Here is a 67,949-nt window from a genome sequence, read left to right as displayed (position 1 = left end):
ATTCTTACTATTACATTTATAGTACTATTTTCTATACATTCAAGAGTAGTTGGTACTAGTAGTGTCTGGTCCTTGCATTCACTTTGGGAGACTTTCCATTCCTCGCTTCTACCGAAGATAAGTGATAATCTAAAGAGTTCGTATAATCTGGTATACTTAAACCCCCTCAATTCAAAAACTAGCGTTACATTAAAACAAAATAATGTCAAATTCGAGTTTGCTTTTAAAAGGAAAGGCACCACTCCTGAGGAGATTGTGGATGAAAACATGAAAAAATATACCAAAATGATGCAGATGGAAGTAAACAAACCTCAAGATGCAATACTTGTGGCGCCACCTCAGAACCTTGCCACTTACAAACATGCTAATGCAACAATAATAGCTCTTGTTAGAAATGCAGAGTCTGGTAAATTAGGCCAGAGTATAAAAAGATTCCAAAAACTGTTTAATGACAAATTCAACTATCCATACACTTTTATCAATGATCAGCCATTTACCGATAAGTTTAAAGAACGGATAAAAAGATACACAAATGATGCTCCTGTTGAGTTTGTTACAATAAATCCCAAGAATTGGGACAAACCACAGTTTATAGATGAAGCCAAAGAAGCCAAGGAAATGCAGATTATGCATTCGCATGATGTAGCATATGCTCAAAAGGCCTCGTACCATAACATGTGTCGCTTTTACCTGGGTCTGTTTTACAATTTACCTGAATTGCAAAAATACAAGTATTATTGGAGAATAGAACCACAAGTTGATTTTTACTCAGATGTCACCTATGACGTTTTCAAGTATATGGAAGCAACTGAAAAAATATACGGATTCGTTATAGGACTTTACGATATAGAAGAGACTGTAAAGTCTTTGTGGCCAGAAACATTGAAATATTTAAACACGGGGGACAATTATAAATACGTCAACGAAAACGGAAGTTTCCAATGGTTGATTGAGGATCTCCAGAATCCAGAAAGGAACAAAGTAGCCGGCGGCTATTCAACATGCCATTTTTGGTCAAACTTTGAGATTGGTGATATGGATTTTTTTAGGAGTGAAGCTTACAATAATTGGTTTAAATATTTAGACTCTACTGGCGGATTTTATTACGAGAGATGGGGCGATGCACCTGTACATTCAATCGGGGTTAGTTTATTTGCCGATAAGTCAAAGATTCATTGGTTTAGAGATTTGGGATATAGTCATGACCCTTACTTTAATTGTGCTAATACGCCTTTTACAAAAGGATGTAGTGTTGGCAAATTCAGCAAATATGAACATTTGAATAATCATAATTGTCTTATGAACTGGTTGGAATATGACAATATCAAGGACGTTTACAAAGAAGAAGAAAAGAAGGAAAAGTGAGAATAAAAATAAGGGATAAGGGATAAGGGATAAGGGATAAATGATAGAGGATAAATGACAAATGATAAATGATAATTGGTAAATGATAAGGGATAAGGGACAAGGAATAAAGGCTTTTTTTATATATTTATACAACGCCTCTAACTAAGTATATCGTATCACCGTTTTTCAATATGCTTGATTTTTGTGAATTTTGAATCAAATTGGGTTTACCAGAATCGTCTAATTTGAAAATGCGCAATTTTTCATCCTCCTTAGTTGTTGAATTGTTTTGATTCAGGATCTTCAAACAGTCAGCAATCGAGTCTAGAGATTTGCCTATAACCCAATTTTTGGAAACATAAAGTGCCTTTCTGTTTTGTTCAATATCGTTTATACCCATATTAGAGCTTTCTTTTACATAAACACACCAGATGTAAATTCGATCCAGTGCAGTCACTTTGGCATGCCCTATAGCTTCCTTTTTCAATTTCCCCATCTCAACAATGGTTGAGCTAGATTTGGATTTCCCAAATAGTTTTGAAATGGACTTTGTGCTCGAGTTTTTCTTTTGTATATTTAAAAATACCTGGAGTTTACCAAGAGCGTTAACACCATCTTTATTTCCAGCTCCAGCTTTTAATACAGTTTCTTTAATCGTGGTAGGCTTAGGACTGTTTAATCTCTCATCTATCAATCTTCGATCCGCAGCTCTATCAGGAAATAGCGTCTTTGAAGAAACAGTATTACTTGAAGGTGTAGCGGCAATGGTGGTGGTGGTGGTGGTGGTGGTGATATTAGGTGCCTGGTTATAAAACTTATCCTTAAAAGGACACTGATGCTTTTCCACTGTTCTGTGCAGAGAACAAAACGTTTGTTTGCAAAACTCACATATAAATGGCAAAAAATCAAGCTGGCTGCAAAAGAAACAATTCTTACCAATGTCCATAATGCCTTGGTCTTTTGTTGGTCTTTTGTGTTTATCTATGAATAAATTGGCTACTGACATGGCAAAACAAAAACAAATAGGGCAAAACCGCTGGAAAAAATGGGGTAAAACCGCTGAAAAAACTGGATAAACAAATAAAACGAAAAGGCAAGGAAATGAATGAGCGAAAGGCGTCCTTCTCTTTCTTTTATACTCGTTAAAATCAATGTTAATGTTCCCTTTGGTGGCAAAATCCATTTGTAATCTAAAACTTTTGTGGAGTTTGCACCGAGGAAAATATACATATGGTAGCACACGGGAACAAAAGGGGCCATCGCATCGCATCGCATGGCCACCTCATCTCATCTCATCTCATCTCATCTCCATGTTGAATGGCATAGGTCAAGGTCAAGGTCAAGGTCAAGGGTAGGGTTCAATTGGGCGTAAACTAGCTGGCGATAGAAGAAGAGTACAGTACTTGTTGATATTAGATGTGTTATGATCTCAATTTGCCATGGCCTTCGGACAGATACGATGTCCAGCCTACGGAGCAGCAAATGGTAAATTTGAAAAATACAATAGTTACCAATTATCTACTTGGAGTTACACACCAAGTGATCAATTTTACGGTTCAGGAGGTGGCAAAGATTGCGCTGGGTAAAGCTGACACTATGAATCCTATACAGAAAAAGCTGATTTTATCTAGTTTGCAAAGCACGTGTCCGAATCTACGATTGTTTACGAGAATCACCTTGGTAATAAGCGATACTTCAAAACTACAAGGGTTGAGTAAATTACAAAACTCCTTCGATGTTGTAGCAATACAGCCATTGAACGAGAAAGCACTACAAATGACAATATTAAATATAGAGTGTGATTTGATCAGTTTAGACTTGGCTACGAAACTACCATTTTTCTTGAAATTCAAAACTATTGGAAGTGGAATTCAAAAGGGAATAAAATTTGAAATCAACTATTCTCAAATCGTGAGTGGCACCGGAGGATTTGTCAATGATTCTATAACTGTAAATTTAGTAAAGAAAAACTGGTTTAACAATACGCTACAATTAATTAGAAGCTCAAGATCAAGAGGGTTAGTGGTATCTAGCGGTGCACAAAATCCTCTTCAATTGAGGAATAGCAATGACATTTTGATTTTGCTTAAAACTTTGGGACTTGACAATAGTAGAGCCAAAGCTTGTATTAGTATGAACCCAGAGAATGTTTTGGTCAGTGGAAGATTACGAATGAAGTCTCATAAACAAGTAATAAGTATCGGTAACGAGGAATTTGCCGATAATAGCAAGGAGGATGTTGATAAGAAGAATAGCGCTAAGGGATATAAGAGAAAGTATAATGAGACTTCTACTGGTAGATTGTTAAAGAAGAAAAAATACAATTAGGCTTATCTTTCATACGTCTTGAATGTTTCTAACTGAAAAGGGAGGATTTGATGGGCTTGATTTTACTTGGAGCTTCTTGTTTGCGAGGCTCTGGTAGTTTATTTACCTTTTTTATCGGGGATGTACTTGGCTTTCTTCGTTTGTGAAGGAAAATAGATGTTGATTGCTGTTGCTGTTGCTGCCGTCGTCTTTTCTTGATCGTTTCAAATTCAGATGGTGGTGGTAATGGCAATGGTGGCGCTAATGTCTTTGACTTTGTCTGCGTCTGTACCTGTGCTTGCTCTTGCGTCGACGCTAGGGTTGAAACGTTGTCCCTTTTTGAAGTATCTTTTGAGACATTGTCCCTTTTTGGGGTGTCTTTTGAGACATTGTCCCTTTTTAAAGTATCTTTTGAGACGTTTTTTGAAATGTTTGAGATACCCAAAGTTGATTTCTTAACAGGCACTCTTATCAAAGTTTCGATGGGCAAATTTTTGATATCAAATGCACTATAAGGATCGTATCGTCGTTGTGGCAGTTTACCAAACATCAAGGACCTAGTCATCACATCTCTCGTAGCTCTTGCCATAATTGTATTCTTATTTACCATGCGTCTTCTTATTTCACTGTGTTGAGGTCTTGTTTTCCTCGACGGATCTCTCAACACGCCGTTCACCGCAACAACTTTATTCTTTGTTTTCTCCTTCATTAATGACTGTTGCATATGTCGAAGTCTTTTTACCGAGTTTCTTCTAAACTCATCTCTTTGCTCAAAGTACTTATAGTACAATGATTTATAGGGCATATCCATATTTGCATTTGCAAGACCCAACTCAAGAGGCCGGTCAGAGAAATCCTTCTCAATCAAATACTTCCATAACTTATCGCTTTGTGGCATTAATTGTGTGGACAAGTTTTCAAGTTGGTTTAGTTGCCTCGATGACATTAGCAATAAAACAGGCTCCAACAAATGATATGGCGTGGCTCCTACATCTTGTATTTGGGTTAAATTTCTCTTTAGACAAACTTGCGATAAATGTAGTAACGTTGGTAAACCGTTCGGGTGCTTATACCCCAGTTTCATCTTTTTTACTCTTTTAACCTTACTTGGCCTGCCGTTGGCGTGGCGTGGCGTGGACCTAGCTGCGACTTGATTCGATCTTTTCACTAGTAGTAGTAGCTTCAGGTGACTAAAAAAAACCGCGCACTAACAAAAAAAAAAGAGGAAAAGAAATATCAAAGATGATAGAGACTAGATGAGTGAAACGAGTCTAGTCGAGAGAAAAGAGAGTGTGTAGAGAAGAAGAGAGTGTAGATAGAGAGAAAAGAGTGTGTGTAGAGAAGAGAGTGTGTAGATTGAGAGATTGTAGACAATGCTATCTCAATTTGTTCAATAGTGTAGAGGTAGGGTTGTTTGTAATAATATTTAAAGTAGTACCGAGTTTGAGCCAAATAGATGCAAAAAAGACTCGACTAGAGACTGGACTAGAGACTGGACTAGAGACTAAACCCGTTTCACTCGTCTAGTCAAAAGAGAAAATAGATAGAGAGAGTAGATAGAAAGAACTCGATTTAAGATATAGATGCTATACCTCTACGGATCACATAAATGTGGGCGGTTTAGTAATACTTTCTCACTCTGATGATTAGCAAAATTTGGTTCAAATATAATCGGTACTATCGAGCAGAGCAAGAGACAAAGAAAAGAGACAACTTTGTATATCACGTGATAGCAGAAACAATGCCAATTTGAATTTCTTTCTTTTACTCCTCTAAAAATAAGCCTGCAAAAATGCAACATTTAGTATGCCTTTGCAATATCTTGACATTGAAAAATTACTATAGCTAGTGGTGGTAGCTAGTGTACCCCACTATCTCGCTCTGTTAGGCCATTGTAGCAACACTATCGAGCAGAGCCACTACACTACACTACATTACACTACACTATTCTACTCTACACCATCTCGCTCTAGTGTTTTCTCTACTTTGACGAGCTAAACACCAGGGGTTTTGTTGATTATTTTGGAGAGGTTGGAAAGAAAAGTAAACCTGATACGCTTTATTGCTAGTGCAAAAACAAAGTGACAAACTAATTGTGTAAAGCCCAATTGGACAAAAAGCTGTAAAATCCAGAATATAAAAGAAAATTAATCTCTATTTATAGCTTTGTTATTATAGCTTTAGTTATTATAGCCTTAGTTATTATAGCCTTAATTATTACAGCTTCTGCTTTTTCTGTTAATTCAGTTATAATAAATGAGCTATAATAAATTCAGCTTATTTTTTACTATATAGTGAAACACACGAAAGATGCGACACTACCAAGTGTCTCATCTTTAGTGATTTGAAAAAATTTGTTGTTGCAACAGGAATTAAATTTACCCGATTTGGCATTTTGCGTGGCATCACTCTACAAAAGCAGAAAAGTGAAAAAAAAACATTGGTGAAAGAAAAGAGAATATTGGCCCCCCCCCAGGTGGGAAAATATTGGCCCCACATTGGACATTGGAGGGGGGGAATATTGACCTCACATTGAGTCCACTAACCAATGACACTAGTGTCTACAAAGTGTTGCTCCACTATCTCGCTCTGCTCGATAGTGTTACCCACTTTAGAGAAAATTATGCAGCGTGACAGAAAATAGAGAAGATTAGACCAAAAAAAAAAAAAAAAAGAAAAAAAGTTTATTTTTCTTTCGTCATGTATCACGTGATCTCGCATCTCGAGAAGAGACAGGGCTCCATATAGAAGGAAACAATGAAGCAAAGAAGGAAGGAAAGAAAGAAGGAAAGAAGGAAAGCAAGTAAGAGTGTTGTAAGTCAGAGCTGTGTATATTTTGAAAGGCTAGGTTTGTTTTCTTGAGATACTTCTTTTCATGTATAACATACGCAAGAAAAGCCAGAGCCAGAGTCATCTTGATGAAGGTGGTAATTCAGAGCTGAGCCAAAGACTGAGAATACTACACGTATGCGCCACAGCTTCATCAGAAAACATTATTTTATCTCCGAGAGCAAGTGTAACCACACCAATCCGGCTCAATAGTCCTCACATGTCTGTATTAGACTTGAATACTATTAACCGTAGTATTGTCAATGGGCCACAATATCAGCAGTCTAGTCTACTGAGTCATTGTGAGTCGTCTCAACTTGCAAATGAGACCCAGATTTTAACTGCTAATGCACCCACAACTGCACCCACAACTGCAACCTCAACCTCAACCTCAACAATAACAATAAATAATCCAACACCTACACATTTTACTCAAATGCCACACTTGACAAATTTGGAAAATGAAGTTGAGTCAATAACTTCACCACCTCCTTTATACCCATCAACTCCTAATTCAGTGGGTTTAGACCTTGAGGTTATGCCGACTTCATCATTGTTTGATTTACCTACTCTTGTACATAAATGGACTCATCGATATTCCATATTATGCTGTATTGCATCACCCAAGAATAACTTACTATTTGGTGGAACTCAGGATGGGAAAGTCTTGGTATTTGATATGTTGACATATAGTTTGAAAATGGAGATCAATCGAGATGGGAAAGGAGTAGGAGTAGGAGCAGGAGTAGGAGCAGGAGAAGCAGGAGAAGCAGAAACAGAAACAGAAGTAGAAGCAGAGGCAGAGGATGAGAGTCATCATATAAATTCGGTCTTGACAATGACTTTGAATAAGAACGAAGATATTCTATTCATTGGCGGTTCGGACTCCTTGGTCAAAGTATACAGCATTAAGAATGGATTTATATGCACACATGTCATTTACTCCTTAGTGGATATTGGTGATATATTCTCCCTTGTATGGTGCGAAAAGTCTCAAACTATATATATTGGTGCACAAAACGCAAGTATACTATGGTGCAAAGTTGGTAAGAATGAAGATATAAAACACGCCAGAAATTTAGAAAACTTGCCTAGGTTTAGATACGATAAGTTTTTTGATTCAAAGGGACCGGGTGGATCTCAGAATACCTTACAAACGAAACACGAATTGCTCAGAAAAAGAAGTAACGCAACAGCAGAGATCAAACATAATAGCAACGATGGGAAAAATGGAGGATCACGAATACAGAAATTTGTAGAGTCTAAACATGAAGATATCGTTAGATTTGCACATAATGGGTACGTTTATTGTTTGGAAATTGTCGTTGATACAGTTATTGGACATTTCGATGAGTGCACATACCTCATTTCAGGGGGCGGCGATGGAGTTGTGAATATTTGGTCAATGGGGAAAACTTTAACCAAATTAACATCTTTACAAAATGACGAGTCTGTTTTATCAATGACCATTCAAAATTCATTGTTGTATGTGGGATTAGGAGACTCTTTTATTAATGTCTGGGACTTGATGACATTGCAAATGATTAGATCTTTTCAATTTGAAGATTGTGGTATGAATGAGGTATTGAGTATTGGAGTTCACAATGACTCTTTGTTCAAAGCATGCACTACTTCAGGATTGGTCAAACTCACAATGAAGTATAAGGACGTTTCAAACAGCGTTTTAATGAGTCGTCAACTGGAGGATGGCGTTACCAATACAGTATCTATATTCAGGGCTAATAATGAGACGTATTTACTTGCGGGTGGGAACAAATCGTTGACTTTGTGGAACATTTCCGAAAAAGATGATAGTAATGAAGAACTTATACAAAGTACTACAACAAGTAACCTGAGTAAATGCACTCGACTAACAGATAATGACCTTTTGTCAATGTTAAAGAAGTATATTTCTTACAAGACCATTAGCAAAAATCCCGAATTATACCTAGAGGATAGTCGTCATTGTGCACAATTCTTATCCAAGTTATTGAATAATTTTGGTGCTTATCAGACTAAATTACTACCCGTGCATCATGGTAATCCAATAGTATTTTCCGAGTTCAAAAGAAATGCCAATGTCAAAACAAATGGCGAAAGAAGAGTAGAAAGGGTTTTGTTTTATGCACATTATGATGTTGTCGACGCGACTCGACACGAGGCTAAGGATTGGAGTACTAATCCGTTTTTATTGACTGCAAAAGAGGGTAATCTATATGCACGAGGAGTAAGTGACAACAAGGGTCCCACGTTAGCTGCGATATATGCTGTTGCAGAGCTTTATTCAAAGGAAGAATTGAGCTGTGATGTTGTGTTCGTTATAGAAGGTGAAGAAGAATGTGGATCCATTGGGTTTCAAGAAGTGATTCAGCAGCATAAATCAAGTATAGGAGATATAGATTGGGTTCTACTTAGTAATTCATACTGGTTGGATGATATTACGCCGTGCTTGAACTATGGATTAAGAGGTGTAATTAATGCAAACGTTACTATTAAATCGGATAGACCCGATAGACACTCGGGAGTTGATGGGGGTATTAGTCGAGAACCTGTAATGGATATGATGCACGTCCTCAGTACATTAATGGATCCGATTACACAAGAAATTAAAATTGATGGCTTTTATAATGATATTCTTCCGTTGACTCAGGCTGAGCAAGAGTTGTATAACCAGATCAAACAAATGTCCAACACAGCGATTGATGTTGATGTACTCAAATCTAAGTGGAGACAACCATCACTAACTATACACAAGATTCAAGTTTCTGGACCGAATAATAATACTGTTATTCCCCAAGTTGTTAAAGCAACAATATCAATGCGTATCGTACCGAATCAAGATCTTTCGATAATCAAGCAGAAGTTAATTGACCATTTAAATATTAAATTTAACCAACTTAAATCCGATAATCATTTGCAAGTTGAGATATTTCATGAAGCGGAGCCGTGGTTAGGGAATCCCAAGAATAAAGTTTACCTGATACTTTACAAGAAAATCCAGCACCATTGGCAACAAGAGCCATTATTCATTAGAGAAGGAGGATCAATTCCTTCAGTGAGGTTTTTAGAGAAATGTTTTAACGCACCAGCGGCTCAAATACCGTGCGGACAATCAAGTGACAATGCGCATTTAAAAGATGAGAAATTGAGAGTGGTTAATTTATTCAAATTGAGGAGTATTTTAGCTGATACATTAAGAGAAATCGGATCTTGAGGATTGTGTTATTATTATTGTTGTTATTACACCCGTACCTGTACTCCTCCTCCTCCTCCTCCTGCTGCTGCTGCTGCTGCTGCTGCTGCTACTATTTATATTATACAAGCATTCAACTCTTTTTTTACTCGCCTTCTATTGAAATAACAAATACGATGTGGTTTTCCGTCTCTCAAGTTTCTATTCATTTGTCGAAGAGATTTCCGTTCCCTTTTATCATAGTCATCCACATCATCGATACTTAGATCATTGAAATCCAAATTTGTTAAATCTACATCATCATCACACCAAATCCACGAATAATGTCCATCGCTATGACTGTCACTACCATGTTGCAGAGGTTGCACATGTTCCAGATGTTTATTGTGCTTTGATTTCAAGGACATGTTGGAACTAGTTAAACTCAGCGAGGACAATTCATCATCACCACTAGATTCTGTAGTAGCCATCATACTATCGCGTTCAGCGTTTTTCCTACTCGTATTCAACTCAGCCATAACCCCCAATAATTCAATGCAGTCCAGTTTATTCTCATATGTCAATCTCATTTGATGGCAGGGTTTATCACTTGATCTACTTACAATTGGAAAATTTGTATAAAGTGAATAATAACCACTCAGCAGGATCAGGATCAGCCCCCCAGTACAAACAGATTCAGCAAATGGCAATAATTTAGAATCAAAGCAAAATACGCATTGGTATCTCTTGTTGAGATATCGATTAACTTTTGATCCATCAATAATTGAAATCTTTTTTTTGCTAGTTCCAAAATGATTCAATACAATCAACACCTCGTTTAATTCCTTTTTCAAATCATTTAGTATTATACAAAATGAAGAATACTTATTTCTTACTGATTTGTAATGGACATAAAAGGGTAGCAAAATATCCCATAAAAAGCAAACGTCATGAAGACTAACAATTTTTGGTATAGGAATTAACAACTCTTGTGGGACCAAAAGTGAGTTTTGCAAGCCACCGTCTATATCAATACCGTAAACCAAATCACAGCGACATTCACATTCACTACCGTTTTTACTCTGATGTAATTGTTCCAATTGACAATTTGTATATGGATAAACAGCATAGCGCGTTGGATTTGCTCTTTGCTTTACAACAATTCTCTTACCCGGTATAATGCTTTTGTTCTGTTTGCGACAAAATGCAAAGGATTCATGAAAATCCTGGGGAAAAGAAAAGGCTGAAATTTTTACATTTACCTTTACCTTTTTATTGTTTTGCAAAAATAGGTTATTAGGCAAATGTTGAAATTTGATACGTTGAATTATTCTGTTTCTTTCAACGTCATAGATCCGTTGTGTAGGCAAGATTTGTAAATGCTGCGAGCCCACTAACGTCGAAGGCATTGGCTTCTCTAGTCTTTTGAACCTCAATAATTTTTGGAATCTCTATTGGTAAATCAAAAAAAATACAACCCCCTAGACCCTTTAATTTTCAGGGTCCTTCCAAATTAAGACTAAAAAAAAAAATATATATACACGAAAACGTACAAATTAATAAATTTGCTGATAAAGGTCTATCAAGTGAAAAATTGAAAATATGTATTTGAAAGTCAAGTGGTGGAATTTGATGATAATTTATAAACCCCGGATTTCAAACACACAGAATCACCAATTCACACAATTCCCAACACACACAATCACTAACACACACAAACACACACAAACACACACGGGTTTGACTGTTGATTCAGAACTGGCTATACCCCCTATACCAAGACTAAAGTATCTCTATATAGAAGAGAAATCACATCACTTTCTTACAGCATAAAATAATATCTATCTATTTATATATATATATAGGATATAGATCAATAGACTTCTCTAGCAACCAAACAGTATAACTCACTTTTCAGTTTTATTGTAGGGTGATTCAAATGAAACAGAAAGCTTCTTCTAATTCACGCACCTTCTCAAACACGATCTAACCATAATATTCACATTATTTTTCCTGCCATTCACAAACTTCCAAACAAAGCGGAAATCACTAAAAAAATCCGTTTCTTTGTTTGGAATGAATAAACAAAGTTCATGGTTTGTCTTTGCAACAAACCATAATTTTTTTACAACCACTTTCTTGGTCAACCTGTGAATTTTTTGTTCCTGTTAGAAATCTGTGATGTGGCACACGACCCCCTTTTTTTTTTTTTTTTTTTTTTTTATAGATTTGTGGTAAAGTACACAACCTCCCATTTTAAACAAAGATAAAACAAAAGGAAAGATAAAATAAGAAGAGAGAACGTTTGGGTGCAAAAATTGCAAAGGATTAGCTTTTATTATTGATTAATGTTGAGGTAAGAAAGGGGTGTAAGCGGGAGGAGAGACTAGAAATGCACATAAATAAGTTATTTACGAGTTATTAAGTAGTATATATTGTAATCTTCTGGGGAAATAGGAGTAGGGTGGGCTTTTTCAGCTCTCATAGTAGATTAAGAAAAAAAAATAACAAAAAAAAAAGGTTTGAATATAAATAATACTAAAGATGAAATATAAATGATAATAGAAGAAGACTTAATTAACCCCTGTGAAGCTGGTGACAAAAGTGCATTGTATTGCCTAAATTTACCTATATTGCCTATATTGCCCAGTTTTGTCTTGTGATAGAGCTTTTGTGATATAGCCCCTGTCCTATAATATAGTGGGTAGCCACTAGTAATTAAGGCATTATTATCAAATGATCCTTATTTACTACAATAAAAAAGGAGGTCCAACATTGTTTTGTAAAATTCGGATTTCTGGAAAGTCTTCAAAACTCACCAGTACCTCTCTGTGCCTGACCATCTTCAGTAGCTCACCTTCCCATATCCACAAATACCTTCAATATCTACACTACCCCTCAGTGCTTTTTTGGTGAGCCGAGCACACTTTCAATATACCCCAGCATTCCCCCCCCCAGACCAATAATTCTCCAAGTCACAATTCTTTTCATACATAATTTTTTTTTTATTTTAATTTTAATTTTTTGCTTGATTTTTCTTCTAATTATCAAACATATCTACTACTTCCTTCTGATTTCAGCTAAAAATAACAACAATAAACAGTAACTACTATTTACTATTGTTTGGTAAATTACCCATATTATTATTATTATTGTTGTTGTTGTTGTTAATATTATTATTTATCAGCTTTCTTCCTCCTTTCTTCCTCATCAATTAATGATAATCTCATCGCTTCTTCAATCATTCGTTGTTCAACTGCTGCGTAGCCAATTCCACTATTAGATCTAACTCTACTACTATCATTGTTCGAGCTATTACCTTCGATTATCAAATTACTAGCATGTATTGCACTTGCTGTAGCTGCTTTTCGAGCCAACTTATTTCTGGCCGAATTCAAATTAATCTCCCAATCAGGTCTAATCATGTCAACAGCAATTACCCCTGGTGAATCGGCTGCTATTGAGCCCCTCCTTACACCCTTTTTCCTTTTCAAAACTTTGGTCATCATAGAATTAGCTGGTGGCGGAGAACTAATACTAGTACGTCCCGGACTAGGACTTCCCATTGACTCTTCGTCACCATCTGTTAGATTGTTATTGTTAGCATTACTACTACTACTACTACCACGACCTTCCTCTTCTAAAATTAAAGAAACCGTCTTGTATTCACTTGGTGGTATTCCATTAATTCCTGTACGAATATCTGGTGGAGGATCATATGTTACTCCAAAGTTTGGCATTGCGCAATAAGGACAACTTGCTGGTTCCGATATCAAAGAATGAGGCTGTTCTCCGGCTTGCTGGTTTGACGGATCATCATGCGGCGGATGAGGATCTAGTCTCTTGATCTGCACAAAACACTCCGAACAGATAGGCTGCAAACAGCACCGCGATACATTCAAGAATGGTGGATAATATAGGAAACATATAGGACACTCACATGGACTTCGATATAATTTAAGCATCAAGTCTTTACTAAAGCACTGCTTACCATGATTCTTCTTGATTTCCAAAAACTTGTTTTCCTCATCCTTTTGAGCTTCCTTCATTTTTGAGATCAACAGCTTGAGTTTGGCTTTTTCTTCTTGTCTCTTGAAATAGTTGTTACTTTTATGAATCTTGTGCCTATCTACGTCATCTTCTTCAAAGTCCTCATTTAGCTCAGTAGGTTCTTCCAATGCATGTAATGTCAATTGCGACAATAGTATAAGCAACTCTTGGTCTGTCCAACTATCGTCAAAATCTTGTAACGGGGTGAAAAATGGCGATAATTCACGATTAATAATCAAGGACCTAACTATATCGACATCAAAATCCAAATTTGACTTGTATGTACCATAGGGAGCTAAATATCCGCCATCAACATTTTCGTCATGTTTGACAATAAGATGCAGGTAATGATGCAATTGTTTCTGGTCTTTTTCTTCTTGCCGTTTCTGTTTCCTTAAATCAGAAGAAACCGTTCTTTGGTGGTAATGATGATGGTGGCCGCCACTGTTACTACCTCCACCTCCAGCAACAGCGCCAATAAAGCCAGAATTCGCAGTGTTCCTCAAGTATCGACCGCCTCTGTTACCAGAAGATGTAGTAGAGGCTGAGGTATTATAAGTATTCGCACTGCCACCGGAGTGAAAGTCAGAGACTGCTGAATTAGATCTACTTCTTGACTCCTTAGCTGGTACATTTCCCATCCTTGCCGACTAAATCTTCTTCAATCTCTCCAATCAATCAATCAATATATATATAAATATACCAATACAATTTTTGCGGAGGTAATCAACTGGGCCTTTCTCGCTCGTTCTCTTTTTTTCTTTGATTTTATTAAATCGATTTATTGCCTAATTTTGGCGGAAGAGAAAATAGTTAGGAGTTGAGGCTTTGAATAAGTTTCTGTACCTTAGTTGCTGAAATAGCAGGTTTTAGTTATATTAATTAGAATTTTAAAAGTGTGTAAATTGTCAAACCTCCCCTCTCTCTCTCCTGTTTATCTCCAATTAGCTTGAAAGACCCGTCCTGAAGAGAGAGGGGGAAAAAGCAGGACCAGGGGGGAGGACGAAACAGAGGAAAAGATTTCTTACAAACCTTAGATGAAACATGGTAGCGGAAAGACACTTTACTATCACTATCGAGCAGGGCGAAACTTCACTATCGAGCGAAGCGAGATAGTGGAGCAACATTGAGTAGAAAAGCACTATCGAGCGAAGCGAGATAGTGGAGCAACATTGAGTAGAAAAGCACTATCGAGCGAAGCGAGATAGTGGAGCAACATTGAGTAGAAAAGCACTATCGAGCGAAGCGAGATAGTGGAGCAACATTGAGTAGAAAAGCACTATCGAGCGAAGCGAGATAGTGGAGCAACATTGAGTAGAAAAGCACTATCGAGCGAAGCGAGATAGTGGAACAACATTGAGTAGAAAAGCACTATCGAGCGAAGCGAGATAGAGGAACAACATTGAGTAGAAAAGCACTATCGAGCGAAGCGAGATAGTGGAGAAACAGTGAGCAGAAAAGCTGTTCAATGTTGCTCCACTATTGAGTAGAGCGAGTAGAAAAGCTGTTCAATGCTGCTCCACTATCGAGTAGAGTGAGATAGTGTTGTAAAAGCTTACTGAGTGTTGCTCTACTCTATAGGTTGTAAAAGCCTACTGAGTGTTGCTCTACTCGATAGGTTGTAAAAGCCTACTGAGTGTTGCTCTACTCGATAGGTTGTAAAAGCCTACTGAGTGTTGCTCTACTCGATAGGTTGTAAAAGCCTACTGAGTGTTGCTCTACTCGATAGGTTGTAAAAGCCTACTGAGTGTTGCTCTACTCGATAGGTTGTAAAAGCCTACTGAGTATTGCTCTACTATCTTGCTCTGCTCGATAGTGAAGCTCACTAGAGATTGATCAATATGAGGTCCCATATCAAGGTCACGTGAAAAACACCAAAAATAGAGATTGTTCTAGTGTCACAGTAACATTAAGTTCCAATGACGATATATGCTACTACAAAGTGTTGCTCCACTATCTCCCTCTACTCAATAGTGTCGCCCGATAGTGTCGCCCGATAGCATCACTAATTTGCAAGATGTTATCTTTGATATCTAGTATAGACAAATACAGATAAGCTACCTACAAATGACGATACAAGCTACAAAGTGCTGCTCCATTATCTAGTTTCAATGACGATACAAGCTGCAAAGTGCTGCTCCATTATCTAGTTTCAATGACGATACAAGCTGCAAAGTGCTGCTCCATTATCTAGTTTCAATGACGATACAAGCTGCAAAGTGCTGCTCCACCATCTCTTTTTGCTCGATAGTATCGCCCGATAGTGTCGCTGCTCGATAATGTCGTTGTTTTTTCACTTTTTAGTCAAGCCTACTCCTAATCCAACACCAATCATAGCTAAAACAATAGTAATCCAAATAATTCCCACTATTAAACTAAGCACTTTCTGAGCTTTTGTAAATTTCTTCAAGACTACCAAATCATTAGGTCTCTTTTCTTTGTAAGATGTCATGCCTCCATAATATCCCACCTTGCTATTCCCATCAAATACACCTACTGTGATTAAGATGAATATCGGCGGAATGACTAATGCTAAACACAACAACCCTGCAAATTGTATCATTGGATAATACTCAATGCGATATACATCGTCTTCGTTAGTTTGTTGCTGTTTAGGTATGAATGGTAATCGTGAATTATCAATTGGAACCGTATACAATTGCTTTTCCAATACAGTCATACTCCCTGGCTGTTGTTTATTCTTATAAAGTAAATTACGTTGTGGTTGGGATAACACCAAAGAGTTGTCATCATCTGGATAAATTGGGTCTTGCTGCAGCTGTTGGTACTGTTGTTGATCATATTCTATCAAGCTTTCACCTATCGTGTTATCGAAATGTCTGTTTACCAAATTTCTCGCCATTTGATTGAGTGATTGATTTGATTCTGCTGAGAAGGAAGAAGGGGATGAAGAACGGGTGTTGGAAACTCTTGATGTTATGCTATCACCAATACCGACATTGGAAACAGAGTTTAAACCTCCAGAATACGATCTTTCAGGTCGTTTCAATTCAGCATTTGGAGGAGTTAAAGAATGATAGCTACTTGTTTGATTCAACTTTGCACCTACAGCAACATACATGTTTGAATTTTGACTATTTCTATGTTCGTAAACTGACCAACGATTCTTGGAATCATCAAAATCCTTATTATGCACTTTGAAAGTCATTACTGGTAATTCGTTGGTTGAGTCTAATCCAGCAGTCATATTGTTGACTGCTGGATTACTGCCGTGCCGCGGAATATGAACACCCACTCCATCTGTTTTAATATTGGTCCCGAATAGTTCATCAAACCCAGAAGGTGCTGATACTGGCTGCAAGATATTTGATTGCAATACAAAGTAATGTACTGGAATTTCCTCTCCTTCTTTTCTCTTGTCCTCAACTATTGCATCTTCTTCTTGAATTTTCAGTTGCAGCTTGTTAAAAGAGTCTGTATTAGTACTACTTCTACTCTGATTATATGAGCCTTCCAAGTTTCGCAATAGTTCACCTGATGACATGGATGAACGTGCAACACTCTCGTGCTTTTGGTCACCATCATTTTTCAACATTGTCTCGTCGTCGAAAGTGGCTATTGACTTAACGAAGCCTGTCTCGTCATTGAGATCGGCCATTGTTTCCTCCATTGCTTGCTCCATTATTTCTTCCATTTGTTGTTCTTCTAACCTTGTATATAAACTTTGCTGCTGTTTTTGCGACAGTAATGGATGTGTTTCATTTTGCTTATTGTCATATTGAAAGTTGGGTACCAGACCTGCTGTTGTCCCGATGGTATCAAAAATACTTTCATGCTGGGTATAATCTGTTGAGGATGAAACATTAATATGACTATTATGGCTCTGAGTGACTCTTGGTGTGTGCAAAGGAGTAATTGTTGGGTCGGGGTACTTACCATGGCCACTATCGTTTTCACTATCATCACTAAAAGTTATAGATGCACGAAATGAGGCTCTATTCATGTCAACGTTTGTAGAAGAGCTCAAATGTTTGCCCACTGTTTTTAATGACTCAATTTTATCGCTAGGCATTCTAAATCGAGAAGACATGCTACTGCCTGAACTACTCCTATTTCCCAGCATGGCAATGTTCCCAGTACCGTTATTCAATAACAAGGGAACTCTTTTTAAAATCGTTGGCGATGGCTGTGAAAAACCAAAAAGTTTTCCTTCAACATCTTCTTGCACTAGAGGATCATTGGATTTGGCTTTCAATTCTTCACTTTCAATAACTGATAATGGTCTACTAACGGCGGGCGACTCGATCTCAGCAAATCTACCTTCTTTTATTTCCCAATCTCTCTTATCATATTCTCCTAAAAGTATATTGATGGAGTCATCTACGTTTGTATCATTTGCATTCAGATTGATACCCAATTGAGCACGCTCAATATCGTTGCTATTCAATGATTCATAAGATTCCGTATCTACAAAATCTTCCAATTGGGCTTTCTTTTTTTGAGGTTGTAATGCCAGGTGTTTTGGTGGTGCTGCTGATGAAACATTAGTACTTGACTCCGACAAACCTGACGATCTCGAACGTATAAATTTTGGTTTCAAGCTGAAATTCAATAATCTAGGAGATTGACTAGTTGACAGTGAACTGATTTTGTCATGAACATCTAGCTCGGGCTGCTCACTAATACTATCGATTGAGTATAAAGATGAACGGTTTTTCAGAAAAAAGCCTTTTAGTGATTTTGATGGGGAAACTAAGTCCATGCTAATTGTATTTGCGGAAATACTTGTAGATGCCGTTTTAGGTGCATTTATTGAATTGGCATCGTCAAAGATTTGATGTAACGATGATGATGACAGCTTATATTGCAAACTTTCTGAGAATTGTTGTTGTGATGCAGGTGAAAGCGCGGTTGTTGTTGTTGTTGTTGTTGTTGTGTTTGCAGTTGCTAAATGTTTTGGTTCTTGCAAACGTTGATCATCATTATTTTGATCAAGGGTTTGGCCAATATCTTGGCCCTTCCGTTTCATTTGGCAAGGGTATAGCTGAATGGGATGCAAAATGTTTAATGTCAATTAATAATGCTCAATGCTCAATGCTTAATGCTTAATGCCAAATAGCTCTATGATCAAAGCTCGAAGTTCTATGCGTCTTGTGTTTTGTTTAAACGAATGAATCGTAGTTGGTTAATTAGACTGAACTAGTAGTTCAATGAAAGAACCTCTCTCTCTCTCTCTCTCTCTCTCTCTCTTTCTCTGCTTGCTCTCTTTCACAGTTTCCGCTCAAGCTCCTTTTCTCCCTCTTTCCTCTTATCTATTTCCTCGTTCCTCTACCCCTTGGTTAGCCTTGCAAAAAAAAAATGAAATCAATAAATTTTTTTCCTGATAAACTATTCAATTAATAAATAATATAGACCGAAGAGCAGGGTTAAGTTTTATTGTTTTGATAATTCTCCTGAAGCTTAAACTATCGTCTTCCATTATCAAGTAAAAAAATTATTTTTAAAAAATGTAACAAGAGTAATAGAGTTTTCAAGAGGTGGAACCACTTACATCGTATGTGGTCTCTATAAGTAAACGACACAGTACACGGTGTCTACTATAATAGCATCTACTATACTATAAAGATGTGTGTTTTGTTTTTTACTCAACAGTCTCTAATAAAGTTGGTTGGCAAAAGAAAAAAAAGAAGAAAAAAAAAATTTATACGGATGTATTTAGCCGTATATTGGAATTTCGTCAATTATCTGCCCCAAAGAACCCCTAACCTCTTTCTATTGACTTTGAAGTCTTGTTAAATCTTCTTTAGTCTCTAGTAAATCTCTTCTTTGAGATTGGAGGTTAGGGGTTGGGGGTTGTTTATAGGTCTATTTTGATGGTTTTGCTAGTTTGCTCTTTTTTGTCTATGAAACGTCCAAATCGGGATATTTTTTAGATTTTGTGTAATATGCAATTTATCGAAAGTGGTAACCAAACAGGAAAGGAAATTTAGACGACATTTTTATGTACTAGTTTTGCAAGATTGAAATTTTAGACGACAAATGGAATATCGATTGACGACAACACCAATGAACACTATCGAGCAGAGCGAGATAGTGTTGTAACAAGTTACTGAGTGGTGCTCGATAGTATTGTAACAAGTTACTGAGTGGTGCTCGATAGTGCTGTAACAAGTTACTGAGTGGTGCTCGATAGTGCTGTAACAGGTTACTGAGTGTTGTAACAAGTTACTGAGTGGTGCTCGATAGTGCTGTAACAGGTTACTGAGTGTTGTAACAAGTTACGGACTGCTGCTCCACTATCTCGCTCTGCTCGATAGTGTGATAGTGTGATAGTGTCGGTGGTTGTATAAAAGAACTCGTATATTAAAAGAAAATACATATAAACTCGCAAGTTGATTCTTGATTCTGCAAATGTGCAAATTGACGTTAGAGCCACTTTTAGTGCGGCTTTAGCATACGTTACCCCAAAGGGTAAAGTTTTTACCCTCTAGAGAAGCAACATTATCGTAATCCAAAAGAATCAAATTTAAAGCATGTTTGAGATACTAACATATAGAATATCAAGATCAAACGAGTAGACTAATTGACATTGTCTTTTTTTTGGTTTTTTTTTTGGTTTTTTTGGCTTTTTTGTAGTTTTTGGAAATCTGTGTTGAAAGAATTGAAATAGTAATAATAATAAAAAAAAAGGCTGCAAAGAAATCAATGACTTCTTTGATCATCTCAGGTTGAAATAATGCGATACATGGTTCCCTTTTCAGCTTGTAGCATAAGCCTCTGGGATGTATCGTTCTATCTCTTTGTTTCTTTATTGTTGTTGTTGTTCATCAGTAATAAATATTACTCCTTTTACATGGACTTGAAACAACTTGTTTAGAAACAACTTTTTTGGTTGTACTCTTAGAATTACTGTGTCCACTGCTGCTGCTGCTGCTGCCGCCAGTACTGTCACCGCTGGTACTGTCATCGCCAGTACTAGGTTCTGTATCAGGTGCTACAGCAGGTTCATTGGAGGTCGTGTCGGTTGTAGTGTCTGTACTTACAGTTCCTATGTCAATAGTGACTCCACAATCTCCTGAGAATGCTGCAAATGCCGTTTGAGCAACAGTTACCAAAGTGTCAATATTAAGGAATGCCAGGAATAACTGATTAACCAAACCAGATTCGACCAATGCGCTAATGATCGCTGTAATGCTAATCAATTTCTCTTCTAATAATCTAACTACCAATTCTGTAGCAAACGTTATGTAGGCTGGATTGGTCAACACTTCCTGAACAACTGAAGTAGCCAAACCTGAAACGTATAACGAATCTAACAACTCAACAACAATAGTATCAAAAATGCCCAGTGCTCTATTGTCGATTTCACCCATATCATCATCCCTTTTTTCAGATTCAACAAACGCTGCTGCTTGCAAATCGTCTCTCGTAATCAACGAAGAAACACCAGCAGAAATCAATGAAGCAACATTTATATCCAAGTTGCCAATAATCTGGGCTGCAATGTTGAATAAACTAATATACAACTCACAATCGCCAATCAAGTCATTGATAACATTAATAGCCAAACCCGACTCGACCAATGCTTCTAAAAGCGCAGTTAATGAAATTATTCCACTTTTTATAACCGAGACTGTAACATTAATAACAATTGGCTTGAAAGTTTCACTTGTTATAAAGTACGTTATAACTTGAGGTGCCAAATTAGTTTGATTAATAAGTGAAAAAACCAGGGTTACAATAGCATAATCTCTTTCCATAAGCTCAATATCAACTTCTCCTCTCTTATTTCTATAAGCATTGATTTCAGCAAGAAGACCTTCAATGTCTACTTCATCACCTCTTTTATAGAACTCAGATAAAACTGATAATGACCTTTCAGGAATAACTTGTCTGGCAACCACATCTCCTTGTTGAGCTCTTTTGATTGTTGCGGCCGAAGTAGTAGCTAAAATAGCAAGAAGTGTAGTGGCTGGTAATTGCATTGTAATAGGTATGTGATTGATTTATATTTGTCTTGAAGATGATATTGCTGGGATAAAAAAAGCTTTGGGACTGAGGGTATAATTGGAATATCAACTTGCAAAAAAAACCCACAAGTTCATGGGTATTTATGCTAGTACAAATACTCTTCTTTCCAAAGAAGATTCGAAATAGTAACCTCCTAGATCCTAGGTGTGTTGAACAGACATGTCTCTTTATGGGTATAAACAGGACAGTCAGAACCACCAAATCTTCTTGTTTTTTTCTTTATTTTTCAATATTTTAACCCAATACGGAATGCCACCAAAATCATATAAGGTTATAGTTTACAGCTAGCACGTAAAGTCTCCATACCATATCTATTCTAGGAAATTTTCTATAGGGCCTAGGGATATGGGTTACATTGATTGTAACATACAAAACAATATAGCATGAGATATTGTGGAAGAAGGGGCAAAACTGTAGTTTTTGAGACTTGAATTCGGGAAAAGGAAAGTCAAATACACCAGTTTGCAAAATGACACACACGGGCTTGGAAATAGGGTCGAAAGGGCGAATGGAGAAGGAGGAAAGGTGACTCTTTTTTCAACTTTCTCAGCCAAACATGTCTTTGTTTCATTCAAAAATGCTCAATATCTACCCTCTTGTAATAAGGTCGATCCAAAGTTCATGACCATATCATTCAAAAAGAAAAAACAACAAAAAAACAGTTTCCAAAACGGTTTTAGCAGGGTGTTCAGGGTATTCAGATAATATGAAACTTAATAAAGTTTGATTCAAACAGGATATTCATCGATGTTTCACTTTGATACTTTTTTTTTTTTGACCCTAAGGGGGTCAAACCTTATTTTTCTCCTCCTCCTCACGTCTACTCTTACTTTCTTGTGAAATAAAGAGTTGAAATACCCATTGTCTCTTTTCATCCCTCCCCTCTGATGTGCTCATTAAGCTTTTTATCCCCAACTGTAGAGTTCATCAGTGGTAGCATCTTTATATTTTTATTTCCTCTTTTGTATTTCACAAAAAAATATAAAGAAAACCTTAATTTAACAAGCAAACAAGTTGAAAGAAAATACTGAGAAAAGCTAGGTTCTTTCCTCATCCTCATCATAGTCCAAGCTCTTCAATTTTCAACATTTTAAGCATGTATCACTTACCAATTAATTATTTCTTTATTGCAAAAAATCAAAAAAAGGTTTCATATGGGTGCAAAATAAATAAAAAAAAATAAAACCTTTTTTTTTCCTGCTCCAGCAAAAGAACGTTACCAAAATATAACCTATGAGAAATGACAAACAAAATAGAACAATAGCTTTAAGGTACCAAATGACATTGCATTTTTTTTGGTTGCATTTTGGTCTCATTCTCGTTCTCCTGTCCATTAATTGCTAATGCTTTTAGGCGAGAAAATTAGATCAACTAATGGGAAATGGGGGAATACAAAGCAAGGCTCTTGTCTACTTAAACTTTTAAATATCACAAATACTAATTTCATTTTTGCAATCAAACCCCGTGTACAGGGATGTTGTATAATATTTCCGCCTGAGAAATCACAATCCTTTTTTTCCCCCCCCCCCCCCCCCCTCCTCTTTCTCTCCCCCTGTAGACTCCTCTGGGATGTATCTGTGTAATAACGTCAAACATTTGTATCAGCAAACAGCCTTTTCTTTCTTCCTAAAACGGAATAACTACTTTTTCCCAAAAAAGTTCAATAATGAAGATTGGGTTTTTTTCTTGTTTGTATCCTTGGTTTTCTTGGTTTTTACTGACGTTGGCGTTGGCTTGACTATTTTGTTAGGATGCATATTTCTTGAGGAAGAAGAGCTGGGACTTCCCATTGTTCGAGGCTTCCTCCTTGTTACTGTATAGCCTTCTTCGTCGACTTCAGTTATTATCTCATCTTGGTTTCCTTGGTTGGCATTTGCATCATTGTTCCCCTCCTCTTCTGGGCTAGATTCCACAAGATTAGTATTTTCTTCTTCTGGTATGATCTTTTCTGGAAGGCGGGATTCTCGAACGTCATTACTGTACTTGTCATTTTTGTCATTGCCATGCTCGTCATTTGTATCATCACTAAACTCAAATGTTTCGTCCTCGTCGTCAAGAAACATATCTGCTAGTTTGGTAGTTGGCGGACGAGTTACTCTTGGTTTTTCGTCGTCCTCTTCCACTACATAATTGTTATGATCCACAATTACTCTTTCCCTCGGTTGCTTTTGCTCAACTTTTCTTGATTTGTATTGATAACTTGGCTTAGCAGGTTCGGATTCAGGTTCAGTATGGACTCTCTTTTGAGGCACACTCTTTTCACCTTTGCGCGATACGTATGATAGTCCACTAGCCTTTGGAGTTGCTTGATTCTGTTGCTTCCTGGAAACATAAGATGATGGTAAACCAGTATTCTTTACTGAGGTGCGTTTATTTGCTTCCACATTCCCTTCACTCACTTGAGTCTTTATTGGAGACGACGCGGGCATTTTTTGAACTGGTAAGTGGCTAATCTTTGTTCCTATAATAATACCGTTACGTTGATACTCCTCAATATCACTTAGACAACTCCGAATTTTCAATCCTTCACGAGCTATATCATTCAACGTTAAACACAATTCCTTCTTCTGAACACTATACACATGTATTGTTGAGATTGCCTTGAACAAATTCATACTATCCTCAACAACCAGTTCAGTTGCACAAAACTTGATCATTTTGGAACCATCTTGACCCTTCCCCGTTATGACAAATGACGCAGATAAGGTATCTGTGTTCTTTAGATAATACTCGAGAAGCGTCATCTTGGCTTTCAGTATAGGTATACTCAACAGTCTCGATAGTTCACGATACAAAATTGGTCTTGATTTGGTTACAATCTCATCAGTCAAGTAACTGACTTCGTTTGACGGTGCCTCCATTGTCATTCTTTACTTGCTGGCCCCGTCTCTTACTGAATTTTTCATTTTTCAAATATTCAATTTTTCATTTTTATTTTTTATTTTTTTGGATCAGCGCTTAATTCTTTACGCGTCTGAAGAATTCAAAGAGATGATTCATAAAACCATTTACCAAGATACATATATATATGTATATTACATTACTATAGAATCAAATAATAAATAAATGAACAGACCGTACCTCTCGCTGGAAAGGGAGAAAGACAATCAGAGCTCATCTTTCAATACTTCTTTTTCAACTTTCTCAAGTTGAGCAACTTTTTCAGCCTTTTTAGCCTTTTCAGCCTGCAATTGTTTCTTCTGTTCGAAATAAGCTGCTCTCTTTTTAGCTCTCAATTCAAGATTACCTTGGAGCGGACCTTCAATCATTTCAGGAGTAACACCGTTGCTAATCAATGTTTTCCACGTTCTAACATTCTCAAATCCATTTTGGGCAAATTGGTAGTCGAGGATGGCTTTTTGAACATCCTCTTTACGACTAACGACAAATGGACCATACTGTACAACTTCTTGATTTAATTTCTTACCACCAACCAACACGAATTCCACGTCATTTTCGTCTGTGTTTTCAGTAGCCGAGTTTCTACCTATGGCAAAGTCGCCTTCTTCTTCATAAAACACATTTTGATACTGGTTAATCTTTTGATCGTCGTTTAACACTAAAGTATTACCTTTTAAGACGTAAAGGAAATAGTTGAACCCTGGTGTTAATTCTTGTTTGAACTCACCACCAGCCTTAAGAGTGTAGTAGTAATAATCCACAGGTGTGTATGCCAAGTCCTTAACTGACTCGGCTCCGTAACTTCTACCACTGATAACGCGAACAATAACTTTGCCACCTTCTGCTGTAATGACTGGCACTTCCCACTCTCTCAAATCTCTATATCTAGGCTCGGTATCTTTCAACTCGTTGGGCAAATCGACCCACAATTGCAAACCAGAAATTGGCGAGCCATCTTCATTGGGCACGGGCATTTCTGAATGCACGACACCTCTACCGGCAGTCATAAATTGTAAATCACCAGGATACAAAATTCCCTTTGACCCTGTAAAATCTTCATGAGCAAAAGCACCTTGCAACATCAAGGTTATAGTCTCTTGACCACGATGAGGATGCTCGGGGAACCCATTTTTACCAGTACCTGAAAAATGGTCAAACATCAAAAAGGGGTCAAATTTTCTTTGGTTCATTATACCAATTGATCTTCTGACTCTAGCGCCGACACCTTCTGCTTGCTGTCTAGCAGTGATTATTTTAGCAATTGATCTGGCGGGCATCTCTAAATTTGTTGAGTTGTCACTAATGTTGCTGTTGCTGCTGTGATGCTGTTGCGTTGCTTGAATTACTGTAAGCGTTGATAAAAAAACACCAATGATTAGAATTTTAGAGATTGTACTTGATTTGAGGAAACGTTTCATGTATTTATACTTGCATGAGATATATGAGCGTATCTCTCTACAAATACTACGTCCAAAACCTGTCGGGGCGTTAGGATGAAGGAACTTTCTCGAACAAGATGATAATTGGTAAGTGCTTACATCTAAATCGTTATTTTGAAAAGTATTTATACCTTGCTTTGATGTTTCAATATTATATACTAAAGATAAGCTAACAACGGAGTTACAAAAAGTATGATGGCTCTTGTAGTAATCAATTAGTAAAAGGAAAAAGAAAAAAAAAGAAAAGAGTTAGTTTCCAATGAATGTACATATAAACAAAATGCAAGATTAATAATTGCCTAATAGAGCCAGAATGTGTTGGTACATTTGTCAGCAGTCTACAATCACTCTGGGAACTTTGTAATATATTTCTGTTTCCAACACTATCGAGCAGAGCGAGATAGTGAAGCACACCGACCGACACTATCGACAGAGGTGGAGAGATGAGATTGAGATGAAAAGATGGAGATTGAGAGATGAGATGAGATGAGCTTCGGGAAAAAGGATTATATTTGAGCCGCATACCTGGTCCAATTTGTCTTTTTTGGCATCTTGTTTACAAATCTAGTCACGTGTCTAAGGGAGCAACACTATCAAGCGACACTATCGAGCGAAGCGAGATAGTGTTGTAACGAGCTACAAAGTGTTGCTCCACTATCGAGCAACACTATCAAGCGACACTATCGAGCAAAGCGAGATAGTGTTGTAACGAGCTACAAAGTGTTGCTCCACTATCGAGCAACACTATCTCGCTCCGCTTGATAGTGTTTTAATCCGTGTTGCACGTAGCTCATTTGTCTCATCAATATAATTTACTAGTCTCACTTACATAGCTCACTTGTCTCACCCACACCCACTTGACCTTTTATCCATTTATATATTGTAGATTCACTTTAAGACTTTCCATTTGTAGTTGTCTATCCATTGATAGTTGTCTATCTCGCTCTACTCGATAGTGGAGATAGTGGAGATAGTGTCGGTGGCGGTTAATGGTGCTAGTCAGTATTGCTCCACCATCTCGCTCTGCTCGATAGTGTCACTGCGGCTTGTATTTCCCAAAAGAGAAACCCAAAAATTGAGCGCAATTTCACCCAAAGGAAGAACTTAGTTGAGTTAACTTCAACAAGAGGTAACTTCTAAAAGGGATCTAAATGAGCGATAACGGTTATGAGTCGAAGGGAATGGACTCTTCGTCATTTGCTAGTATACTAGCCGGCGTCAAACGAATGAGAGAAGAGTATGGAGGCGACCACTCACATAATGATATCACGATTCAACCGAAACAGAAATCCAATTCAGTAGTACAAACTACCACCACGGAAGCACATGTTCAGCCGTTGCCTTCGCTACAAGTCAGAAACCAGCTAGTGGATGTCACAGTGCCGCGAACAACTTTAGAAAAGCCAACAGCTAAACCGGTACCACCTCATCTCCAGAATCAACCATCTCTGCTGAAAACCATCGCGTCTACCACCACCACTAATACTACTACTCGTAGTACTAGTAGCAATGATGCAGGATCTATAAGACAGCTACAGCAGCACACGCATTCTACGGGTCCGACAGAGGTGCTAGTTCATAAGTCGCAGGAGAAAAACCCCCTACTAGTTGAGTCAATGATGAAGACTACACCATGGGTATTTGATTCGTCGATACTCTCGGATTACTACATTAGTGCCACTTTCCAAATTCTTTTCCTATCATTAAAATACCACAAATTAAGACCTGAATATATATGGACACGATTAAAGAAATTAAACAAAGGGTCTTCTTCCACTGTCGTGGCAAGGAATGATAAGGTATTGAGAGTGTTGTTGGTTGTGGTAGACATAGACTCGCACCAAGAAGCATTGAGAAAATTGTCGGATTTTTGCATAAAGCATGACTTGTCTTTAGTATTGGCTTGGTCTTTTGAAGAAGCGGGCAACTATATTGCATTGGGCAAGCATTTTGATAGCGTGCCACAAAAGTCTAAACAGAGTATTCGAGGGTTTAAGGGAACTGATTACAACTCGAGTGTTGTTGAAGCGTTCACCACTGTCAAGTCAATTAATAAAACCGACGTATCGAACTTGCTAGCAAATTGCAAATCGGTAAAGAGTATTGTCTTGCAAAGCTGCGGGAATGACAATGAGGAATTGGGGAACATAGCCGGATTAGGTTCAGTCAAGCGCGAGAACCTAAAGAAGGTGTTTCTGCAACCTTTTATATTTAATAAAAATTATGACAAGTAACATAAGAGGGGAATTATATATATATATATATCTGCTTTATTGCTCTTGTTTTTCCATCTCAATTACCTTTCGCCTTAAAATGAGATTAATCCCATTTAATATTTCGTTTTTCTGTACCAAGATATCACGAAGCTTTTTACCGTCTTCATCTAGCTTTTTGATCTTCTTATCATAAACTTTTTTTGCTTCATCGGCTTTTTTCTCAACAAAATAACCTGTGCCAATATCAACTAAATAATCCAGCTTCGAAACCGCCTTACCAGGTATGTACAAGGAGCTGGTGAGCGGTACAAACATATCATTGGATTTCGATTTTTCCAAATTATTTATACTTATTATACAATCTTTCAACTTTGTCTGTGCTGTCTGCAATGCCTGAAGCGATTGTTGGAAATGAGCAATTTCCTGATCTATATTCTTCCTAAACTCAACCAATTGTTGAGGCGGAAGAGCATTCAAGTCGATCTTCTGTGGTTGCGACATCACCAAAAAGGTCTAATTTTCCTCCCCAGCTTCTCTTACGCTTAGTCAATGCGAACAGATCCTGAAAGATTTCTCTACTATCCTTCTTTTCCTTCTCTTCCTTTTTCCTTTTTCCTTTTTCCTTGTTCATTTTTCATTTTTCATTTTTCAATTTCTTTTTTTCTTTCAACCTCTTCTCCAACTTTTCGTATGGTTTTGATTCTGGTCTTGATTGTTGATTAGATTGCGATTTCTTTTGCACTGTATTTCTTGCTCTCTAGATAGTATGGGTAATGAGGGGGGCACAATTGCCAAGAGACAAGATATCTTGTCCTTGCATAGTGGAGGCCATAGGTCACGACCAGGTATAGAGAGTGACGATGCTAAGCAAGTACTACTACATAGCTGTGCGTTTTCGGGATTACCTCTTTATCAAAACACGCCGACTGTAGGCGACTACAAGGGTAGACTATATATCAAAGAAAAGATACTCCAGTATATACTAGATAGTAAGTTGGATAAGCTCAAGAGTAAAGCAGAATTTCAGCATTTGAGGTCTTTGAAAGATTTGTGCAAGGTTGCGATAAAGTTTGAGGTGGTTGATGATATAGCACACTTTCAATGTCCTATTACTAAGGAATTAGACGACAAATGTGTATATGCGTATCTAAGACCTTGTGGTTGTGTAATGGCTTACAAGTTTTTGAGAGAGTTGAAACTGACCATTGCCAAAACGTTGAAGTCGCCATCGCAGTCGCTGGTGAAGTTGCAATTTCAGCTGCAGGCTCAGCTGCAGGCTCAGCTGCAATCCCAGCTGCTGTCTCTAGTACCGTTGCAATCCCAGCTGCTGTCTCTGGTACCGTTGCTGTCGCAGTTGCCTTTGCAACTGGTCACGGCAAATTGTCCAGTATGCAACGAGCCATTTATATTTGATTACGACTTGGTCATCATCAATCCAACCAACAATGAAGAATTTGCTGAGATCAATGAAAAGAGTTACAAGTATTTGAGAAATGTCTTACATTTAACAAACTCAAAGGAGCCTTTAAAAAAGAAAAAACATAGAAAGTCATCTGATTTAGAGAGTAGCGGTGGGGACTTTGTACGGAAACGTAAACTAGATCAAGACGGAGATATAGAAGCAGTCAAACGGGCGAAAGCTTGAGCCGCACACACTTTCTCTCCCTTTGCTCTATCTTTTATTCTTATACTGGTTTTTAGTGTATATTTCATTGATATGTATTTCCAAAAATATAGACTTTTGTTACCTCCCCCTGCAACAAAACTATGTACATGTAAATAGTAAAGCGCGCCTCACCTCACCTCACCTCGTCCTCTTTTCTCATGACGATTGTCTGTACCTCACCTCGTCCTCTTCTCTCATGACGATTTGTCTGTACCTCTAGCATCGTGGTATTGTTCCTCTTCGAACTTGAGTTTTTCCTTGTTCCAAGGAGCATAATCGGAATTAGCCCATACATTGAAAATCATACTGCCTGTACCAATAACACAGAATCCAACAAGTCCTAGCACCGTTAACCTGTGCAAAGCATCCGTATAACGAACGTGACGTGGAAGTTGATTGCCTGCCATAATGATCTGATGTAATAAAAGTGATTAATTAATAGCCTGTCGTTTATATGTATATATATATATTTTTTCCATAGATGTATTTTTTCTTTCATAGCTTTTGGTAAAGAGTCAATTTTCGTTTTATATATATATATATACTAACAAAAATATTTTCCTATTTATAAGAGATACTTTAACCAGTGGTTATTTATGATCCCAGAGTCGAGTAATGAAGGATTGTAATAGACCAAATCTAGTATCCAATGAGCGTTGTGGAATTTAAAGAGATTCTTTGCAGTAGCGTCTTTGTCGTGAAGATTACTACTACTACTACTTCTGTCCAGGTCTAAAATTTCACGAACAATGTAATCCAATAATTCGTAGCTTATTTGGTTTATTGCATCCATATGCATTTTGGAAAGCTGGTTATTAGTTTCAGCTGCCAAGATACTTGATGGCTCTTTAGCAACGTATTTTTCAAATTTGGTACAATCGATATGGCCTATTGATAATGTACTGTTGCTCTGTTGTTGAATAACATTCTCGGATAATGGACGTAATGCTTCATAGTTGCCCGTTTCGATACTTGCAGGGAATTGACGTGGCTGAATCCCCTTGATGATAAACTTCCTTTTTGGGGGCTCGCCGCCAGGTTGTGGGATGTTGAGAACTTTGGCTTCGGCATAGGGGAATGCCTTTGTTACATTCTTGATAAACTCCACCGCGGGTAATAACTGGCGTAGCGGACGGTTACGGTGGGGTGCATTTGGATCCTGTTTCCACACTTCTTGGAATTGAGTTTCATATGCTTTCCATATCGATATTTGAGTTACTTCAACTTGTTCAGACATTGTCGGTTCATAACAACAATGCAACCATGTAGTGGCCCTAGCTGGCTCCGGGAAAAGTAATATGATTTTATAAAGGTCACTTGTCAACTCCGGGGCAGACGTTGGAGCACTAACATATTGCGTTCTTTTCGATAAATTGAATACCGGTACCTGTTGCAACTCGTTTGGTTCTTTCAAGGGTAAATTCGACACCAATAATAGAGGAAGCTGCTTAACTAGTGTTTCATAGTTTGCCCTCGTGGACGAAAGTTGTAATAATTTTCTCAATCTAAACCTTTGCGACTCCTTCACTGATGATGGGTAGTCTTCATGTAATGCTTCTGAAAAAAGGTACATTTTCAAAAATTTCAATATTGCATAGTTTAATTCATTATCAGCAACCATTAGTTTTTCTACAATGTGCTCTAAATGCCCGCTAGTTAGCGCGTCAATGCAGTTGTTTGTGATCTTTGTCTCTTCTTCTTCTTGTCCAATATTTGTTCCATCTTCATCGTCGTCGTCATCATTATGAACGCCATTATTATCATTGTCATTGTCATTGTCATTGTCATTGTCATTGTCATTTTCGTCATCTTCAACGATCTTGGCATTCTTATCCCAGGTAATGAGCAAATGCGAAATGCACTTCAATACATCAATAAACAAGTTCTTATCGTTAGTGGCCATCAAGATTTGCAACAAAGTGTTGAACAAGATGTCGTTTTTACTATTATTTATGTAGTAGCATGTTAGTGGCTCTAGCAAGTCAATGACATAGTTCAACGCTTCTGCAAACTGATTTTCGAAATGAACAAGCTCGTGTGCTTGTGCTCCCGGCTTGAAGAACCAACTGGACAATATTTTGAGAATCTCGATAAGTTGTTTTTTGAAATTTACAATTTGAGATAACCATTGCTGGTTGCCCAATTCTTGCGCCGAGTTTCTTAGAATTAAAAGGGCATCTAAACTATGGGTGATTATTCGCTGCGATACCGACTTGAATCTCTTTTCATGGATCAATTGAAACGGCAAGTAAAAATACTTGATTAACTCCAATGCTATAAACGTCTCGTTTTCAAAATGGAGATAGGGGTTTATAGAATTTCTTGCCAAGGTACTCAAAGCCCAATCTATTTCGCTTTCGAGCCCTGACTTGAGGGCCATGGTTATTCTCAGCTTCTCATCTATTCCTCGATGATTAGACCCTATAGTTTGAACTTGATTAAAACCAAAACCGCTGTATAATGGGTAACCTGTGGCTATACTTTGATAGGTATTAGACCCATTCATGTGAAATTCATTCCCATTACCATTTAAGGGAATGACAATCCTAGAATTAGTAGTTACAGGTAGAAGCGTGGGCATTGTAATACTGTTTCTATCTATTGAATCTCTCAACTATCAATACCGTTTCTTTCAATGTTCCAGGTGCCTTGAAAAAAAATTGAATATGAAATGTCGAAAATGGTGGTCGTGTGGAAACCACGACATTGAAAAATGACAGATTACCAATACCAACAACACTATCGAGCAGAGCGAGATAGTGTTGTAACAAGCTAACAAAGTGCTCACTATCGAGCAGAGCGAGATAGTGTCATAACACTTTGGCTTGAATAGTGTCATAACACTTTGTAGCTTGGATAGTGTCATAACACTTTGTAGCTTGGATAGTGTCATAACACTTTGTAGCTTGGATAGTGTCATAACACTTTGTAGCTTGGATAGTGTCATAACACTTTGTAGCTTGGATAGTGTCATAACACTTTGTAGCTTGGATAGTGTCATAACACTTTGTAGCTTGTTACGATACTATCTCGCTCTGCTCGATAGTGGAGCATACTGACTAGTTGCCAAGGACATGGTAGCAAAATCGAATCTCAGTTGTAAATACAAAGATATAATATAGAATTCTTGATATATACAAGTCTCTTTATCTATTGATATGCATGCCTCTTGATCTATTGATATACATACCTCTTGATCTATTGATATACATGCCTCTTGATCTGTTGATATTTCTGAGGTCATTTTAGACTAGCTGAAAGCGAGCTAGTAGTGCAAGAGAGTAGAGTTGTAAAGAGGGTAGAACAACAAAGTAGCAAAGAAAAGGAACATAGTAGAGTAGAATAGTAAAGAGGGTGGATATATAGTAAAGTAAAGAGGGTGTATATAATAGAGTTGCAAAGAATAGAGCAAGAGAATAGATTGTAGAGAGTGCAGAGCTAGAGTGCTGCTCGATAGTGTCGCGGTGTATTCAGTGCTGCTCCACTATCTCGCTTCGCTCGATAGTGTCGATAGTGTCGATAGAGTTTATTAGCGCCGCACGTTGGCTCGGCTCGTAAACGCTGCAGCAATTCCGCATAAATTCCGCTCATCAAATTTTATTTTTTCATTCAATAATGGAACCGAATGAAATATCAAGTTTTATTAATAGTAACTATATATTCTTATCTTTCCCCCCCTATCTTGTTTTCTCTTTCAACTTTTAGTTGTCTTTTCTTTGTTACTGGTTTTAAATAAGGAATTTGTTTAGTTGTAAATGAGAGTAAATACCTTTGTTACTATCTTGACTTTTACGTCAATTATCCAAGCTTCTGATAAACAAGTGGTTTTCAATAATGAAAACGATTCTGAACAGGCTAAAAGTACCTCTTCTTCAGTTTTGGACAACTTTTTTGACCAAATTGGGAAAGACACTCCAGAGCTATTAGTTCATGCATGGGCAGATATGCAAAAGAATTTGTCGCCAGGTACTATTGCCAAGTTGGTTAGGCAATATGACGAGAAGAAGGCTAAACCTGGAACCCAAAATTTACAATTGGAACCACAATTGAGCAACGAGTTTGAGGTATTGACAAACAAAAAGTTTACCGATTATTCATTGAGAATCAAAACTACAAATCCCGAAGCTTTGGGTCTCGACACTGTGAATCAGTATACCGGTTATATTGATGTTCAGAGTATTGACCACCACTATTTTTTCTGGTTCTTTGAATCTAGAAACGATCCCCAAAACGATCCAGTTGTATTATGGCTTAATGGTGGTCCAGGTTGTAGTGATGCCACTGGTTTATTTTTCGAATTGGGTCCTTCCTCAATTAACTCAACTTTACAACCAGTCCACAATCCTTACTCATGGAACTCAAACGCCTCGGTGATCTTCTTAGATCAGCCAGTCGGTGTCGGCTATTCGTATTCAGGCGGCGATCGGGTCACTAATACCGCAACTGCCGCAAAGGATGTTTTTGTCTTTTTGGAATTGTTTTTCCAAAAATTTGACCAGTTCAGGAACAATAAATTTCACATTGCTGGTGAATCTTATGCTGGACATTACATTCCCAAGTTTGCTAGCGAAATACTAAGCAACAGTGATAGGTCTTTTGAGTTGTCTTCGGTTTTGATTGGTAATGGTATAACGGATCCCTTGATCCAAGCAGGCGCGTATAAACCAATGGCCTGTGGAGAAGGAGGATACAAACCTGTTTTAACTGAAGACCAATGCGATCAAATGGAACGCGATTATCCAAAATGTGCCAAGTTGGCCAAATTGTGCTACAAATTCCAGAATGCATTCACTTGTGTCCCTACTGGATATTACTGTGAAACTAAGTTGTTTCAACCGTATGCAAAAACCGGATTGAATCCATATGACATTAGAAAGCCATGTGCTGAAGAAGGAGGAAATTGCTATATTGAGATGAACTATATTGATGACTATTTGAATTTAGATTATGTCAAACAAACTGTTGGTGCCTCTAACATTGATATTTTCACAGCATGTGACGATTCTGTGTTTAGAGACTTTTTGCTTGAAGGAGACGAATACAAGCCGTTCCAACAGTATGTTGCTGAGTTGTTGGATAAGGATATACCAGTATTGATATATGCTGGAGACAAGGATTATATCTGTAACTGGTTAGGTAATTTCATGTGGGTTAATAAATTGCAGTATAAGGACGGCGAGGCATTTGCTAACCAACCATTGAAACCTTGGATTCCAAAGAGGTTGGCTACATCCGATGAGACAAAAACAGCAGGCGGAGAGGTTAAGAACTATAATCATTTTACATTTTTGAGAATTTACGATGCTGGCCACATGGTTCCTTATGATCAACCGGAAAATGCCTTATTAATGTTGAATTCATGGATACAGGGTGACTACTCACTATCGAACAGAGCGAGATAGAGGAGCACACTAGCTGCTACCGACTAGCTTCTCGTCTAAACACTCCCTACTATACTCAAAGAGATGAAGATTTTCTTTTATTTCTCAAACTCGTCAACTTTCAATAGTTTAAATTCTATAAGGGGGAGGGATACTTTGGACTGTATATCGATTTGAATTATACTTTATACTGTAAATCGATTTGAATTATACTTTATACTGTAAAACTATTCATTTCTACAATCACATTCTCTTTGGTAAGTGGCCCACGGGTGTATGAAACAAGATAAATAGACTTTGTGAGAAAAAGGTACACAAACTTGGAACCAAAATGCTTCAAAAGGATTAATGAGGCCCTTTTCCAGAATATTCAATGTCTACAGACAATGCCTACGGGGATAGCGACTACAGGCAATGCCTTCTAGGGATTGCCTTGAAGGATTTGTCTTCTAGGATTTGCCTTCAAGGGTTTGCCGCGGCTACTACAAAGAGATCTTGTCAGGCGTGTAGGTTGCTTATGAAAGTTGTAGGATTCTACTTTTGTTCTTTTTAAAGTTAAGACCCCTATATGCCCTTACATTTCGAGTTAAAACTCAAGATTGCCCTTGTCTTTTTTTCTTGTCTCTTTAGAAACAATTTGTCAAAGTAGTCACAGTCACCTAAACGTCACCGTAGTAGTTACCACAGTCACTGTAAGGTAAGTTTGTCATATCCCAGTAATGGAAAGGTTAAACTTTTTATCTCCTTAATGTAGCATTGTTAACTGCCGCTAGTTATGTAATAAAACCCACATACATTACATAATATTTACCAGATAGACATACCAGCTCTTATATAATATGTATATGAATAATTACATAACTCCTTACATAATATGCTGGATCATTGGAAAAACCAGCGCTGGTTATTTTGAAAAATTGATCAGTTTTGGGCATGATAGAATATAGTTGGCACTTTAAAGACTTGCAGCGCTTCTTCCCATCGTCTAGAAAGGAAAGAAAGGTGTTGGCAAAAGAGTTTTCTCTTCCCCTATATTTGTTATTGTCACATTTCTTGTTGATGCAACATTTCCCGCGAGTTTTTACTCAATTCTTTGAGGTTATGTGTAATAATTATTTAAGCATCTACAATGTAACTATAAACATTTAACGTTTCTGTTTATTGACCAAATTGCATTTTTCTTGTATTCTTTTCCATTGGATTGGGCTTTATCACGGGGCAGGGAGAGGCCTTATTTCAATTTAAATAATCTTCACTTCCCACACCTTTTTCTCCTTTGTAGCTCATCCTGAATCACATCGTTATTTGAACCCCCAACTATTTACACTCGTTATAAATCTTAGAAAAGTATCATAATGCAAGTCCAATCTTTATTGACTGTTTCGGCTTTGGCAGCTATCGTTTCTGCCGCTTTTGAAAATGTCACTGTTACCACCGAAGTCACCGTTACTGGTTATACTACTTATTGTCCCGAACCAACGACAATCACCTTGACTGTTTGTGACGCTAAAGAGTGCACAGCAAGCGAACTTGTAGTAGACGAACCAAAAACAATCACAGTCACTGAGGAGTGTATTGTACCAGTTTCATACACTACCGAAGAGTACACTGTTACTGAAACCGTGACTTGCCAAAAATGTGCTGAAGCTACTCAAGAAGCTGCAGAGGCTTCAAAAGCTCCAGAGGCTCCAAAGGCTCCAGAAGAACCTGCTAGTGTTGCTCCAGCTGCAGAAGAACCTGCTAGTGCTGCTCCAGCTGCAGAAGAACCTGCTATTGTTGCTCCAGCTGCAGAAGAACCTGCTAGTGTTGCTCCAATTGAACAAGCTCTGTCAAACTCCACTGTCAATGGTGAAGTCACCCCATTCGAAAGTTCAGGTGTCAAGAATGCTATTGGTTTAGCCGGTGCATTGTTTGCAATTGCTGTTGCCTTGTTATAATAGTGTCCAACATGCCACCCAATATCCAAAATTTGTCAAGGATCGAGACTACTGTGTTTTCAAACCCTTTTTACCTCGGAGGAGAAGTAAAGTGGTTGGGTTTACACGTATGCTTCTCTCTCTGTATAGCATAAAACAGATGATTCTTTGTATAGCATAAAATAGATTCCTTTGTATAGCATAAAACAGATTTCTTTGTATATTCATAAAACCGTCCATTTCTTGATGTATTCATACCTGATTGGTCATTATAACTAACTGCTCTTACAAACTACTCTTACATGCCCTCTACCAACACCATTAAGTAAAACTTCGGCCATCTTTCGGTTCATTTCAAGCAAGTGGAAAGTTTCGCAGTATGAAATATTTCTTTACTTTGAAAAATCAATGAAACCTAAAAATCCAAATTAGTAGTTCTTTGTAGCTAGAGAACCACTCATTGGTCACTCTACCATTATCGAAGGAAATTAAGTTTCAAGAAACTGGCCTTGAACAGTTGTGAACAGTTGTGAACAGTTTTGACTAGATTTGACTAGATTTGACTAGATTTGACAGGGATCTTTCCAGGTTTAACCCAGCTTTATAAAATATATGCTATAAAAGACAAAATCCAAAAGACAAGCCTGTGTGTGTGTGTGTGTTTAAATATGTCCTATAGCCCTGATTTTGGGTTCAATTCTACTGACTTGTCTACCCCCGTGCCTTTGCTGTCGCTGTCGCCTCCAACGTGTCCCATTTCGAACTTTCCCAAAACATCTAGGTTCTTTGATAAATCGGCATTACCAAGCTTGAAAACGTTCCAAGTCAAGTTTAAAAACTCAACCACTTGTCAGCAGCTTCCCAAACAAGTTTGGTTCAACGGTCAAAACTCAAACTTTAACTATAACCCGTATGATATCCCCCAGCAAAAACTCAAAGTGACAACTCCTATTAATTATGATAATATACCATGTAAATTTAATATTATTCGACCTATAGAGCAAGAGAATAATGAAGTGCCCTTTTTGCAATTAAACGAAGAATTGGCAAAAGATCCTATTAGCTTGATTGACAATTTACTGGATATCGGCCAAAAGTACGGTGCCATAAAATTGAAACTTCCCGTCAAGGATCAATGTCTATTCCATTCCACTAATCAGGTTAATTCTGACTTATTTTGGTTTCAAACTACAAAGTTAGTATCATCACTAAAAGAAGATGAGATATACACGAGATTGAGATTTCAGCAAGACTTGCTAAACTTCCTTACCACAATCGAGAACAATAGCACCCTCAACGGGAAGGGAAACAAAGATAATGAAAGTCAGAGTCAGAGTCAAAGTCAAAGTCAAAGTCAGAGTCAGAGTCAGAGTCAGAGTCAGAGTCAAAGTCAGAGTCAGGGTCAGGGTCAGGGTAGTGGCTACCACTTAACTAAGCTACCCATGATAGATAAAAGACCAATAGATTTATACAAATTATTCCAGTCTGTGTTAGTAAGAGGCGGGTTTGTTGAAGTAGTGAATAAAAAATTATGGGCTCAGATTGGAAGAGAATTGGGCTACAAAGGTAAGATAATGACCAGTTTAAGTAGCTCACTAAAAGCTTCGTATCAGAAATTCTTGTACCCTTATGAATTACATTTAGCGTCGCAAAAGCGAACGCCAACGCCCCAAAGTAGGAAAGAAGATGTAGAAATGGTTGAGGAGCTGCTAAGTAATGGGGAACGGAAACGGAAACAAAATTTCCAGCTGCAAAATGAGGATACTAGTAAGAAAATAAAACTTGAAAGTAACAACTTTTCTGTACCCTTGGTGATTGGTTCGGCAAAACAATTTAAAAGGAATATTGAGACAAAAGTGGCAAAGAGGTTCCTAGTCAATTCTCCCCACTTGGTACACGTGAAACCACCAAACACTTTTACTTTGAAAAACGAAGAGAAGAAGAGGAGTAGACGCAACCAGGATACAAACTACATTACAATTAAACCACAAACTGAACTTGATTCTTGTTTGTCCTATATAGCAAACAGCGATGACGATACTTCATACAGACAACCTTGGAAACTTGCTTCGGTATATAGTCTTCGGCAATTTATGGAGAAGGATTTGAAATTTCAGGAATATATTATACGACATGATCCATCAAAGTTTTCAGCGGATACCGCAACTACGAAACTGATTAAAATAAAGGATTTGGAAGAGCTATATTGGAAATACATTAAAAACGATGGGTTTGAACATGGCTCAAGCGTTGGCTTGGAATTGGAAATGGGGAAGGATACACTCAGTTTTACTAGTGGATCAGGATTTGTCAAACTAGGCGATGACTTACGAAACTACAAGATAGCATTGAATAACTACCAACTTGCCCTGAGTGCAAAGTATACAGGACAGGGAAGGAATGGTAACAGTTTATACCTGGAAGATGGCGGCGATCTGTCGTCAACCTCAACCACAATGTCGCTTCAAAACGACCCAGAGTCTATAAGCCAAACCATTAAACTGGCTCTATATCCTTGGAATTTGCATAATTTTCCCACCCTACCAAACTCATTATTAGGAGCATTAAATGAATCGGACATAAACAATAAAGAATTGCTAGAAACAAAGGTTAATATCGGAATGACTTTCAGTACCGAGAATTGGACATGTGAAGACCATTTTACTCAATTGATAAATTACCATTTTTTTGGAGCTAGTAAGCGTTGGTATTTTATTCCCGAGTCTGAATTTGATAAATTTCAAAAATTGGTGGAAGAAATTACTTTGGAAAGACAGCAACACATCTCAAACATAAACCGTGAGCGTGCTTGTGATGGTTCAATGTTGAAGGATATGTTGTTTCTGCCTGGTCAAGTGGAAATCGATTCAGATATGTTGATGACAACGTTGGAGTATGCAATCAACACCAAACACGACGTTAAACTCAAACACAAAAATAAAAAGTTTGCCGGCCTCATGTGTAACAACTCCTTTCTTTACAATCAAGAGTTTGTTATTGCTCCGGAGATTTTAGACGCAAACAATATTCGATATACAACAACAGTTCAAAACCCAGGAGAATTTATTGTCAAATACCCCAAGACCTATTCTTTTGCTCAATCGTATGGATTTAACTTTACTGAGGATGTCAATTTTGCTTCAAGCTTATGGCTAAAATATGCTCTCGAGGGTGAAAAATGGATCACCAAGCAAGGTATACTACCTAATTTCCTGTTTTTCAAGCTACTTATTTCTTTAGCTGTCATGTATGATAGCGGCAACAATATCTCATTCAATTCGGAAGTATTTGCCAAAGTTGCCAAATTGTATGAGCCCCTTTATTTACAAGAAATCGAATTGAGAAATGAAGTGCGAAAGTTTAAAGTTAAGGAAACTATGATCAGCGAAGAAAAAGGGTCGGATATTATTGCGGATGATACTTTTGAAACAGTCTACCCAACAAAAGTGGTTCTTGTAGATCAAAAGAATAAACAATCAATGATAATGTCTATGGAAAGCTTTTTACAGAATCAAAAGAAGGGAGACTTGTTAAAAGATTATCAGGTTGAGTTGCAACTCTATTACTCAGATGAAAAATTAAAGGGGTTTTTCAAAATCTTGAGCGAGTATTCGGTGGATTTTGAATCATGGATTAAAAATTTCGAGCAAGTTATGACAGAGGGGCAGGAACTCTCTTTAAAGCAGTACAAGCAGCTACTTTTAGAAGGCGACAAGATTCATTCTTGTATCATGTCCACCTCCAAAATCAATGATCTGCTGCTGCTGCTGGTCAATGAGGAAAGGCTCTCTCTATTTAAAGAATATCTTGCTAATTTGAGAAGTTTTACAAATCACTCAACTCAGTTTGTTGAAGATTGTCAAAATCTACTATCGCTTAAGCACCAACAACGAATACGCCATGCTCAAGATACCACGACAAGTGAAAGAACAGCCTCATTGACCGATTTGATTAGCTTGGTTGATCTTATTCCCAAGTTGAATTTTTCATGCCCAGAGATAGACCAGATTTTAGAGTACAAAAACGAAATTGAGAATTTTGACAAAGCAAGTAGAACCCTTGTATCGAAAAAGAGTAAATCGCTACAAGAATTTGATGACTTGATTAGCCTTGGTGAAAGTTTTGGGTTGCACATACCTTCCTTGGACTTTATTATCAGGTTAAGAGATAGAATGAAATGGCTTCGCACATATAGTTTGATTGAAAAGGGGGTTGATCCATATGCAGACCAAAAAGAAGTTTTTACTATAGACAGCTTAAAAGCTTATCATCAAGAAGCAACCAGGATCCTTTCCAAGAACGATCTTCCTTATATTCTTGAAGTTGAGAAAATTCTAAACCAAAGCATTACATTCAATTACGAGGTTACGAAATTCTTGCAGTACAATTTTGTTCACAATTTGAATACCGAAAAGTTGACTGAAATCATTGATAGATTTATGAATGAGAAATTGTTCATATCCATGGAAAATTATACGGAATTGTCCAAGATTCACCTCCACTTGAAATTGATCAGTCAGTATAAAGAAAAATCCTCTCAAAATCCAATAACTTATCCCGAACTAAAACAATTTTTCCATGCAATAACAGAAACCGGGTTGAAATTTGATACCAAAAAATTTGAGTTAGATTTGCAAAATGCCGAAAACTGGATTAGCTCCACGTGGAGACTATTTGAAAAATTGAAAATTTTAACAACCATGACTAGGAAAGTCAATTTGGATAATGTGAATCAAAAGCTTACAATGAATAGTAAATTTGTTGAAAAATTACTTCGGCTCCTCCACAAGTCAGAGTTTAGCTTGTCGCAAGAAGATAAGTTTGAGAAATGCTCGTCATTCTTGAGATTACAGGGTGAAGCTGAAGATCCTACATACTACTGTGTTTGTCGAGAGTATGAACATGGCACAATGGTTGAGTGTGGAAAATGTAATGAATGGTACCATGTACAATGTGTTAAAAATATAAGTGACACCAATGCCGATAGTTACAAATGCCCCATATGTCTAGTCATTGAATCCGAAATAGGCAAGGATCTGTATTTGGACTCGCAAATGAAAGTTGACGAGTTTCGTCGAATTTATGAAGAGGGTTCTGCTCTTGCTTGTGTTCCTGTTAACGAATTAGAAATCATGAAGGAATTAATCGATTTACTTGATGGATATACGAGTAGCATTGAGTCAAAACTTTTTGATATAAGCAAAGAAGCGGATGTCACTATTCGTCTTGATAGGTTGAGGTTCGAGTTGCGCAAGCTCTATGGATGTGGAGTTTATTTCGATGGGTTATTTGTTCGTATATTGAGTCTCTTGAAAGAGACTCAAACAAGTAAAGAAAGGGACTCTGGAATCGAGAATGCTGAGTTGAATGAGGCTACAAAGCCAAAACCAAACTTAAGCAGCGATGATGTTTTGAGTTCTAATGTGGATCAAGCTAGTGTCAATGATGATTCTTTAATTACTTCAGAGACTCGTGGTGACAGCCAAACCTTGCTGGTTGTGAATGAAATGACCGAATCAAAGGATACAACAAAACAGAAAAAGTTACAGAGTCATGGCAATACTAATATCTCTGAAATGGCGAACGGGGCTGTTAAAAACAGGCTTGAAAATAAAGATGTTGATGATGATAATGTATGTGAGAGTTTGCCCAATATGGACAACAAGATGCATGATTTATTGCACTCATCTGCCAATGGCGATACAAATGGCTCTATGGTTAAAATAGAGAAAGTTTCTGAGCCTCATGAACCACTGAGAAATGGTTCAAATGAGATTGCCAAAGATGAAAAAGCCTCAGATTCAAATGGTAAAGCTCTGTAAATGATACTTTACTGATATTTATAACTGGGTAATGATACTGATACGGACAAGTATATCAAGTACAGTATCGTATAAAAGAGAAGGTGAGAGATTTGAGCTGATGTATGTATATTGAACAACGTAGAAGTAATAAAGATGACATAAAATGAGTAACACTATCAAGCGGAGCGAGATAGTGTTGTAACAACCTACTGAGTGTGGTAACAAGCTACTGAGTGTTGTGACAAGCTACTGAGTGTTGTAACAAGCTACTGGGTGTTGCTCCACCATCGAGCACAACACTATCTCGCTCTGCTCGATAGTGGAGCACACTATCGACACTATCTCGCTCTGCTCGATAGTGGAATCAGCCTTTGTAACAAGGTGTCACATCACGTCACATCACGTCACGTGTATCTCATCTCATCGCATCGCATCGCATCTCGTTTTTCGCGATGCGATGGATCACGTGACTCCTTTTTTGTTTGTTGACGCGTCGCAAACACAAACAAGAGCCGATGGGGGGTGGAAGTTGAATAGGTTAAACAGTTTACAGTTTCTCTACTTCAAAGGTTGATGAATAGAGGCGATGACAACGGTTTGCACTAGTACGGACGTGGCGTCGGTTACATTGGACAATTGTCTTGATATTCTTGTTGATCTTGGGTGGGAAAGAAGTGTTGGTTCTATTGAAAAGATTTATGTATCACGAATAAGTTTAATAATTGAAACGATACAAAGTATATTAAAGGTTGGACAAATTTTTTCCAATGATGAGTTGAGGTTTGTTGAAGCGTATATCAAAGAAAGGCCTACACGGCAATTGACAAAACAGGATCTTAAGGCATTCATTTCAAGACTGCTTTATGAGAATTCCATTGGTAAAGTCTTGAGTGAGAATTTCGGCTTTACAAATGAGAGATTAAGAGATTGTATTAAAAATAGAGGCAGCAATTACAAGCCGCAAGGGCTGGATGTGGATGTGGATGTGGATGTTGGTGAGTTGTGGAAGAATGACAATTATCGTGCATATAAAGCCGAACAGATTGAGGAGAAATTGAGAGCAAGGAAAATGGTAAATGGGATTTCAAAAGGGGAAGCTAATGGCCGAGCATCCCGTCATAGTGAACTGGCAAAAGAGAAGGATACTAAAGAGAAATTGGAACAATACTGCAGAGATTGCAAAAACACTTGTGAATTGTTAAGGACACAGATTTCTAATCTAAGCACTACTTTGAGAACTTTAGAAACCACTATTGCAGAGCAAGACCGATTGATTCAAACTCTAAGAATAAAAGAGCTGTCATCTACCCATCTTCTCTTGGATTTTGTCAGAAAGATTTGTGCATATTTTATGGAGTTGTGTTCAAAATTTAGCACCACTAGAGTTTCACCACCTTCTATTGCTCTTTGCAATAAAACGCGCTTGAAAATTCCATCAGGAAAAGATCATCAACATATGCAATACATACTACTAGCTCTGATTTCAATCTGTGCATTCATCGTACTCCTCATTTTGGCATCGTTTTTTCTCAATGGATACAGAAATAGTAGTAGCATGGGCTACATTTATGATACTCACGATCGACCTAGCCTGTTGCCATTACTCGATTTTTGTAGCCGCCGATTCCCCATGCTAGAAGAGAGGTTATATAGATATTTCGAATGGTAATAAAAACACAGAAACACACTTGAAATTACCCGTACTCAATATATTAAAAGAGAAACAATTTATTCAATACATTAACATTAAATATCTGTAATCCGTAAAGAAAAGAAAGTACTCCAAAAAGAAGAAGAAAAAAACAAAAAAACACCTTTTGCTTCTGGTCAAGTTTAGTTCATTTGTTTAACCAAAGCATTGATGAATTCTTCTCTGTTACCAGTATCACCACCTTGGATAAAGTGTTGGAATTTTCTTGATCTGAAACCACCATTTGGGTTAGACAATTTGAATGGCCATAAGAAGTTGTTGACTTGCTTAAAGTTTGGTCCAACAGTGTAGATTTCGTGAATCAAATCTTCAATGGACAAGATATCGTATTTACCCAAGTTAGCTTCAATGATAGCATTGTCAGACAAAGCGATTCTTTGTTTGTTGACTTTACCGTAACCTCTCTTGTAAACCAATTGTCTGATGGTTGACAATGATGGGTAACCGTAAGCAATGTATGGTTCAGCCAATTTGATCAATTCGGATGTAGCTTTGGTTAATCTTACAAAGACACCAGAGTTGATTTGGGTCAATCTCAACAATTGCAAAACTTTTCTTGGTTTTGGTGGAATTTTCATAATACCTTTGATTCTCACAATGAAAACCAATTTTGGTTGAGCATCAACATAGTATGAACCAGAAGCTTTAGCATCTCTCTTGGCTTGGATAACTGATCTTTCAGCATCAGTATACTCCTTTTGGTATTTAGCAGCTCTGTCGTAAATGACACTTCTCTTTTCCTTGTTAGACTTAAAAAAGGGGGTTAGTAACTCACTATTAAAATCATAAAAAAGATACCTTTCTCTCCATTGATATTTTCTCAGTCCCGAAAGATGGTTAACTGAAAGACCTCATAGCCAAAAGGCTAGCCATAACGATTGGTTTGATATCATCATCAAAAATAATAAAAAAAATTGGGATCAAGTGCAAAATGGTATACATACGACTCTTCTAGTCTTTTTAGCAGCAGCTCTTTCAGCAGCAGCCTTTTGCTGTGCTTTTTCCTTCTTCTGTTGGGTTTCTGGTTTGATTGCCTTGGCAATTGAACTTAATAAACTATTGAAGAGCAAATTGTTAGTACTTTGTGAAAGAATAACACTGGTTTATTCTTTCTAGCAACCTATACGTTACATCTTCTCCTCCAAAATTAATTTCGAATATGCCAATTGTTTGTATCTGAACCGGAAAGGCGATACACGGATCTAGAACTGAACGGCCAAGTTCATTCTAATCCACAACTGAAGGGGGGGTGGTAAAAAGCATATTCTCAAAACTCAGAGGAAAACAGATGTATCAGGCATCGGCTAAAACGAAGATATATATTAAAGCTGCAAGATAATCTCATTTTCCCTTGGTTATTCTTGCAAAAAAATAAATGATTGTAGAATCATTGGAAATTACATTATCATATATTCTCCCAAGATTCAACCATCCTTTTTGCAAGTTATATCAACGTCGTAGCTAATCTCTATTTGAGTGCTAGACTTTTAAAAACCATTGGTAGTGCAACATACGAAGCCATCTCGATTTGGTACTGATGATAAAAGATGATAAATGGGAGATGTAAAGTGATTTTTTTTTCAAATATTTCAGCTTATAATTTTTCAACATAATTTTTTTTGTTAAACGGTAGCGTTCAGATGAGAAGGTTTAGGGTTTGGACCTAAAATGTTTGTTTCCACAATATGGAGGTGCAAAGGGACCCGGGCACCTTCCTTTGAAGGAAGTGTACCACCTTTTCCAAATCAGGATGTACTAAATAGAAATGTTAGGTCGAGCTTGTTGATGGACTTAATTAGATAAGAAGAAGGGTTTAAAGGAAACGGACAGTAGATAATGTAACCCATTTGATGTTGTGAATCTCACCCAAGTAGATTGGTATCTTATTGCTATCAGGTATTCACTATTGGCTCTTTGCTTCGTTCAATCTTTTTGCTAGTATAAAGATTGTACGACATTGGAGACTCTAGTTGGTGCCACCTACAAAGTGCTGCTCCACTATTCTCGGCTTTGCTCGATAGTGTCGCGGCAATTGAAAGGAAAGACACAATACGACACGACATCAGCGGAAAATATCTGACGACATATGTCTATATTGACACTTGCGACATAGACATTATGAATCCGAGAATGGCTCACTCTTTCACCTGTGGGATTTTCTTTCCATGACTAGCAAAAGTTATTGGATAGAGGAAAAACCGTAATCATCTAAAGCTCTACTATATGGTATGAAAAGGAAACTATAAAGCCTTAACATCAATGAATAATACTCTTGTCATTAACTTATAAAACAAAATAAAAATTGATAAAACAAAACAAAAATTGATAAAAATTGATAAAAATTGATAAAAGTTGATAAAAATCAATAAACTTGATGAAAAATTGTTGTATCAAGTATTCCTTTCAGTTACCAGTTTGGTTTTTATCTCTCACTCTCACTCTCTCTCGCTCTCGCTCTCTCTCACATACACACACATACACACACACACACACACACACACACACATTTATTAGTAATCAGTTGAGATATCATCATATTCCAACTCCCTCAAATCAATTGGGACTTTCTTTCCAAATGTGTTTTCCCCCGAATACAAAACATACAAAAATCCGTCTTCGTCTTTATGCTCTTCATAAATAGTACTGATCAAAGCCGCAGTTGGGGGTAATATATCATTGACAAATATAAAGATTGCCTTTTCACTTGGTAACTTGATTCTTTTTCTAATCACGTAAACAAATTGTCCCACTGTCAAATCCACGGGTACCAAGTATTTACGCTTATCGATTTCAGGGATATCGGAATTCTCAACTTTCTCACATATAACTGGTACTCTATCTTTGAATCTTTGGGCAATCCTGGCTGCTTCTGCCTGTCTTTTCTCTGTAAAATAAGTGAAAGAAGTTAGTATTGCCCGGTGAAACTGTTGAGGTGAAGAAGAAATACATACCAAAAGGATGCTCGTCTTTGAATTGTGATCTCATATCGGGAAACTAGGAAGCTTGACTATAAAAGAAAAAGTTAGTTTTGAACCATCAAACCCGTGTGTCACTCAACCATCGGCTGTGGGATCAAATCTATCCCTACATACTTTGTTAGGTAAAAACACTACTATTGTAGATGAAGCTGTTGTTGTGTTTTGTATAAGTGTGTGCGTGGTAACAGCAACAGCAGTAGTAATGGAAGTAGTAGAAGCTGTGGTAGTAGAAGCTGTGGTAGTAGAGGCTGTGGTAGTATCGGTTGTATGTTGTAGCACTCGTGATACAAGTTGTAGTAGAAGTTATAGATTTTTCCTTCAATTGTGTTTTGTTATTTTGATAAGAAAAATGACGCCTCCCGCCCCCTAAAAAGAGAAAATTAGTGACTGATTAAAGCCCCTGCTTAATGCTTATCAATCCTTTATCAAAGGCTCGAGGGGGGGAAAAAAGAGTAACGGTATTGGGGAAGAGTAGTGCTAATGTAATAAAACTAGTAAAGAAGAGAATAACTGTTTAAGGGTAAAGAGTTAAGCCGAAAGGTGGGGGGGGGGGGAGAAAACGAAAACGGATATAGGATAAAACCTTTCTATTATTAACAAGAGGTTATGCTTAATCAGTTTGTATAAATATCGTAATTGTTTCTTCTCCTATTTCACGTGACTGATGTTTTTATTGCGTATATTATTTCCTTATAGGGATCGACACAAGCAGAGAGAGATGGTGGAGCAATAGTTTGTAGCTGTCCACTAGCAGGGCAAGATGGTGGAGCAACAGTTTGTAGCCGCCCACTATTAAACCCGTGTATTGTTACAACACTATCGAGCAGCGAGTTTCTTCTCCTATTTCACGTGACTAATGTTTTTATTTGCGTATAGTATTTGGTTAACCCATTAGTCTCGGCATTTACATTAAGCCCCTTGGTTGCAAAATCAAACAATGGGGAATTATATGAGATAAGATGATATGAAATAGATAACATGAAGTAGATGGCTATGTTTGAGCCGGCTGGCATTGTTAGAGAGGATGTAGTCAAAAGGATGTAGTGAAAAAGATGTAGTCAAAAGGATGTAGTGAAAAAGATGTAGTGAGAAGGATGTAGGTGGATATGGTGTGAAAAGAAATGAGGATATAGGTGAGTGTGAGAAGAAGCGAGGATGTAGAGCTGGTGATCCGTGAGAGAGTACAGCTAAAGGTTATAAATCTATAATACGCGTGAGATTAGAAGCTCATTAATTTGGTGCTAGTGCTATCGTAGAGCTATGCTAAAGGTATGCTCAGGGCCTATTGAAGTCATATTTTTCAATGCTTCTTTCGATGCCCCACTCTGCTCAATAGTGTTTTCTACTCTACTCTACACTTTTCTACACTACCTCGCTCTGCTCAATAGTGTTTTCTACTCTACTCTATTCTACACAACACTATCTCGCTCTGCTCGATAGTGTTTACCACTCGATAGTGTTTACTACTCGATAGTGTTTTTCAAAGGCTTGTTTAGTCGCCAAAAGTTGAACCACCAGCAACAAAAAAAATAGATGCAAATTTCAAGTAACGGTTAATTTGTCGCTTCTAGTATAGCGTATTTGTGGATGATTAAAATGCTAGTTGACTAGTGAGATAGCATGCTGTATCACCAAATATGGAATGCAGCTCTCTTGTCAACTTCAATAGCTCTCTTGTCAAACTTAATACTATACAATGGTGGCTTTCTTCAATCTAAAAATGGTCTATTACTATTAGTACTAAAAGCAAATACACGTTTTTACGTGTAACAAGGGGAAAAAAAAATAAGGCTATATTTATAGTATCAACAAACCACTAGTCTACAAACACACAATACTATTGACCACCTCAATTAAGTATGTTGAAATCATTTGCGCGTACATTTTCGTCCACCATTGCTAAAAGAGATTTTGCTCGGACCCAGTTGCTTGGAAGAGTTGGTTTTGTCGAGTTCAAGGAGTCGCCAAATGGAACAAGGTATGTTATGTACAGCTTAGCTGTTAATAAAAAATTTGATGGGAAAGAGGAGACTGATTGGTATAAAATTTTTATTCTCGGTGAGGAACAGGTTGCTGCTGCAGAAAGAGCTCTTAGAGTTGGTAATAAGATGTTTGTTGATGCTAAACTAACAGTTAAGGTTGTTGATGATGTAAGCAGATACTCCCTTGTACAAAAGAAAATGGATATTATACAATGGGGTAAAAAATCAGAAGACGAACATGGAGAAAGCGAACATGCAGAAAACGAAACTCAAGAGAAGTGATCTTGATCCTAGCCTAAAACTCAAGAGAAGTGATCTTGATCCTAGCCTAAAACTCAAGAGAAGTAATCTTGATCCTAGCCTAAACTCAAGATCACTTCTCTTGATCCTAGCACAGTGTGTTACACATATATGTATATGTAAGCCTTTATAAATTGTAAAAGAATAAACAAATACTTGTAATTTTTATGAACTTCATGAAAGAGAATTTTCCCCCATCTCGCAAGAATCTTGATTCCTGACTGAATCATAACTAATAATACCTATAACTAGTGTGCTCCACTATCAAGCAGAGCGAGATAGTGGAGCAACACTTACTAGCGACACTAGCTAAAATAACTGCAATCAAACCCGGGTGGCAGCTAGTGGTGGCAGTTAATGTGCTCCACTATCTCGCTCTGCTCGATAGTGTCGGTGGCAGCTAGTGTCTTAATGCAAATCCTTTGCCAGACTCAATTCATAAGCATATGCAACTGTCAATTTGACATGTTCCTTTATATGGTCCCAATCTAATCTATCAATCGTGTCCATTACTGAGTGTATATACTTGTTGGAGTATTTCATCTCGCTTTCAATGAGAAAAGACGATGGGTATCCATTCTCCAAGGCACTGGCATGATCAGAACAAGCATAGCCACATTTGCTTTCATGATACGGGATTGAATTATAAGCTTTGATGATTAGTTTGAGAAAATTGTTAAGCTCAACACTGGTGTAGTCTGAAATTAAACCAAAATGGGGTTCGACGCCTGCATCGATCGTGCCTTGAACATATCCCGTCATATCTTGCTGCAACATACCAACAACAACTTCAGATGCATTGGAATATCTCGAGAATACATCAATCGATCCTAATAAGCCTCCTTCCTCGGCTGAGTACCAATGGAACTCTAAAGTATTATATGGCTTAAATGAGCCATTTGCGTAAGCTTCAAGAATAAGTCTCAACGATTCCAAAATTGTGATAGAGCCAGATCCATCGTCGTCAGCACCAGGTGCCTTCATTATACTTGGGAGAATCAAATTTGCTGAATCTTGATGAGCTCCAACAACGACTTTATCCTTGACTTCTCCTGGGATTGATACAATAATAGAAAACTGATCCCAGCCATCATGATGGATCTTTTTCACCTGAATTTGCTTAAATTCACCAACTAGTTTAAGAACTTGTCCATGCAACCAATTAGCACTTTCCAGCCCACTCTCGGATCTGTAATATCTCGAATAAAATGAAGTAAATTTTGTCAATTTTTTTAACATGAAATCAACATCAATTAATGCAAACAACTTGTTTATTTCGTTATTGTATTTTGTAGATTTGGGGTAGTTATATATTGGAATTGTCTTTTTCAAACTCGTGATTTGTTTCGATCCAATTAAAAAGACTTTTTGCCACACCGAAAGCACTGGTTTCGTGACAAGACCTTGTTCAACAGCAACATCAATAGGTATTTGACCCGTCATATCGATAAAATTTTGATTTCTTCTCTTTAGGTTCAACTTTTCATCTTCAGAAACCAACCTATACTCATTGGGTGCCAATTTGATTAACCTATTTTTGCAATACAAGGATTGGGGTAATAAGGATAACTGGGGGAAGTTATCAAATATGGGGAACACTAAACATAAGCTGATCAAAGTGGTGAGAATAATTATCAGTCTCATTTTGTCAAGGAGGGGGAAAGGAGGAAATGAATCTCTTGTCTTTTCAACCTTATCAGCTCTATTGGTTCGTATAGAGATATGAAAGTTATTAAAGTGGATGTGAACCTTGGCGTCGCGGTTATTTTTTTTTTCAAATGGCACGACAACTTTTACATCTCCGTCGAAATCGTGCTAAATTTACGGCGAAATCGCGCTGCATCAACATAGATCCGCATCGCATCTACACTATCGAGCAGAGCGAGATAGTGTCGATAGATAAGATGTAGAAGATGGAGGGTGTGAGATGTAGATGTGGCAGAGTAGATAGATGAGATGTAGAAGATGGAGGGTGTGAGATGTAGATGTGGCAGAGTAGATAGATAAGATGTAGAAGATGGAGGGTGTGAGATGTAGATGTGGCAGAGTAGATAGATAAGATGTAGAAGATGGAGGGTGTGAGATGTAGATGTGGCAGAGTAGATAGATAAGATGTAGAAGATGGAGGGTGTGAGAGTAGATAGATGAGATGTAGATGTGGCAGAGTAGATAGATGAGATGTAGAGGGTGGAAGGTGTGAGATGTAGATGTGGCAGAGTAGATAGAATGAGATGTAGAAGATGGAGGGTGTGAGAGTAGATAGATGAGATGTAGATATGGAAGGTGTGAGAGTAGATAGATGAAATGTAGATATGGAAGGTGTGAGTTGTATTGCTCCACTATCTCGCTCTGCTCGATAGTGTATAGTGTTGATTCTGTCCATTGAAGGAGTCTATCTAATAAAAGCTAGTCTACCCTTCTTCAAATTGCAACACACCAAGATAACCGGCTCATTAATTCCCTATATATTTGCTATACTTTTTTGAAAAGTATAGTAATTTATTAGTAATAGAGGATCAATATTAGTATACGTTAAAGTATGGGTTATATAATCACTAACCTTAATACCTGATACTACTATTAATAAATAATTTAATACTGTTTCCAAATCTATATGCTATATAACTCAAGGCTATTTCAACAATCAGGGTACCTACAATAATGGTAGACCATTATGGTAAGCTATAGAGGTAATCTATCATAATCTTAAGGGTAAATAAACAGGATAAGCTATAAGGGTAAATAGGCTAAACTATAAGGGGTAATCAGGGTAAACTATCATGGATGATTATCAAGGCAAACTATAAAGGCATCTCAGGGCAACTTATCATAGACTGCTCAAATTTTAACAGATAATACCAACAAAGCTGCTTGGGCAAATATAAACAGAGGACTTTCCAAACATGAGACGGTAAAGCTGACTTTTAGTATCAAACACCTGGCCCTTGACTGGTTCTCCACTGGGCCCTTCACTGGCTGACTCGCCAAAAAACTGTTGCAAAATACTAATACTGTGCGCTACCATGTATCGGCCTGTTTCGCTCGCTTGCTCGCTCGCTCGTCGCCCCTACCCCAGCGAGTAAATACAAGTCGACAATGCCATACATACAATTTCTGAATACTCCATACACACACACAGAGAGAGAGAGAGAAAAATCTGGGAATTACCACATACTTACAGACTCAAATCTCTCTAATCACCCACAGCTCCATTTTTCTGGCTCCATTATCCTACAAATTACATCAACAACAAAAGTTTGTTCTGATTTTTCACCTTAATTTTTTTTTTCACGCTTCGCAATTGCATTTTATTTTCCATTTAAACAAAAAAAAACCATCAATAGTATGTGAGTTCCTTTTTTTGCTTTTATAGATTTAATCAGTAACAGCTGGGGGGGTTTTTTGAGAGCCATGGTTAGTCTTATTCCAAGCTTTGGTGGTGGTGGGTATGCTAATGGAACAGATAAGAAATATATTGTTCCTACTATCAAGTTGAATGACGCAACAAAGGGAGAAGGAGACAATTCTCCTAAATTCCATCTCGATGCTGCTGCTGCTGCTGCTACTGCTACTGCTACTTCACAACCTTCGCCGGCAGCAAGAGGAGTATCAGCAACAGCAGGAAACCATTTATCCAAAAGGTTTATCGAACCCGTGGGACTCGAGGTGAAAGAAGCAAGTTACAAGATTAGTATTCCTGACTTTGCCAATTTGTCGCCTTTACAATTGGGATCAAGATTCATCTCCAATGTCCATAAAATCGACTCCAACATACCGCACGACATTTTCCAATCGGAAATGTCCACAAAAACTCAATCAAGTCTCGATAACTACTATTTCGATTATGAGAATGGGCTAGCGGACTTTTCCAGATTTGAAAAAATCCAGCAAATAGATTTACCTGATAGGTTTTTTGAAGAGTACAACAAAACTGAGTCAACTACCAAAATTGGGTTATTTAAAGAGATTGAAAGGTGTTGGATTGCAATTGATGAGAAGTTGATATTATGGAACCATAAAATACCGCAGTCGTCGTTTAATCTGTCGACGCAATTTCTAACTTTAGACCAAATCAAAAACACAATTTTGGCAGTAAAGTTGGTAAAGCCAAAGGAAGGTATTTTTTTAAAAGAGATTAATTATTTGCTATTAATTGCAACTACTACCAATATCAAGATATTTCTAATCAAATATGACAAGACACTAAACAGTTTGGAGATTTTCAACCCGGATTTATCAGTTAATGCTCATGGATTGGCAGTCAATAATTTCATTACGCATCCAAAAACACATGATATATATTTCAGCGGCGAACGAGATGGAGTCAACATCTGGCGCTTGGATTATTCAAACAAGTCCTCTTTTACCAAAAACAAATGCGATAAAATATGTTTAACCAAGGGGGGAATCACAAGTGTTATACCGAGCAAATTTCTGGGATTTGGATTCACTTCAGGAACATCATCAGGCGTGGAATCAAACAACTTGGTCAATGTCCCCGAAAGTATCGTGCAATTTGAAATCGATGCTGCTCGAGACATCTTGTATGCATTGTCAAACAAATCGGTGATTAGGGTTTATAAACTTCTGCATAAACAAGAGAGCCTTACGGAGGGTAGTACACTAACTCCCAGCCAGATTTTCAAATCGGCATCCACTCTGTTTGTTGATGCAAGCAACTTCAAAGTGTTTGAAAGATTTAAAATCATTTATCTTAACGCTATTTCACCGGAGGAATCGTCGATTATACAGTTGATTGCAGTTACCAGCAACGGGTCTAGAATTCTTCTTAAATTGGGTTCTGCAACTTCATTTTCTTCGCTACTCACGTCGACTTTATCAAGTGCATTGAGGCTTAATCTAGTTAATATCAAGTTTCCTCCAACTAGAGAAATACCCGAGGTCAACAATGAGCTTGATTCTTTTACAAGGTACAGGCAGTACATTTCCCAACTTATTGCCAATCAGCAAAAATCCCAGCTTCTCAAAAACACAAAGATTGCGAAAATAATAAGTCCCGGTGTGTTTCTTTGTGTGAAAAAGACAAAGCGTTCGGATAAACTATTTGTTGCCACGACAAATTTTGGATATCTTAAGAAAAACAACAAGTTGGTTGAGGATGCTGAGTTTATAAAGTATAACCAAAGCGAAAATACTCCGTATACTTATATCCATGATATTGTACAATTGACACCATCAATGAATGCTGCAACAACACCTAATGGCTATGCAAACATTGCAGCCAGTCAGTATACTAAACAACCATTGAAATTTGCAGTGTTGACCAATTTTGGAATAATGGTGTACCAATTCAAGACCTCAGATCAAATTTTAAGATCTCTTAAGGATGAAGTAGTGGAAAACTTTATCGAAGAGAATGGCTATGAGGAAACTTGTTCGACGTTATTGTATTTGGCTTGCTCGTATGGTCAAGGCAATTCAAATGATTTGTTTGGAAGAAAAGCGCAAGTCTTATTTTCCACATGCGGCAATAATGCTCGATTAACAGGAGGGGGTCAAAAAGTATCTCAGTCAATGGCTTTGGTCTCACATCACCAGCAACTACAGTATAGCTATTACCCAACAGTTGACCAAGTTGTTTTTAGTGATAGGTTTTATGGGACGTGTTTGTTGATTGCAAGATTTCTTCGAGATATTTGGAATAAAAAAGTATTCAGCCCCTTGTCTTCTATAAAAATTACGCCATATGGTCACATTGAAATTGCCAGCGTGAAGGACAATAAGGTGTTGATCAAAAGTTTAAACATTGAGAAGAAACAAATAGAATACTTTATTGGTACAATAGTGGTGATGATTGATTTTTTCGTTCAAAACGGGACCAATATCCAGGGGTTGAATGCACCAAACTACAGTTCTAATCCATCTCAATTTGAAAATGAAGTTTGCTTGCGAGCGGAAAATATTGCTTTTACTTCAATTCTCAAATCTTTGAATTCCATGAAAGAAACCTTTTCGTTTTTGATGGTGTTAATTGAAGAAATCCAGGCTAAGGAATCTAATCTTACTGAAATATTAGAGTTTCTTTCTCCAACAAACCAAGCAAATCTTTTAATGATTACTTTTAAAGATTTGCTATTACCTTCTAGAGATGTTAAGGTGTTGATCAAGAGCTTGATTTCGTCAATTATCAATAAAAATATCGCCAAAGGAGGCTCTATAGATCTGATTGTCACATCATTGCAAACAAGATGTAACTCCTTCTGCTCCACCAATGATGTTTTTATCTTCAAAGCAATAGAGAGTCTTACCAAAGCAACGAAAATTGGATCTCGAGACATTGACCTTAAATTGCGGTGCTTAAAAAATGCCGTTCGTTTATTTGAGGAAACTTATGAAACTTTGACATTGGAGAATATCGAGACTTCTGTTGCCACTATGGTGGATTTAGAATTTTACTCTGGTGCCATTGGCATGTTGTTGAATATTGCTCAAAAGTTGAACAACAATTTAAGAAATCCAAATTTTGCAATAAACCAAGTTGTCAATGAAGATATAATGAAGAAGTCACAAACGGATATTCATGACAAAGTGAAGAAATTGTACAATATAATATTTAACGTTTTGAAAAAGATTGATTTGAAGGCACTAAAAATTTCTGAAACCAACAACCAGCTTTTGATCAATGAATTTTTAGAAATTCGAGATTCGGCATACGACTCTTGTTTTGCTTCCAAAAACAAGGACTTTCATTATTACTTTTACGATTGGTTTATTGAACAAGGAATCAGCGAGAGGTTGTTGGATGTTAACACGCCATTTGTTTTACCGTACTTGGAACAAAAAGCCGAAAACAATATTGCCTTGAGCAATATTCTTTGGCTTTATCATGCAAAAAGGGAGAACTACTTTGAAGCGGCAAAGATACTATATGCTTTATCAATATCACAATTTGGTCTTGATTTGAATCAAAGAATTGAATATTTATCTCGGGCCAATGGATTTTGTAATTGTGTTTGTCCGCCAAACTCAAGACAAAAAATGGTTCAATTATCATCGACAATCCAAGAGCTTTTTGAAGTCGCAGATATACAATTGACTGTACTCGACAGGATAAAGGGCGATCTGAGAATCAATGCTAATAATAAAAAAGTTGCCATTGAAGCAATAGATTCAAAAATACTTTCTATTAGTGACTTGTTCAACAATTATGTCGACCCACTTGGCTATTATGACTTGTCGTTGTTGATCTTCAAAGTGTCTGATTATAAGAATAGTGATGATATCATGAAAAGATGGACACTTCTTGTTGAAAAAGTGTCTCACGAGTCTAAAACTCTGAAAGAACCGTTTTATGTTCTTTTGAATGATGAGTTTAGTTTATTTGCATCACGATTGTCTAGCAATGACATAGTCTATCCCATCGACGATTTGATTAAGCTAATCTCAAAGGCACTTTATGAGGCAATTGAAGAAAACTCGGTAACTCAAACTCCTCCAAAGGGCTATCTTGTGGATTTATTTATAAATTCAGGAGTAAGTTATGAGAAATTATACTATAACATGAGATCGTTGATTGAACATAACATTGCTTGCTCGGTGTACCCTGAGTTTGTTGAGGATTTGAAGAGGAAAGAAATGAACTATCTCATAAAGAAATGGTACGCTACAGACAAAAAGCTCAGAGAGTTGATACCCGCTGAGCAAATTGTCAATTACGGGGACGTATACTCATTGGAAACCGATCCCGTAAAGTTAGCCAATTATGTATAAAAATTGAAAAATAAATAACTAATAAACAAAAAAAAAGCCAATGATTAGTTTAGTTGATAAAATTTATTCTTTTGCACATCAAACCTTTCCCTCTCAAATATTCCAATCTCTGTGGGACGTAGATTGTACCCGGAAACGTTTAATCGTTCAGGGTGAGCATTTTTACCTGTTAAATATAGCAAAACTCCATCTATTACCAATCTAACGGCATTTGGTTCTGCACCTCTGGGCATAACTACATCGGCAAACTCCTTTGTTGGGAAAATGTAGTAATTCATCTCGACTCGAGCTCCAAAGAGGTAGGCATTGATCACTCCTTCTAGTGTATCGGTCTTTCGTTCCAATACATCTCTTTCGATCCAGCGTATCAACCTAGTATCTGGATCACCATCTATAAACACTTTGATGTGTGCCAAATCTCGAAGTTCCTTGTCGTATAAAGCATATAAGCCATGAACTAACAATACCCTCTGTGGTTCTTCTTCTTCTTCTTCATTTCGTTTACTTAAAAGTTTAACATCTTGTTTCAATTTTTTGAAATCAAATCTCGATGGTTTTAAAATATCGTATTGTTTGTCTTCCTTCCTAATCGTTATTGCCGAAGTTTCAATACTGAGAAACTTACGCGAATCAACCGAAGATTTGGAGTAATCTGTGTACGCATTCATGTCTATGATTTGTACATTAATCGAGTTCTTTGGCATAATTGACATAAGCTCCTTTTTCACCGTTATTGCCGTAGTTTTCTTTCCAGAAACATGACCACCTCCGAGAAGTACTATTATAGAGTCACCGGTGCTTGCCTTCAGCATATTCACCTTTGAACCTTCTCTTACCTTATCAACAAAACCAAAATCTTGTTAATTCTTAGAGCTTTAACTTCCTTCTTTCTTTCTTTTTTTTTTTTTTTTTTTTTTATTTCACTTATTGGGTTTGCACTTTTGGTTGAACATAGTGGAGGTAAGCACCAATAATAAGACAATCCTATAATCTCCAGATTGCTTATTGTTGAAAGTTGTTCAATTCTAAGATTTGGGGTATGCTTGTTTTCTTTTGCTTTTACAAAGTTATAGCAAATTGTAGTGATGGGTTTGAATTAAACTAAAACAATTACCCCCTAAAACCCCCTAACCGCATTTTTGTTCATCTCATCGCATCGCATCTCATCGCATGGTTAAAAAAAGAAGCTACAAGCAAAAATGGCATCAATAAAGGCAAGGTATAACAAACGATAATGGATGAATTTGATCGAGAACTCGACAATGAGCTTGAGTTCAGTCACAGGTCTACCAAGGGGATAAAAATATATCGTACTTTTGAGAGTATGAGGCTAAAGCCGGAATTACTTAAAGGAATATATGCATATGGATTTGAAGCTCCATCAGCAATTCAATCTAGAGCAATAATGCAAATAATGAGTGGCAGAGATTGCATTGCCCAAGCACAGTCTGGAACAGGTAAAACGGCTACTTTTGCCATTAGTATGCTTCAGACAATAGATGCCAAGTCCAAGGATTGTCAAGGTCTAGTTCTTTCTCCTACGCGAGAATTGGCAACTCAAATCCAAAATGTCATTAAACACTTGGGTGATTACATGAACATACAAACGTATGCTTGTATTGGAGGAAAGAATGTTGGTACCGATGTTAAAAAGCTACAGCAGGGTCAACAAATTGTGAGCGGGACCCCTGGGCGGGTTCTCGATGTTATCAAGAGAAGAAATCTATCTCCGCGCCACATCAAGATGTTGATTTTAGACGAGGCAGATGAGCTATTCACAAAAGGATTCAAAGAGCAGATATACGAGATTTACAAGCAACTACCTGCTGGAGCTCAGATTGTTGTTGTTAGTGCAACTTTACCAAACGAAGTTTTGGAAATGACAAGCAAGTTCACAACAGAACCGGTCAAAATTTTGGTCAAGAGAGACCAAGTATCACTTTCTGGGATTAAACAATACTATATACAATGTGAGCAAGAAGATTGGAAGTTTGACACTTTATGTGATCTTTATGATAACTTAACAATTACACAAGCTGTGATTTTTTGTAACACCAAGGTTAAAGTAGACTGGCTTGCGGATATGATGCGGAAACAAAACTTTGTAGTTGCATCGATGCACGGAGACATGAAGCAAGAAGAAAGAGACTCTATAATGAACGAGTTCAGAACTGGGAACTCTAGAGTTCTCATCTCAACCGACGTTTGGGCAAGAGGAATAGACGTGCAACAAATCTCGTTGGTGATAAATTACGATTTGCCAAACGACAAGGAGAATTATATACATAGAATTGGAAGGTCGGGAAGATTTGGCAGGAAGGGAACAGCAATTAATTTGGTTACAAAGGGCGACGTAAAGGAACTCAAGGATATCGAGAGATACTATTCAACAAAAATAAGGGAAATGCCCCTGAATATTAATGATATTATGTAGATAACAAGATACACTATCACTATCGAGCAGAGCGAGATAGTGGAGCCACATTGGATTCAAATGTAACACACCCTATGTACTCACTCACTTTTTCCCTTCCTACTACACTATCGAGCAGAGCTCAATAGTCTTGACGATAGTCTTGACGATGAACTTGACGATGAACTTCACCATCTCTGCTCATCTCTCACGCTAAAAAAAAAATGAAAAAAAAAAAAATTAATTTAAAAAAAAAAAAAAGGACAGATGGAGCCTACTTTCCAGAGTTAAAGATTTGAAGCTTTGGGTATCAGCTGTCTTTAAAATTTTGCTAGGTGCTGGTATTGGAATTGGTACTATATTTTGACCTTCGATATGGATCCTCAGTTTGTTAGCTCGTTGGAGAACACTTTAAAGCAGACCTTGACGCCAGACTCTTTGGTTATCAAGGAGGCATCACAAAAGTTGAGTAAAGAATTTTATCCTAATCCTCAGGCATTACCATCGTTGCTCCAAATATTACATGAATCGGGCCAGGACGAGATAAAACAGTTAGCTGCAGTTGAAGCAAGAAAGTTGGCCTTGGATAACTGGGGAAAAGTTGATTCGTCGTTGAAGGCAGGTCTTAAAGATGCCCTTTTAAAAGGAACATTTGCCGAGTCAAAAAAGAGTCTTCGAAACTTGTCTGCACGTGTAATTGCTGCTATTGCCGAAGTTGACTTGGAGGTAAATGAATGGCAGGATCTTTTACCAAACTTGATTACTGCACTTCAAAGTGGAGATGCTCATTTGAGAGAAGTTGCAACTTTTATTCTATATGCATTGTTAGAGTCGCAGATTTCAGCTTTGCTCCCTCATATCGATGACTTTGTGTCTTTGTTTGCTACTTTGATTCGTGATCCAGAGTCAAAGGAGATTAGAGTCAATTCTGTGTCATGTTTAGAAGTCATTGCGCAAATCATTGAAGACAATGATAGCGGCGATGATGATCCACAATTGGTGGAAAAATTCAAAGCTACTATTCCAGGAATGGTGGAGGTTTTGAAAGAAGTGATTACTTCTGATGACTCCGAACTGGCAAAACAAGTGTTTAATGTGTTTAATAGTTTAGTTTTGGTTGATCCAAAATTGGTTGGCGATCACTTGGTCAACTTGATCCATTTTATTAGTCAAATGGTTACAAATAGAGAATTGGACGAAGAATATCGAGTATTTGGATTGCAGTTTTTGATATCATGTGTAAGTTATAGGAAATCTAAGGTGACATCCAACAAGTTGGGACCCCAGATTACCATGGTAGCTTTGAAAGTGGCCACAGAGGAAATTGATATTGAGGATGAGTTGGAAAATGAAGATGAAGAAAACGAAAATGAAGAAAGCGCACCTTCGTCTTTAGCTTTGAGATTGCTTGCCGTTTTGTCTGCAGAGTTGCCGCCATCTCAGGTAATCAATCCATTATTTGAAGCATTGCCGCCATTGTTCACTTCCGCGAATCAATTTGAAAGACGTGCTGCATTATTATCTATTGGAACATGTTCCGCAGGCGCTCCAGATTATATTTCATTACAAATACAGAAGATCGTTCCTGCCTTGATAAGTGGGTTGAAGGATTCTGAAATCATTGTTAGGGTTGCTGCACTCAGAACGTTATCACAACTTACTTCTGAACTTCAAGATATTATTACCGATTACCACGAAGAATTGTTGCCTTTGATAATTGCAATCATTGACTCTACCTCCTCAGTTATGGCATACAAGTATGCATGTTTTGCTTTGGATGGATTGATTGAGTTCATGAGCCATGACGCAATGAGCAAGTACATTGAGCCATTGATGCACAAATTGTTCCACATGTTGCTGCAAGCAAGTTCGTCATCGTTAAAAACCGCAATTGTATCGGCCATTGGATCAACGGCATTCGCCAGTGGAAAAGCATTTACTCCATATTTCCAAGGGTCTATTCAGCAATTGGAACCCTTTATCACTAATGTAGCATCTGTTGAAGGTATGAGTGAAGACGATATTGAATTGAGAGCTACTACTTTTGAAAATATCTCAACCATGGCCAGAGCTGTTGGGTCTCAGAGCTTTTCGGCATACGCAAAACCACTAGTTGAAGCTGCTTACAACTCCTTGAGTTCGGAACACTCAAGAACTAGAGAATCGGGATTTGCTTTTATTGCAAACATGGCCAAAGTTTACGGCCCTGAATTTGCTGGGTTCTTGGATCAAATTGTGCCACAGATCTTGACATGCTTAGCGCAAGAAGAATTTAGCTTCAACATAGAAGGTCCTGAAGACGCAGATGAGGATGATGAAGAAGCTGATGTGGATCCATTAAAGATTCATACAGGAATAACTATCGAAAAAGAGATTGCTTCTGTTGCATTGGGAGAGTTGGCCATTGGTACTGGAAAAGAGTTTTTCAAATATGTTGAGCCTTCTTTTGCAGCATTGGCTGAACAAGTGGAGAACTCCTTTGGCATGAGAGAGGCGGCCATGAGCTGTTTATTTAAGATTGTGAAGGCAATGTTTATTGCTGTGCAAGGTAAAGATTTCAAGCCACCCAAGGGGGTTCCTACTCAATCATATGTTGATGCCAATATCTTAGAGTTGATAAAAAAGGTTAGAGGAATAGCAATACCGCTCTTGGAAGGAGAATTTGAGTCAACAATGGTTGCTTGTATTCTTGACGGAGTAGCAAGTTCTCTTCAAGTGTTTGGTCCCATTTTTATAATTGATGGTGCCAAAGACACGGGAAGTTTGGAACAGTTGTGTTTTGCTTTGATGAACTTGTTGAAAAAAGAACACCCAAGTCAATTAGAAGAAGAGGATTTGCCAGAAGAAGAGGATGTATCTGAGACAGAAGTTATGCTCAACGAATCTGCCTTGGAAGTTTTGATCAGTTTGTCTATTGCATTGGAGGCGGATTTTGTGAAAATTTTCACTTCATTTAAAGATGTAATCTTGTCCAAATTCAATAGCACTTCTAGACCATTAAAAGTTGGGTCGATTGGAGCAATTGCCGAAATGGTTGGTGGCATGAAATTTGCCAATCCATATACGCAAGAATTAATTAAAGAGTTTATTAGCAAACTTGCCAATGACAAATCTATCGAAGTTAAGGGAAATGCAGCATATGGTGTTGGATTACTTGTTGAGTACAGTTCTGAAGATACTACGTCATTCTATCCCCATATCCTTGAGTTACTATTCCACTTGCTTAAGAAGGTTGACAAGAAATCCGACTCTTTGGCAGATGACGAGGAGGCAAAAGACGTGGTGAATCGTGCGTACGCAAATGCTTGTGGTTGTATCTCCAGACTTATCTTGAAGAACACACAAGCTGTGCCATTAGAACATGTTGTTGGGCCTTTATTGGATCATTTGCCCTTGGAAACAGGTCTCGAGGAAAACACTCCGATATTCGAAACAATACTTAAATTGTACGAGAGCAACACCGAAGCAATAGTATCCCAAACACCCAGAGTTGTAGAGGTCTTTGCAGGTGTTTTCAAAGCAGAGAATGAAAGACTCAAGTTGATTGAAGAGAGTACTCTTGGCAGAGAAGAGAATATTGATGCCATGAAACAGTTTTCGAGTGATAAATTAAAGTCCAAGATTGTGGAACTTTTGAAGTTCTTGGATGGAAAATTCAATGGTATTGTTTCAAGCAATGATGTATTGAAAACAGTGGTATAAAAAGAAGGATACTTGTTGTAGTTCCTTATTTTATTCTTTTTCTTATTTTTTATTAGACAATTATGGGGATATAATTTACCAAGTGTAAGAATTGAAGTACAAAGTGTGTGTGTTTTTTTTCTTTTGAAACATCTTGCACATTTTGTCCATTATCTTGACTATCACTATAAAGCCATATCCATCTTATAAAGTGCATATAGCTGATAGAACCTTGTCTCTTTATTCCATCATTTTTCAACGCATGTTGATTATTTCAAAAATGAGTTAAGTTTTAACATGCAAAAATTTTGAAACTTGCAAAATGGATTTCCCTTTGAAAAAACAAAAAGGTAATTGCTGCAAAAAAAAAAAAAAAAAAAAAAAAAATAGTAGGCAATACTATCTACATGTTAATTTGATTTTGAACAAGATATATAGCTGTATGATTGTCCCTCAACTTTCTCTTAGAATTGTAATGTGATCAAACCCGTGTGTAAACCTTATTACATAAGCTTATTATGAACTCGAGTGCTGCCGGAACTGCGGCTTTTGCATTTATTGCCTTCTTCTTATTGATACCAGCTTTTATATGGCATGGCAAGTGTAGGAATATTGCTGCCACATTATTGATATTTTGGTTAATGTTGATCGACTTGATTGGGTTTGTCAATACAATGATATGGAGTGGTGCAGATTTTGACCAAGTTTACAGTGGCAAAGGGTGGTGTGACCTTACATTAAAGTTGGAAGTAGGAGCTTCGATAGGCAAGTTATGTGCCATCACTTGCATTTCAATGAACTTGTACATGATACTATGCGCTCAAAAACCCATCTTTATGGACTCAAAGAGTTGGAAAAAGATTGTTATTGATTTGGCAATATGTCTCGTTTTCCCCATATTTATCATGTGTGTTAATTACATCATACAATCACGAAGATTTGCAATTCTCAGGTATCGTGGATGTTCTGCAATTTATTCCAATACAAATGCTACAATAGGATTGTACTTGATCTGGCCTATAATCTGGAGCTTTATAGCATTTGTCTTTGCTGCTCTAACATTATACAAATATATTCAAAAAAGAAAGGATGTCAAGGATATATTGATGTGCACAAACTCTGGATTGAACATTAAACGTTTTGCACGGCTTTTGTTATTCTGTGTGTTGGTCATATTTGGAATGATGCCTCTTGCTATTTTCTATTTTGTTGACTCCGTCGGGACAATCCGGGAGCCCTTCCATTGGTCTCAAGTGCATGATGACAAGCTTTGGGGTGTAATTGAATACTATGATTTTGGCTACATCACCGTTGCAGATAAGCTAGTTAACTCAATGCTATCAATTATTGCGTTCCTATTGTTCGGGCTAGGTTCAGACGCACTACAAATGTACAAGTCCTTGTTCAGAAAGTTCTCCCAGAACACAGTTACAGAAACATTGCCATTGTCGAAACAATCTACATATGTTCAAAATGGTGGAACACCTACAAAATTCAACTCTCCCAATTCTCAATTCAGTCGAGGTACAAATTTCAGTGACCCTACTATGCGTGAGTTTGATGATTTTACCGATGTCATCAAGGACTTGGGTATCGATCAGACTGATGTAGCACGCAATGTCGATCAAGAAAAGGGGGCAACTTCGCTTGTTGAGTGCGATGAGAAAGGTTTGGGAGGTGACTTTTTGTACACCTACGAGGTGAAGCAAAAGCCTTGAATATCTTGTCCCGTGTTATGTTGCCATGTTTTTTGTTTTTTTTTGTATTCTATAACAACTCTACGAATTTTTTCCTAATTGTATCAGCATCAACTTTACCTCGAGTGGCCTTTATAGCTTGGCCAACAAGGACTTCGGTTGCCTTTATATGGCCGCTTTGGATCCTCTTTATAATCTTTGGATTAGCATTTATAATATCTCGGCATAGGTCTTCCACTGAGAAGGACTCGCCATTTTGCTCCTCTTCAAGACCCAAAGCTTTAAGAGCATCTTTAAGACATTCCTCGTCGTTTCTAATCATATACCTCAATACTAGTCTCTTTGACACTAATGACATATTCAAGTTGGCAAGACATGCCAATGTTTTAGAACTAACAATATTTGTATCGAATGTCTTATTTTCTTTTGCGAAAGCTGTTAGCATTTCCTGAAATATCCATTTATTTGCATCTGGATGATTATATAGTTTGAAAAATGTTTCATAGTAGTGCAAAAGTTTAGGCTCAGCAATCAATCTTTTGGCATCGACTAGCTGCAAGAGATGTGGTTTAGAAGTCAACCTCTTTAGCAAATCTTCGGGATATTCAGGCATCAATGATTTTATATCCTCAGTAATATTCTCCTCGAGCACTATTGGTGGCAACTCGCAATCGGGAAAGTATCGATAGTCCACAGCATTTTCTTTAGTTCGAGCCAAATTGGTACTAAATCCATCCCAGTTTCTAGTCTGTTGCTCTATTCTGCCGCCACTCTCTAAAACCTCAATTTGTCTATTATATTCGTACTGCAAAGCTCGAACAATATCCCCAGTTGTTGCCAAATTTTTTAGCTCTACTCGAGGATGATTATTCACGTTTACATTCACATCAACCCGTATTGCTCCAGTTTCCAAGTCTCCACTGCAAACATTCAAATATCGAACAAGTAGTTGATACTTTTTCACAAATGCAAGTACTTGGTCAATATTTTCGAAATCCGGTTTCGTTACTACTTCAATTAAGGGAGTTCCTGCTCGATTGTAATCTATTTCATTTCCATGCTTTTTACCTGTATCTTGTTCTAGATGAACTCTTTCAATGTGGATACGCCCCTGCACTGCTGTATTGTCAAATTTTGTCAAATTCAAATAGCCATTCTTTGCGAGTGGGTGAAACTGCTGTGTTATTTGATAACCTAATGGCTGATCAGGGTAAAAATAATGCTTTCGGTCAAATTTTGAAATTGGCTGAACATCACAATTTAGAGCAACAGAAGCTCGTAATGCTAAATACAATGCCTCTGGATTTAAAATTGGTTGTGTTCCTGGTAAACCTATATCAAAATAGCTAATTCGTGTATTGCTAGGCTCATTGAAACTAGTACGTGATAAAGAGAATAATTTATATTTAGTTTTTAATTGCGTATGAATTTCAAGGCCGCATTTAAATTTATAATTAGAATGATAGGAAAACTCCTGTTTAGCAGACGTGGCTAATGATCTTTTAAGCATTAACCTATATAAAAAAAATTACTTAGGCTTGTTCAAATTGAAGAAATAAATCAAGATCATCATATCATCGAAAGTAAAGGTGCAAAAAAAAAAAAGTTGGTGAAAAAAAAGTTGATAGAAATAAAAAGATATAATGTATTGCTCTCAGCAGGATTCGAACCTACGATCTCCTCATTACTAGTGAGGTGCCTTACCAACTTGGCCATAAGAGCTTTTCTTGTCATTGTGCCTCGCAAGTATATTCTAATAGACTTATAGAAGAACTGATTATCGTAGCAAAGGAAGAGACCCAACTTACTGTTTGTTTACTAGTAAATTGGTTGAATCTCCCACTTCTTATTGGTCCTTTTTGTCTTGTCATTTAGTATGTCATTACATCTGTAGTTGTATGTCATTACATCTGTAGCTGTATGTCATTACATCTGTAGCTGTGTATGTCATTACATCTGTAGCTTTGTATGTGTTACTCTCTTTTATGTACTTTGACTTTTTTTTTTGCAAAAAAACTTTGTTCAATTGTGTCTCTCTGATTTATATTATTACCGTTTTACTAAAACTACTAAAAATGCAATAATAAATGATCAACAAAATAATCCAATGTCTCTCTGTATCCATATTTTCCAAAGTTTATTCCTCTTTTTATCCACATTGTTTTTTTAATTTGTATTTATTTTTTATTAATATTCTATTTGTATGTGGCTTCTTTCTAATAGTAGTTTTGCACCCAACCAAAATAAGCTATATACAGTAATTGATAGCTTTGAGTCTCTCGAGAATGTTGGTAGAAGCTTTCAAAAGTCGACTGGTCCGACACTAGAATCCGAATTGGCAGCTTTATACAAACACGAGGCAGCATTGGTTTTCAGTTTGTGTTTTGTAGCCAATGACGCTGTGTTGTCTCTATTTGGACAAAAGATGAAGAATTT

General features: G+C 37.4%; 30 protein-coding genes across 30 annotated transcripts; 14 read left to right on the top strand and 16 right to left on the bottom strand. All coding sequences in view use genetic code 12, as the record gives it.

Moving 5' to 3' along the window:
• Positions 1–288: 288 nt before the first annotated feature.
• KTR4 (putative mannosyltransferase) lies at positions 289–1,365 on the top strand (the record flags this gene model as incomplete). Its single annotated transcript, XM_049322485.1, has 1 exon — positions 289–1,365. One exon carries the CDS (start codon positions 289–291, stop codon positions 1,363–1,365), a length of 1,077 nt encoding a protein of 358 aa, XP_049182794.1.
• A 127-nt stretch (positions 1,366–1,492) lies between these two features.
• KGF56_000136 (uncharacterized protein) lies at positions 1,493–2,353 on the bottom strand (the record flags this gene model as incomplete). Its single annotated transcript, XM_049322474.1, has 1 exon — positions 1,493–2,353. One exon carries the CDS (start codon positions 2,351–2,353, stop codon positions 1,493–1,495), a length of 861 nt encoding a protein of 286 aa, XP_049182793.1.
• Positions 2,354–2,657: 304 nt separating this feature from the next.
• RPP1 (RNA-binding RNA processing protein) lies at positions 2,658–3,675 on the top strand (the record flags this gene model as incomplete). Its single annotated transcript, XM_049322463.1, has 2 exons — positions 2,658–2,698; positions 2,802–3,675. The coding sequence occupies 2 exons, from the start codon at positions 2,658–2,660 to the stop codon at positions 3,673–3,675; spliced, it is 915 nt and encodes a 304-aa protein (XP_049182792.1).
• A 28-nt stretch (positions 3,676–3,703) lies between these two features.
• ELA1 (elongin A) lies at positions 3,704–4,738 on the bottom strand (the record flags this gene model as incomplete). The annotated part of the gene is made up of 1 exon (XM_049322452.1): positions 3,704–4,738. One exon carries the CDS (start codon positions 4,736–4,738, stop codon positions 3,704–3,706), a length of 1,035 nt encoding a protein of 344 aa, XP_049182791.1.
• Positions 4,739–6,529: 1,791 nt separating this feature from the next.
• KGF56_000133 (glutamine amidotransferase subunit) lies at positions 6,530–9,697 on the top strand (the record flags this gene model as incomplete). Its single annotated transcript, XM_049322442.1, has 1 exon — positions 6,530–9,697. The coding sequence occupies one exon, from the start codon at positions 6,530–6,532 to the stop codon at positions 9,695–9,697; it is 3,168 nt and encodes a 1,055-aa protein (XP_049182790.1).
• A 95-nt stretch (positions 9,698–9,792) lies between these two features.
• On the bottom strand, positions 9,793–11,064 carry KGF56_000132 (uncharacterized protein; the record flags this gene model as incomplete). The annotated part of the gene is made up of 1 exon (XM_049322431.1): positions 9,793–11,064. The coding sequence occupies one exon, from the start codon at positions 11,062–11,064 to the stop codon at positions 9,793–9,795; it is 1,272 nt and encodes a 423-aa protein (XP_049182789.1).
• A 1,767-nt stretch (positions 11,065–12,831) lies between these two features.
• On the bottom strand, positions 12,832–14,346 carry SIP5 (Sip5p; the record flags this gene model as incomplete). The annotated part of the gene is made up of 1 exon (XM_049322420.1): positions 12,832–14,346. One exon carries the CDS (start codon positions 14,344–14,346, stop codon positions 12,832–12,834), a length of 1,515 nt encoding a protein of 504 aa, XP_049182788.1.
• A 1,652-nt stretch (positions 14,347–15,998) lies between these two features.
• Positions 15,999–18,695, bottom strand: KGF56_000130 (uncharacterized protein; the record flags this gene model as incomplete). The annotated part of the gene is made up of 1 exon (XM_049322409.1): positions 15,999–18,695. One exon carries the CDS (start codon positions 18,693–18,695, stop codon positions 15,999–16,001), a length of 2,697 nt encoding a protein of 898 aa, XP_049182787.1.
• Positions 18,696–20,493: 1,798 nt separating this feature from the next.
• KGF56_000129 (uncharacterized protein) lies at positions 20,494–21,651 on the bottom strand (the record flags this gene model as incomplete). Its single annotated transcript, XM_049322397.1, has 1 exon — positions 20,494–21,651. One exon carries the CDS (start codon positions 21,649–21,651, stop codon positions 20,494–20,496), a length of 1,158 nt encoding a protein of 385 aa, XP_049182786.1.
• A 1,686-nt stretch (positions 21,652–23,337) lies between these two features.
• POL32 (DNA polymerase delta subunit) lies at positions 23,338–24,558 on the bottom strand (the record flags this gene model as incomplete). Its single annotated transcript, XM_049322386.1, has 1 exon — positions 23,338–24,558. The coding sequence occupies one exon, from the start codon at positions 24,556–24,558 to the stop codon at positions 23,338–23,340; it is 1,221 nt and encodes a 406-aa protein (XP_049182785.1).
• A 246-nt stretch (positions 24,559–24,804) lies between these two features.
• Positions 24,805–26,016, bottom strand: PRN1 (Prn1p; the record flags this gene model as incomplete). Its single annotated transcript, XM_049322375.1, has 1 exon — positions 24,805–26,016. One exon carries the CDS (start codon positions 26,014–26,016, stop codon positions 24,805–24,807), a length of 1,212 nt encoding a protein of 403 aa, XP_049182784.1.
• A 1,172-nt stretch (positions 26,017–27,188) lies between these two features.
• RAD10 (Rad10p) lies at positions 27,189–28,271 on the top strand (the record flags this gene model as incomplete). The annotated part of the gene is made up of 1 exon (XM_049322364.1): positions 27,189–28,271. One exon carries the CDS (start codon positions 27,189–27,191, stop codon positions 28,269–28,271), a length of 1,083 nt encoding a protein of 360 aa, XP_049182783.1.
• Positions 28,272–28,307: 36 nt separating this feature from the next.
• On the bottom strand, positions 28,308–28,754 carry GIM5 (Gim5p; the record flags this gene model as incomplete). Its single annotated transcript, XM_049322353.1, has 1 exon — positions 28,308–28,754. One exon carries the CDS (start codon positions 28,752–28,754, stop codon positions 28,308–28,310), a length of 447 nt encoding a protein of 148 aa, XP_049182782.1.
• A 265-nt stretch (positions 28,755–29,019) lies between these two features.
• On the top strand, positions 29,020–29,898 carry KGF56_000124 (uncharacterized protein; the record flags this gene model as incomplete). The annotated part of the gene is made up of 1 exon (XM_049322342.1): positions 29,020–29,898. One exon carries the CDS (start codon positions 29,020–29,022, stop codon positions 29,896–29,898), a length of 879 nt encoding a protein of 292 aa, XP_049182781.1.
• A 215-nt stretch (positions 29,899–30,113) lies between these two features.
• On the bottom strand, positions 30,114–32,500 carry KGF56_000123 (uncharacterized protein; the record flags this gene model as incomplete). Its single annotated transcript, XM_049322331.1, has 2 exons — positions 30,114–30,273; positions 30,498–32,500. 2 exons carry the CDS (start codon positions 32,498–32,500, stop codon positions 30,114–30,116), a joined length of 2,163 nt encoding a protein of 720 aa, XP_049182780.1.
• A 229-nt stretch (positions 32,501–32,729) lies between these two features.
• On the bottom strand, positions 32,730–33,163 carry KGF56_000122 (uncharacterized protein; the record flags this gene model as incomplete). The annotated part of the gene is made up of 2 exons (XM_049322320.1): positions 32,730–32,924; positions 33,110–33,163. The coding sequence occupies 2 exons, from the start codon at positions 33,161–33,163 to the stop codon at positions 32,730–32,732; spliced, it is 249 nt and encodes an 82-aa protein (XP_049182779.1).
• A 511-nt stretch (positions 33,164–33,674) lies between these two features.
• On the top strand, positions 33,675–35,321 carry PRC3 (carboxypeptidase C; the record flags this gene model as incomplete). The annotated part of the gene is made up of 1 exon (XM_049322309.1): positions 33,675–35,321. One exon carries the CDS (start codon positions 33,675–33,677, stop codon positions 35,319–35,321), a length of 1,647 nt encoding a protein of 548 aa, XP_049182778.1.
• A 1,334-nt stretch (positions 35,322–36,655) lies between these two features.
• Positions 36,656–37,237, top strand: PGA26 (Pga26p; the record flags this gene model as incomplete). Its single annotated transcript, XM_049322298.1, has 1 exon — positions 36,656–37,237. The coding sequence occupies one exon, from the start codon at positions 36,656–36,658 to the stop codon at positions 37,235–37,237; it is 582 nt and encodes a 193-aa protein (XP_049182777.1).
• Positions 37,238–37,884: 647 nt separating this feature from the next.
• KGF56_000119 (uncharacterized protein) lies at positions 37,885–43,038 on the top strand (the record flags this gene model as incomplete). Its single annotated transcript, XM_049322286.1, has 1 exon — positions 37,885–43,038. The coding sequence occupies one exon, from the start codon at positions 37,885–37,887 to the stop codon at positions 43,036–43,038; it is 5,154 nt and encodes a 1,717-aa protein (XP_049182776.1).
• Positions 43,039–43,606: 568 nt separating this feature from the next.
• KGF56_000118 (uncharacterized protein) lies at positions 43,607–44,689 on the top strand (the record flags this gene model as incomplete). The annotated part of the gene is made up of 1 exon (XM_049322275.1): positions 43,607–44,689. The coding sequence occupies one exon, from the start codon at positions 43,607–43,609 to the stop codon at positions 44,687–44,689; it is 1,083 nt and encodes a 360-aa protein (XP_049182775.1).
• Positions 44,690–44,853: 164 nt separating this feature from the next.
• Positions 44,854–46,253, bottom strand: KGF56_000117 (60S ribosomal protein uL30; the record flags this gene model as incomplete). The annotated part of the gene is made up of 3 exons (XM_049322264.1): positions 44,854–45,480; positions 45,676–45,787; positions 46,246–46,253. 3 exons carry the CDS (start codon positions 46,251–46,253, stop codon positions 44,854–44,856), a joined length of 747 nt encoding a protein of 248 aa, XP_049182774.1.
• A 988-nt stretch (positions 46,254–47,241) lies between these two features.
• On the bottom strand, positions 47,242–47,716 carry AUT7 (ubiquitin-like protein; the record flags this gene model as incomplete). Its single annotated transcript, XM_049322253.1, has 2 exons — positions 47,242–47,615; positions 47,683–47,716. 2 exons carry the CDS (start codon positions 47,714–47,716, stop codon positions 47,242–47,244), a joined length of 408 nt encoding a protein of 135 aa, XP_049182773.1.
• A 1,852-nt stretch (positions 47,717–49,568) lies between these two features.
• RIM1 (Rim1p) lies at positions 49,569–49,973 on the top strand (the record flags this gene model as incomplete). The annotated part of the gene is made up of 1 exon (XM_049322242.1): positions 49,569–49,973. One exon carries the CDS (start codon positions 49,569–49,571, stop codon positions 49,971–49,973), a length of 405 nt encoding a protein of 134 aa, XP_049182772.1.
• A 426-nt stretch (positions 49,974–50,399) lies between these two features.
• KGF56_000114 (putative aminopeptidase) lies at positions 50,400–51,635 on the bottom strand (the record flags this gene model as incomplete). Its single annotated transcript, XM_049322231.1, has 1 exon — positions 50,400–51,635. One exon carries the CDS (start codon positions 51,633–51,635, stop codon positions 50,400–50,402), a length of 1,236 nt encoding a protein of 411 aa, XP_049182771.1.
• Positions 51,636–53,402: 1,767 nt separating this feature from the next.
• KGF56_000113 (uncharacterized protein) lies at positions 53,403–57,722 on the top strand (the record flags this gene model as incomplete). Its single annotated transcript, XM_049322220.1, has 1 exon — positions 53,403–57,722. The coding sequence occupies one exon, from the start codon at positions 53,403–53,405 to the stop codon at positions 57,720–57,722; it is 4,320 nt and encodes a 1,439-aa protein (XP_049182770.1).
• A 44-nt stretch (positions 57,723–57,766) lies between these two features.
• KGF56_000112 (putative uridine kinase) lies at positions 57,767–58,534 on the bottom strand (the record flags this gene model as incomplete). The annotated part of the gene is made up of 1 exon (XM_049322209.1): positions 57,767–58,534. The coding sequence occupies one exon, from the start codon at positions 58,532–58,534 to the stop codon at positions 57,767–57,769; it is 768 nt and encodes a 255-aa protein (XP_049182769.1).
• A 422-nt stretch (positions 58,535–58,956) lies between these two features.
• On the top strand, positions 58,957–60,156 carry FAL1 (ATP-dependent RNA helicase; the record flags this gene model as incomplete). Its single annotated transcript, XM_049322198.1, has 1 exon — positions 58,957–60,156. The coding sequence occupies one exon, from the start codon at positions 58,957–58,959 to the stop codon at positions 60,154–60,156; it is 1,200 nt and encodes a 399-aa protein (XP_049182768.1).
• A 354-nt stretch (positions 60,157–60,510) lies between these two features.
• On the top strand, positions 60,511–63,837 carry KGF56_000110 (uncharacterized protein; the record flags this gene model as incomplete). The annotated part of the gene is made up of 1 exon (XM_049322187.1): positions 60,511–63,837. One exon carries the CDS (start codon positions 60,511–60,513, stop codon positions 63,835–63,837), a length of 3,327 nt encoding a protein of 1,108 aa, XP_049182767.1.
• A 497-nt stretch (positions 63,838–64,334) lies between these two features.
• Positions 64,335–65,534, top strand: STE3 (Ste3p; the record flags this gene model as incomplete). The annotated part of the gene is made up of 1 exon (XM_049322175.1): positions 64,335–65,534. The coding sequence occupies one exon, from the start codon at positions 64,335–64,337 to the stop codon at positions 65,532–65,534; it is 1,200 nt and encodes a 399-aa protein (XP_049182766.1).
• A 49-nt stretch (positions 65,535–65,583) lies between these two features.
• On the bottom strand, positions 65,584–67,023 carry KGF56_000108 (glutamyl-tRNA(Gln) amidotransferase subunit; the record flags this gene model as incomplete). Its single annotated transcript, XM_049322164.1, has 1 exon — positions 65,584–67,023. One exon carries the CDS (start codon positions 67,021–67,023, stop codon positions 65,584–65,586), a length of 1,440 nt encoding a protein of 479 aa, XP_049182765.1.
• Between the last annotated feature and the right edge of the window lie 926 nt (positions 67,024–67,949).

Source organism: Candida oxycetoniae (genome assembly GCF_023343755.2).
Source record: "Candida oxycetoniae strain CBS 10844 chromosome Unknown scaffold43, whole genome shotgun sequence".
NCBI classification, from domain to species: domain Eukaryota; kingdom Fungi; phylum Ascomycota; class Pichiomycetes; order Serinales; family Debaryomycetaceae; genus Lodderomyces; species Lodderomyces oxycetoniae.
This window is presented reverse-complemented; position numbering and strand designations above follow the sequence as displayed.